The sequence below is a fragment of the Bombyx mori genome, chromosome 23 (genome assembly GCF_030269925.1).
Source record: "Bombyx mori chromosome 23, ASM3026992v2".
NCBI lineage: Eukaryota > Metazoa > Arthropoda > Insecta > Lepidoptera > Bombycidae > Bombyx > Bombyx mori.
Genome location: NC_085129.1, coordinates 8,548,510 through 8,609,085, shown reverse-complemented (window position 1 = coordinate 8,609,085; position 60,576 = coordinate 8,548,510). Strand labels below are relative to the sequence as shown.

The 60,576-nt window shown below is 36.2% G+C and overlaps 2 protein-coding genes and 1 long non-coding RNA gene across 14 annotated transcripts; 1 reads left to right on the top strand and 2 right to left on the bottom strand.

The window, feature by feature from the left end:
* Positions 1–14,265: 14,265 nt before the first annotated feature.
* Positions 14,266–19,082, bottom strand: LOC134201088 (uncharacterized). Its single transcript, XR_009976266.1, has 2 exons — positions 18,680–19,082; positions 14,266–14,512 (listed from the first exon to the last, which is right to left on the bottom strand). It is a non-coding gene; the product is annotated as an uncharacterized LOC134201088 (long non-coding RNA).
* Positions 19,083–21,102: 2,020 nt separating this feature from the next.
* On the top strand, positions 21,103–32,047 carry LOC101744148 (glutamate receptor ionotropic, kainate 2). Of its 10 annotated transcripts, none has more exons than XM_062675203.1 (18): positions 21,103–21,182; positions 21,270–21,412; positions 22,106–22,207; positions 22,842–26,355; positions 26,457–26,623; positions 26,695–26,891; positions 26,993–27,258; positions 27,892–27,996; positions 28,083–28,199; positions 28,280–28,486; positions 28,626–28,787; positions 28,879–29,078; positions 30,040–30,241; positions 30,313–30,404; positions 30,487–30,623; positions 30,695–30,810; positions 30,898–31,050; positions 31,633–32,047. In XM_062675203.1, the coding sequence occupies exons 4-18, from the start codon at positions 26,290–26,292 to the stop codon at positions 31,927–31,929; spliced, it is 2,484 nt and encodes an 827-aa protein (XP_062531187.1). In that variant the 5' UTR covers positions 21,103–21,182; positions 21,270–21,412; positions 22,106–22,207; positions 22,842–26,289; the 3' UTR covers positions 31,930–32,047. The 10 variants fall into 10 exon arrangements, with proteins under 10 accessions (XP_062531187.1, XP_062531188.1, XP_062531190.1 ...); XM_062675202.1 differs by lacking the exons at positions 21,103–21,182; positions 21,270–21,412 and having other exon boundaries at positions 21,432–22,207; positions 22,842–23,033; positions 23,113–23,240; positions 24,139–26,355; XM_062675204.1 differs by lacking the exon at positions 21,270–21,412 and having other exon boundaries at positions 21,115–21,182.
* A 1,069-nt stretch (positions 32,048–33,116) lies between these two features.
* On the bottom strand, positions 33,117–49,624 carry LOC101743804 (glutamate receptor ionotropic, kainate 3). Of its 3 annotated transcripts, XR_009976265.1 has the most exons (18): positions 49,273–49,617; positions 48,788–48,933; positions 48,098–48,265; positions 47,211–47,368; positions 45,669–45,865; positions 45,083–45,324; positions 44,272–44,376; positions 43,358–43,471; positions 42,543–42,743; positions 41,422–41,583; positions 41,076–41,275; positions 40,513–40,711; positions 39,108–39,196; positions 37,683–37,813; positions 37,494–37,609; positions 35,715–35,861; positions 33,672–34,860; positions 33,117–33,531 (listed from the first exon to the last, which is right to left on the bottom strand). XR_009976265.1 is itself a non-coding variant. In XM_038019493.2 (17 exons), exons 1-17 carry the CDS (start codon positions 49,349–49,351, stop codon positions 34,594–34,596), a joined length of 2,721 nt encoding a protein of 906 aa, XP_037875421.1. In that variant the 5' UTR covers positions 49,352–49,624; the 3' UTR covers positions 33,117–34,593. The 3 variants fall into 3 exon arrangements, 2 of the variants coding, with proteins under 2 accessions (XP_037875421.1, XP_062531182.1); XM_038019493.2 differs by having other exon boundaries at positions 33,117–34,860; positions 49,273–49,624; XM_062675198.1 differs by lacking the exons at positions 40,513–40,711; positions 41,076–41,275 and having other exon boundaries at positions 33,117–34,860.
* Positions 49,625–60,576: the final 10,952 nt, after the last annotated feature.

The window sequence follows — 60,576 nt, the reverse complement described above, 5'->3', positions numbered from 1 at the left end:
TATTTTTGTAGTAAATAAGACTAAAGAGTGTACGTAATTTATTTTAGTAGCCGCGAATAACCCGCTTATGGTAGTAAGAGATAAGAACTATATTACTTTTAAACGTCGATATTTATTGATAATTTTTAATACGATTACCAGCTAAATAATTAGAAAACTGAACATTAAGTTTTCGTGTGAGTAAAAAGTCCTAACGGATGGAAGCGCCGCCTAGTTCTCGCCTCGTACGCACTGTGTCCGTTGAACTCGCGTTGAGGATTCGTATCGTCAACGCAAATTGTCTTTTCATTATTCACACCCCGATTATTTCGCCTTTTGACACAAAGCAATAAGAAACGCAAGCAAATCCAAAGGCCGTTTGTGTAATATAAAATAAACATAATGTTAGCACGTACATACAATCATGTAAGTTCCAAAACACACTCCAGATTTATTTTCCGAACTCTCAAGATATTTTAATAAAAAAGCAAAGGAATATTTGTAAGGAATATAAATGTTAAATATAGCTGTCAGAAGCGTTAACCATTATGACACTGCGACAAATATAAATAAATCAAAATAGTAAAAAATATAGCAATATTTTTTATTCAACATATAATTGGACAAGGTAAACAAAATTTGGTTGAGAAATAGAGGAGAAAAGGTACTAAAATATTTTATAATTTTACAGTTGGATTGTTTATTTCCAAATTGCGGAACTGTATTGAAGACGCCATCGTTATTGTTCTTGACTTTATTGTATATAAAAGGGACCGGCTATACGCCTCCTCATTTTGTTTTCCTGGCAAAAGCACTATAATGGCTCGTGTCATTTATTTTAATTTATATACGTTTTAATATTGAAGACTTTGTATTTTTTTTAAAATGCGATAATGGCAACTTAATTGCTCTTAAAAACAGCTGCTTCTTTAAACAGGACCGCGTAACTGTCACGCGGCAGATATAAGCAGAATACCTGGTTTTGCGATCAGAAAATACTCTCCAACCTCAGTAATTACGCCAATTTAAAAATTTTACGGGTCTGATTTTTTAAACGATGTTATTCTTTGTCTTCATCGTGGAAGTTGTTCGTTTATTGTTTTCATGTGTATGTGTGTTGTTGTGTGAACCAAACATATTCAATACACATTTTAAACGTATTACAAACAACAAAACAACAAAAACCTTGATGAAATTAAAAAAAAGTAATTCGTTTCTTCAGATAGGTAAAGCGAAATTACTAGGTCGGATCACTGTTACGAGGGCAAAACGTGACGCATTAACACGAATTCTGCTATTAGATTTCCCGGTGGATTCTAAAATTAAAGGCCATCACTGCGCCCTTCAGCCTTTTTCGAAACATCATTAAATTATTCTTTTGACGACTTTTTTTAAAATATTAGCCGTTATGTCTCGAAAACAATTTTACAAGAATCATCGCTGCCCTGAAGTGTTTTAGTTCGGTGAGAGAAACATCAATCGAATTATGATAAAATCGAATTTGAACCCCAGTCACGCGTGATCTGCGGAAACGAGGAAAGTTCGCCGTAAGTGGTCCCTTTTCAAGGATATCGCATATACATAAAAGCCTCTTTGAGACCTCCCAAGTAGTTTATGAATGTACAATCCAGGCAGTATTGACCTGAAGGGAAATGTAGTCTATCGATATTGGCGAGTGTAGATATTCAGAGGCTTATGTAGATTCATGGTATTATAGTAGTATCGTTTTGATAAGGTGTTAGTAGAGGTGACCGCTCTTTGTAATGGTGTATTTGTTAAACGCTCTTATTATAGTGAACGTGCTATTTGAAAATATGTAAATACAGTAGACTATTTTTTTTAACATTCCGTGTTGTTGACAGACCCACTACAAATTCCTATAAAAATGTCCTATTTGTTTCACTGGAATTGAAACATTCAAACAAACTAAACGACATAAGGTTCCAATTTTGGCTAAACTCCAACTGATAACGTCATATGGTAGTACTTAAAGTTACATGTTTCAATTGACAAGATCCGACTTAAACTATTACTAACACAATTTTAGTTAGATAAATAGTAGAATGTTATCTTGAATATGATATTAGCATACCTGTAAGATAATTTTAGAAAATGCTGTATTATGATATGGTCTTGATTCATCGTAAGACTTTGGTCGTTTATCTTTCGCAAGTCAAGCATTGATGTTTAATATCATGGTAATGTTTGATTATCATGCTCTGAGAAAATGATGTTCTCTTTCCTTCTTTTTCATCATAGCACCATCGTATATCCATCATCGAAAACTGTTTCATATTAAATAACATTATGGTCATTCCTACTGCATCCCCAGTCATTTCTTTTTCCTACGTACTATCTGGTTCACGATTTTCTCACTAAGATATATCATGATCAAGCAAGGCTTGAAGGAAGTTTTTCTTGGTAAGCAACGACCTAACTGCCCGTGAATTTCGGTAATCACTTACCAAAAGGTGAGCTATAGTTTCTTTGTCTGCCACTTATAGTATAAAAATAAATATGTTTTAGAGGAACAACCTGGCTGTGTATAGAAGAATACCTTTTGTGTAACATGCTGGCATGCTTTCAATGTTGAGAATAACTCCCAATTAAGAGACTACGGATATATTAGAGACGAGTCTTGTGCAAGCCTGAAAACAAAAGACTGGAGCTTCTTTACAATCTAACTTTTAAAGATACTATGTTTTTTTTGAATTTTTTTACAGGAAATACATTTGAAATTTTATTCAAACTATGTATTGTATATAAGTATTATATATAAATAACTAAATAACTAGGAACAAACAACCTACGCTCGTCCGGCCTCAATTCTGGATTCCTTTTGTTATCGGCACCAGACACTGATAAAAAACATCCAGAGATAAAGCGAAAACAAACCTGTATATCACACAATGTTTGCCTGATATAGGAATCGAACTCGCGACCCTCGGCGCAAGAGTCAGAGCCGGTATCTTCTGCACCACCGAGTCAGCCATCATGTGTATTTACATATCATTAATTACGCAATGGAACGGTTTAATTGTGTTGTGAATTTTAAGCTCTACTTATTACAGATTGAAAAATAATGTTAAACAGTTAAAATATTTATTGGTTTCTTCTTTCTCCGTTACTTTTTCCATCCCTTTTTTGTGGATAATATTATCGAATAATATTAAACTAATTTTTTTTTTAATAACTGTGTCGACAAGAAAGGAAATGGTACTAATTCAAGGAGTTATTAACAGACAGTTAGTTGGAAAACAATCATAATTCTGATAGTAATTAGTTAATGTTTTGTTTAATATCAATGAAAATTTGTATAAAAAAATCTATATATTAATACGTGAAGCAAAAACTTTGTATCCCTTTTTACGAAAATTGCGCTGACGGAGGAGTATGGAATTTTCCATACTTATAGAGAATATAGAGAAGAAGTGCACGATGCTAATTTTTTTTTTAAATAATGCGTAAAAGATACATTATATCAATAAAGAAAACATTACACACACTACATACCATGTATTTGACGCACACACGCATGCATTCTATTTATTGTTTAACACTAGGAGCAGGCTTAGGGACCCCGGTAACCGTACTCGTCGAACTCGACAAAGAGTTCGCCGTGTAACCTAACCCATGAATCAGCTCGCTGAGTTTCTCGCCGGATCTTCTCAGCGGGTCGCGATTCCGATCCGGTAGTAGATTTATTCGCGAAGCAGCTGCTCTTGAGCTGTTAGGTCTCCTTCGGAGGCGCTCAGGTAGCTGTTAGCAAATCCCACCCCTCCTGGCTGAGCCTTCTTTGCTCGCCCACCTGTCCTGGTGAAACTGGAAAGGCCTTCGGGCCACCAGTAATCTCTCAATCATAAAAAAAAAAAAGGTCATTTGTGGAGTGGACTTTTGTAAAAGTAGTTCTAATTATGATTCCAAACAATCTTAATGGAACTGCAGCATAGGTATCTTTCCCTAACTCAAAAGTTCCCTGTAAATAAGAATTATAAATAAAAAATTAATATATTTTAATAACATTTTAACTACTTTAAAGGTCTATGGTTTGTAGTAATGTGAAATGACACATTTATATGTGAATTGCGAAAGAGAATCTGAAATACGTTTAGTAATTATGAATAGAATACCATTCGCGAGCTCCGTGTTGCGGCATTAATAGGCCGATGGAATTAAACTTTGTTGTACAATATCATTCTGTGCAGACTTGCAGCGGAATAATTCTTGAAATGAGAGAGTTTTGCAATCGATTTCCGGACTTAAATTGATCAATTCTAAATATACTGTAGACAAGAAGGTTTATTTAATTTTGGTAATCATTCATTTTTCGCCGACCCCAAAAGCAAGGAAATAGTAAAGTAGCCTTTGCTCGCCCACCTGTCCTGGTGAAACTGGAAAGGCCTCCGGGCCACCAGTAATCCTTCAATCATAAAAAAAAAAACTATTTATTGTCAAACTTGTGTTCTTGACGTCTGTTATTAAATTGAGAATAGAATATGGTTTGTCTTTGTTAATATTTTTTATAGTGTAGTCTTGGCGAAATTTGTGATTATAGAAGTATAAAATACAATAGTAATAGTGTACAAACTTACAATTCCAATTAATTATAGTCGAATTTCGACTACTGCGGGACCTCTAGTTTAAATAGAACCGTCAAAGCTTTTCCAATACGAAACAAACTGGAGATATTCCGGAACTAACTATTTTAATACTTTGCAATAAAACAAACTCCTAATATTCTAATCGCCCATTTAACTTGACCTTTACCAAAAAACAAGAGTGTCCCAAAAGAGTATCTCTCGGCGTAGTGCTAAGTCGTAAACAAGTGGCTGCGGTTCCCATGACCCGGTGGCTAAAGTTACGAATGTGCACGTTACTGTGCAAAATATATGTATGTAAATATATACAGCGTGTTCCTTTAGTTTCACTTTCATAACTTCTTATGGCAACTCGAAACAGTAAGTTTACAAAAGCTTCACGACTACGATTTTATAAAAGTTACACCGGTGTTCTTTTGCTTATAAATTGTGAGAATTTATTTTGAGAAAGTATTAAATATCGGTTGGAGGTAGCGGTGTTGCTATGCATCTATACTTTAATATTATAAAGCTGAAGAGTTGGTTTGTTTGAATGCGCTATTCTCAGAAACTACTGGTCCGATTTGAAAAATTGTTTCAGTGTTAGATAGCCCATTTATTGAGAAAGGCTATAGGCTATATATATAACATCACGCTAAGACTAATGCAGGCGGACCACCAATAAAGAATGTTTCAAAATAGGGGTTTAAATGGCTACTTAATATTCTATAATTCAAAAATATTTACACTTTCTACGTAAATGAAGTAAATAAAATTTAACGTTATGCCAAAGTAGCTATTCCACACGGACGGAGTCGCGAGCAAAAGCTAGTATCATAATATCTTGCTTGATAGTCGTTTCAGCTGTTGGTTTAAAGGCTAACTTAGCTCTCACGTATCCAGATTGGTTATAGTTAACGATAAAGATTTAAACAACAAAAATATATTTAAACTCAAGATTAAGGAACCTGAAGTACGTTCTCCCTAATTCTCATTATGAAAAATATACCTACTCGAAAAGTTTGGCTTAATCAATGTCCGAAGTTTCAGTTGTTACGTTACACATTGTTACGAAGGAAAATGAGAATTGTTATGAAGATCCAAAATTGAACCATTAGCAGCGAAGTCGGTCAGGAATTCAATTACGCAATCGCGTTGTGGGTGCCGCCATTTCTAAATTCTACAACACTCTGTAGGTACGAGTATGTACCGACAAACGAGTATTGCGATGTGACACGTTGGTATCGATGAAATACGGAAACTGAACAGGTGTTTCATTTCGTTTTAATTCAGATAGTAAACAAAACGATTTTTAGCTAGCTGGTTTTTATCGATAAATGAGGGTGAAAAAAAAGAGGGTTCAGTACATTTTTTATTTTTTTTATTACTTAGATGGGTGAACGAACTCACAGCCCACCTGGTGTTAACTGGTTACTGGAGCCCATAGACATCTACAACGTAAATGCGCCACCCATCTTGAGGTATAAGTTCTAAGGTCTGAAGTAAAGTTACAACGGTTGCCCCACCTTTCAAACCGAAACGCATTACTGCTTCACGGCAGAAACAGGCAGGGTGGTGGTACCTACCCGCGCGAACTCACAAGAGGTCCTACCACCAGTACTTACGCAAATTATAATTTTGCGGGTTTGATTTTTATTACACGATGTTATTCCTTCACCGTGGAAGTCAATCGTGAACATCTGTTGAGTACGTATTTCATTACAAAAATTAGTACCCGCCTGGGATTCAAACACCGGTGCATCGCTCAACACGAATGCACCGGACGTCTTATCCTTTAGGTCACGACGACTTCAATAAGTATTTAATTTCGTTTATGATTTTAATACTGTCTTCCAGGGATCACCCGATCACACGGTAGGCAGCGGCTTGGCTCTGTCCCTGCATTTCTGACGTCCATACGCAACGATAACCATTCACCATCAGGAGGGCTGTATGACTGTCTGTCTACAAGAGCTATAAAAAACCGTATTTACGCTTTGTACCATAAGCATCAATGAAATGAAGACCAAATTGATATATATAATAATAGTATACACCAGGGAAGAGGCACAGTGAGGCATTAAAAATGTGGCAATATGGCATCGTAAATAAAAACTTGCATCTCCGCTCCACTAATCATTATTATAAATAATTGAAATTTGTGTAAGGTGTTTCGTGTTACATTGAAAATATTATTTCAGAGAAAAAGCACATTTAGAATTTACCTGTGCGAAGGACGTTATCCTGCAATTTGTTCCTAACTGTGATTCGATTTAAAATGCTGTCTGCGACAGTTATTGATTGAGGATTCGTACAAACTTGTTACTGAACCAAGCGGCTTTATCATCCAGTGGGAATTGTTGATTCAAGAAGCTTGGTTTTCAGCGTTATTTCCTGACCATACAAAAATGTAACTAATAAATATTTGATTCTAGAATTTATTTTGATTCAATTGGAAGAAATTAATTTTAGATGAAATGCTTTATATCTTCATAAATTGCTGTTATGTAAATGGCTTATGATAGAATTCGTTTCAAAGAACCTTGAACGTGTCCTTGATATTTGCTTGTTTAATTATCTAAGTCTCCGATTATCCAAAACTAATTTAGTTTGAGTGCCAGCTTTTAGACGTCTTTAATAATTCGAAGAATCTTGCGCGCCATTAACTGATACCATGATTGCTTAATATTTAATCACGGAGCCATTCCTTGGCAACGTTTTGCAATTTTTTATTATAAACGCATTCTTTCACTGATCAATATCTGACTATAATTCATGAAATACGATTTTCCGGACCCAAATCAGGATTCCCTGTATCTTGGGAACTAGAGACTGACAGACATACGTAGGCACTTATAGAAATTTAAATATGTAAATATAAACGCACGAAAAAAGAGTAAACAAATCCGTTAATCACGCTACTATTTGTTCCATATGAGAAAGAAACCCACGACCCTGAAAAGAAAGCTTAAAGAAGAAAGCTTTGAAGGCTTAAAAAAACATGTTCAAATTTCATGTGAAACTGCATACGAGCTTACGATTCATGTGGTTCTGTGTGGTTACATAGATATCACTAAGCGAGTGTTTCCATACGCCTCAAAATATGAGTTTTTTTTCCCTACCTATGCTGATAGCCTTGAGAGGCTATTTCAGCTTCGCCCTAACGTTTGTAGGTGAGCTCACGGAACTCAAACCGGAGAGTTGCTAACACTGACCCTAGCAAGAGCAGTGCTTCGCAGAATCTACCGCCGAATCGGAAACGCGACCCACTGAGAAGATCCGGCGAGAAACTCAGTGGGCTGTGTCTATGGGCCAATTCGCTCGACGAGCCCTTCGTCGCAAGCGATGAGCTCGACGAGAATGGTGACCGGTGCTTGTGGTGCCTAAGAGCACCGTTAATGGATCAGGAGGATCCGTAATGACGTGCTTTGGGCGACGTCGACGGTTTACCATTCGGTCTACTGGGTCGGGTATGTAATTTCCAGCGGCCACGATGAGAGGGTTCTCATGTCGTGCCGCCTTCTCAAAATGGCGCAGAGGTGCCGACTGTAGATACTTACTAACTGAATCGAGCTCCAGGTCATCGTGGAGATCCACGTTCCTCAGGAACCATGGTGCTCCAACTGCTATCCTGCAGAATCGGGATTGACAAACCTGAAGGGATTTCAAGTGGGTGCGGGCTACGTGAGCGAACACTACGCTTGCATACGTCATTACGGGGCGTATGCAAGTTTTGTAGAGAGTTACCTTATTACGAAGGGAGTGGGAGGCCCACGGTATGGGCTGGCCAAAGAGAGTGATGGGGCTAACGGCGGAGGTGTTTGCGCGCCTATTAAGGAGTGGGATGCTCGAAGTAGTATTCGGAGGGCGACCCCTTTTGAAGAGCACCGCTGTGCTTTTCGTGGGGTTGATGTCGATTCTCCACTTTCAAATCACTGTCCCATGGTGGCTACTGCGATCTGGAGTCGCCGATGAAGCAACGACATCTTCCTACACGAGTAGTAGATAGCCGTGTCATCGGCGAAGAGCGCTAGATGGGTCTCCGGAGACCGGGGTATATCATTGATATACAAACTAAATAATAACGGGGAGAGCGCGGAGCTTTGCGCGACTCCGGCAGTCAGTTGACGGAGACGAGAGCGATTTCCCTCTACTCGATATCGAAACGAACGGTTCGACAAGAAGTCTTCGTATGATGAGCACTATAAGATCGAAGTCTCAATTGTATTGTATAATGGCTGTTACGCCCTTTAAACTAGCGTATGTTGCTACTTCGTCGTAGAAAACAATATATTGGAAATTTTCACTTCGAGATATTATGAAAATTCATTTGTCCTAGTCCTATACAACTACAAATAAAATGTTAAAGTAGATATATTACAATAATGAATTAGGTCAAGTCACAAAGGACTGTATATTGTACACGCTCCAAAAAACTAGGCTTGGTAAATTACGCCCACACGTGGATAAAAAAATATATTGGAAGTTAAAATACAAGGTAAATTATACATGTGCCTCGTGTGTTACCATTCACGGTTTTTTTTACTGGTGGTAAGACCTCTTGTGAGTCCTACCACAACCCTGTCTATTTCTGCTGTGAAGTAGTAATGTGTTTCGGTTTGAAGGGTGGGGCAGCCGTTGTAACTATACTTCAGACCTTAGAACTTATATCTCAAGATGGGTGGTGCATTTACGTTGTAGATGTCTATGGGTTCCAGTATCCACTTAACTCCAGGTGGGCTGTGAGCTCGTCCACCCATCTAAGCAATAAAAAAAAACTGACGAGTTCGACGAGTTAGGTTACCAGGGTCTCTATATCTCCTCCTTTTGCTCATTTTGCAGGCGTTTAGTAACTAAGAGAATCGAGTGGATCTGTAAAGCCGTGATCGTGGAAGTAGCTCACCAAACTGTATTAAGCCACAACGACTTCTTTTGAATAAGTCAAATGGAAAATGAAGTAAAAGCTTATTAAAAATTGTGAAAAAGTCAGGATATCTAATTGAATAGTAACACACGAGGCACATGTATAATTTACACTTGAAACCTAACCTATAACATTAGCCGGCTGAGTTTTTCGCCGGGTCTTGTGAACTGAAACTTTTCTTGTTTATAGAATTCATTTCAATAACATATTAACTTGTGATCCCAAATTAGGTACAGCGAAATTATTAAGCGAAACAACACGATTCATAATGTATGCTCTATATCGTAACCGCTGACCTCTTAAAGTTCCGGCGTGTTCCCCTGTGGTCTGTAAGACGAGGGTATTAGGCACTTCCCTCTAATTAATGGCGGCTTGACCCACGTCGTAACTTCCCTCCGGTATTTAGAGGTTTAAGATACTTGTAGTCTATGGCTGTCTGCATTAAGTACTCTTGTGGTCTAACTGATCTGTGACTTGCTGTTTTCTTGGAATAGCATTCATGAATGGTAGAAAGCCTACATAAGTTTGTAATTAAAAACTCTGATAAATAAAATACTGACTGGCAGTTAGATGGATCTACAGTTTCGAAGGTTGTTTGTATATATTTATATCATTGCTTTTAAATGCTACGTTGTCTAGCGCTGAAGAATATATTCGAACATCGTTTGAAGGACCTGTTCTAGCGCTCGGGGAACATCCTGAAAGGGAATTCATTCTAGATCCGGACGGCGTGTGGTAAAATCCGGTTTCGTGTGATAATACTTCGTATGAAGTCGTCGTGGCCTAAGGGATAAGATGTCCGGTGCATTCGTGTTGAGCGATGCACCTGTGTTCGAATCCCAGGCGGGTACCAATTTTTCTAATGAATTACGTACTCAACGAATGTTCACGATTGCCTTCCACGGTGAAGGAATAACATCGTGTAATAAAAGTGAAACCCGCAAAATTATAATTTGCGTAATTACTGGTGGTAGGACCTCTTGTGAGTCCGCGCTGCCTATTTCTGTCGTAAAGCAGTAATGCGTTTCGGTTTGAAGGGTGGGGCAGCCGTTGTAACTATACTGAGATCTTAGAACTTATATCTCAAGGTGGCTGGCGCATTTACGTTGTAGATGTCCATAGGCTCCAGTAACCACTTAACACCAGCTGGGCTGTGAGCTCGACCAACTATCTAAGCAATAAATAAATAAAAAATATACATGAATTTTGCTTTGGCAGCAAACAGGTGGTGCGTTTGTAAAGAAGAGATAATGGGATCATCTCAAATAAATGCAATTTGGCAATTTTATAGTTTATTTTATACGTTTAATTTCATATTTAGACTTTGGAATGATACTGCTAGTCAAACCGCATCAATATTAATTTATATAGATAAATATAGGTATATAAATTTCTAAAAATAAAACTGTATTGACGCTCAGATCATGTATTGCGAGCGTCATCAATATATATCATAAGTAATCTTCGGTTCTTCAGAAGGGATTTTATTTAGTTACTAGCGACCCGCCCTCGCTTCGCTTCGGAAACATTAAAAGAAACATGAAACAAAAAAAAAAAAATTTAAAAAAAAAAAAAATATGTAGCCTATGTTCATCAGGGACAATGTCGGCTTCTAATGGAAAAAGAATTTTTCAAATCGGCCCAGTAGTTTCGGAGCCTATTCGAAACAAACAAACAAACAAATCTTTCCTCTTTATAATATTAGTATAGACAAAAAAAAAAATTGAAAAAAAATAAAAAAAAGTAGCCTATGTTCATCAGGGACAATGTCGGCTTCTAATGGAAAAAGAATTTTTCAAATCGGCCCAGTAGTTTCGGAGCCTATTCGAAACAAACAAACAAACAAATCTTTCCTCTTTATAATATTAGTATAGATGACATATTAGGTGGACATATTATTTTGACATTATAATATATATATATTTTTTTTATTACGGTTATTGAAAAAACCTTATCGTCATTTATAGTTATGACTTTATTTTATACTTTTATATAGCACATAGTATAATGATTGTGAAAGTAAGTCTGCTGTAAGGCCTGTAAGTCTTTTACATACTGTACGAATATTAACAGTTATTCGGTATGAAAATTGTTTGAACCCTCGGATAAGATATAGGCTTTTATCAGAATTCCTAGCATATGTTTCCGCATGCCTCAAATCGTGAAAAAGCTATTTTAGCCATTTTATTAATAATATAATGTAAATTCTTATACTTATTTTACGAAGTTTAATACACTTTCGATTGTTAGCTAAGTAGAGATGTACATGAACATCAATTTTGAAGCTAGTTGCTATGTTCTGTATTTTTTTTTTCTTTTTTCATTGCTTAGATGTGTGAACGAGCTCACAGCCCACCTGGTGTTAAGTGGTTACTGGAGCCCATAGACATCTACAACGTAAATGCGCCACCCACCTTGAGATATAAGTTCTAAAGTCTCAGTATAGTCACAACGGCTGCCCCACTCTTCAAACCGAAACACATTTGACGCAATACAGTTCTATTTTAGCCCAAAGTAGTGAAAACATAGTTTTTTTTTTACATCAGTAACTTAACTTCCGCTAAAGTAGAAGCATGCATAATACATTAACAAGTGCCTACTAACTTTATCATGCTTTTGTCGAAATTGAATATGGAAACTTTCTACAGTGAATGTTGCAATTTCAGGGAAGGTTTCCAACAAAGTGTCTACTAACAACATGCCCTAGGTGATACGTGTGCAATTTCAACAAATGAGTTTTTCAAATATCTTTGACTAATTAAAGTGAAGCATGATAGAAATGTATGTAGTAACACAATAAGTAAAAAATCTGGCTTGTAACATAAGCTATGTGCGCACTACTAATCTAAATAAATGTGCTAAGTACACAATGTAATAATTGGAGTCGTCGTGGCCTAAAGGAAAAGACGTCCAGTGTATTCGTGTTGAGCGATGCACCGGTGTTCGAATCCCGCAGGCGGGTACCAATTTTCCTAATGAAATACGTACTCAACAAATGTTCACGATTGACTTCCACGATGAAGGAATAACATCGTGTAATAAAAATGAAGCCCGCAAAATTATAATTCGCGTAATTACTGGTGGTAGGACCTCTTGTGAGTCCGCGCGGCCTATTTCTGCCGTGAAGCAGTAATGCATTTCGGTTTGAAGGGTGGGGCAGCCGTTGTAACTATACTTGAGACCTTAGAACTTATATCTCAGAGTGGGTGGCGCATTTACGTTGCGGATGTCTATGGGCTCCAGTAACCACTTAACACAAGGTGGGCTGCGAGCTCCTCCACCCATCAAAGCAATAAAAAAAAACAATGTTCCTTACATCTATAGGATAAAATAATATGATAACGAAAACTAATCTAACTTATAATGTTATGAAAGTAATTCTACTCACAATAAGCTCTAGACAATTACACTACTTAATCTGCTATTAACATGGAGGATGTCCTTGAATATTTTTATAAGCATCACTAACTTACAAATAAAAATATCCAGCTCTGTTGACGACTTTGCTAGTTCGTTAAAGGTGCGAGACATTCAGATGATTGGATTATAATAAAATACATATATTGTTTTTATAATTCAATAATGCAACTTAATATTGTTTTGGTTGAAAATTGCCCACGGATTGCCAACCATAAATAATTGTGAAAATACTACAGGTCAAAGAAACAAAGCTGGAGGAAAACTGAAAACAGAGCGGTTCTTGCCTGTCCCGAACTTGCGACTTTCACTCCCGAGCCACAGACAATGTTTTTTTTTTGCTACGACAACAATATCTTATTATTAAATCATCTTATTAATTGCTAAACTCATTCGGTATAAAACTAAAACAATAGAACTCACGCGGTGGTAAAATGAATAAGACATTAATGCATTTCTAAAAATAATAATATTAAAACTTCAAATTGAAATGTTTCAATATGCGCAGTCGTTGCTGCAGTCGCTCGATTAGCGGATATCCTAATTTCTGAACCGGAAATTTATGTGACTGAATCCGAAATCGTATTGGGTTAGTCAAAGACTTACGTGGTAGATACTAGAAGAAGCTATTTTAAATTAAATAACAGTGACGTGTGGTCGCAAACGAGACCAATCGATTACCTATTGCAATGTTAAGGTGCCTATGTGGCTATTTAGTCTTGCCCCTCTCTTCATAGATCTCCTTTGAAAAGAGAAACGTCATAGTCCCAAACTTACTGTAGAGAAGATCTGTCTAGATAATGGCTAGATCTGGATAGAAAGATCTGGCTAGATCATTGCGTATAGGGCCATTTAATTCTCAGTATTGGGCTGTTCCGGGACACGTTCTTAAAAGGGGTTGACATGTTAACTAGCTGACTATTTAGTACCGAAAGTGAAGGAAGTAGTTGAATCGCAGAAGTAAGTATGCGTTACGGTTTTAAAACCAGGATCATCAAGATGTCTATTACATTAAAAAGTAATTGAGATATACATTTCATGGCTCAAGGTCCTTAATCTCGCAAAAACATATACGACACAACCACACTGAATATGCTCGATAATATTTTTTGAATAAATAGTCTTGTATTTTAAGTAAAGTAATGCAAATCAAAACAAATTCTCTAAAATGTTTGAAAATCCATCACTGGTCTAAGTCAGCGCGTTTTATGAATATGAAACGTGATAAGGCAATATATCAAGGCAAGCTCTACGAAATTTTCACGTACATAAATTCGCGGAGCCCCTGAAAGTCGTCATGTTAATAATATTTTGTATTCATGTAATCTTTATCTGTTATTATAATAAATAATAAAAGAGGTCTAAATGTTTCGATCTCTAAACACATTTAGTTAAAGTTAAACATTATTAAGTTAATCAGTTAATCAAAATGCATTTAATGAGGTTTTACTGGCGGTAGGGCGCTTTTTGAGCTCGCACGAGTAGGTACCACCACCTTGCCTATTTCTGCAGTAGGTAATTGCTTTCAGTTTGAAGGGCCGGGCCGTCGTTGTGCTGTAAAATGTTGATGTCCATGCACTCTGAACACTAGGTGGCCGTGAGCTCGTCTACCCATCTAAGTAACAAAATAAAAGATTGGAGTTAATTTTCTGAAATTGTGTTAATAATTCAGAAAATCATTTTAAATTCCAGTTTTTTCATAGCTCTTGTGGCGGGTAGCCATCATACAACGCAAGACAATTGACAGATGCCTGAATCTCGCTTACGACATTTTCAAGATAAAGCGCATATATACAAGTTCCGAACAACAACTGTCGGACCATCGGTCTACCGAGCAATATCACCCGCTCGGTGGAAGATATTCCCTTTGTCGTATATCACCCTACACTCTAATTGTTAAAAGAGGTAATTGCGCTAGTGTTAAGTAGTTGCTGGAGTTTATTGAAACCACAACCTGACTTCGACCGACCGTCAATACTTTGACTAATTCTCTTATAATACAGTATTGAACACGTTAACACTAAAACCAAGATGCAATAGATTTACCATAATGGAACAAAATTCGTACATATACTTAATACCTACCTTGTCTGTTCCATTCTGTAAAAGTTAATTTAACGTTAAAGTACACCCAAATTGAAACTCCACGATATTGTTAAAATACACAAACGAAACGAAATTGCTTTGTAACTTAAACTCGGAGCTGCCAAGGATACGGGGGACACGTTTCAATTAACGTGGACTTTCTCACGAAATAAAATACGCTGCTTGAGATTAGAAATGGTTAAACAACAGTAACTGAATGTCGTCTGCCAACAAAAAAAATACTATTCACCAAATTGTAAGACTCAAAATTTGACTATCGCAAAAGATAGACTTATTAATTTTCACAACTGCTTCTCTGTCTTCAGCATAACAACTGTTAGTCTGGCGTAGCATAAACGAGCAATAGCTTACAATCGTATTGCTTAATCGAAGATCGAGTATTTTAAAATTCTTTTTTTTTTCTACCTAAGCTTGTGACCTTGGGGGCTATGCCAGCGTAATCGGGTGAATAGGTAAGCTAACGGGGCTCTAACCTGAGGAAATTGTTAACACTAGCCCTAGCAAGAGCAGTGCTTAGCAGAATCTACCATCGGACAGGAAACACGACCCACTGAGAAGATTCGGCGGGAAACTCAGTAGGCTGTGCCTGTGAGTAAATTTACTCTCCGAACCCTTCGTCGCAAGCCGCGGGTATGACGAGAGCGATGATTGATGCTTGAGGTACCTAAAGGATCGGGAGAATCCGAAATGACATGCTTAAAACTCTGTGCATATATCTTAGTTTTAATTTTAACTTACAAAATGCTTGACTCAACATTTGAAATTAATGAGCTAATGTTAGTTTGAAAACTGTTTCTATTCCTGTGTTTAACTGTTACTATTCTATGTTTGTACGAGAAGTGAATAAAACACTAAATTTTTTTTTATTTTCTGGCAAAATTGGGTATAAAGCTTAACATTAATACCGAGTACTATCATTACAATCTTCTGACCTGGAATTCAACGTATTATACGCTTATGTCTCAAAGTTGACAACTGAAAAATAACACAGATGAGTTGTGAACTCGACTTTTCTATTAAAATACCACCCTTAATTTTCATAAAGTCTTTAACTTGAGAATATTGAGAAAATAAAAAATTCCACAATTCTTTAATTATTAAAAAGATAAAAAAGCAATTTCCTCGTTGAAAGATCTTATGTATGATGACGCTTTTCACTATAACCTCAATACTGATGAAATTTTTAACTTAATTATTGCACGTTGAACAATAAAGAGCATTAATTAGGGAACCGTTTCCTCGTATTCACGAAAATAAAGGTGAAGTTCGTGAGAGCACAGAGGAATTTATTAATTTTCAGTAACGACAGGAGAACGAATTTTAATTATACGTGAAGTCATATCACAGATTTTTTGTTCGAGATATTCAAAGACTTCAGAAATGTGAGAGTTTATTTTTCCGCACGAAATTTTAATATTTGTTGGATTTTTGTCGTTTGAAAGACAAAAATAAATGAATTTCTAGTTATTTATGTGATTGCAGATCAACATAATCTCGAAAGCCGCCGCTGTTTGTGACTTTTGAGATTACGTCATACAATTTCAGCTTCTGGTGTTCGAAAATCCGAAAAAGGAATTATGTTTTAAACTATAAGTATACAAAAAAATATGAATCCAGTACATACGCTTTTGACGAAAAACCGTACCTGTATATTCAGTCAAGCTTTAATTTATTGTGTTAGAAAATATATATTCGTCCTACAATCTGAAGCGAAATCCGCACGCGGTGCGTACCACAATAGGTCGTCGACTCTGAATATCAGCTATCTTTTGCGATTTGTACTGTATCCATATTAAATATTAACGTCTGAGAAGTCGTCAGCAATATCACCTGAGTTAATTACCGGGAATTAACTCTGGTGATACTGCTTAATACCTTTAATAATTCACAAGAAGATAAAACATGTTAAAAATTTCTCACTTACTTTGGATTCATGGAATTTCCTCACAATTTATCTATCAATCTTCCTAAAAACGCAAATAAGTATTTTATTTTTCCTGTATTGGGGTTTGATGTAAGAATATACCAGTAATAAATATAAGATTCCTTAAATATAGTTAAACTAGCGTTCACATAAACTCGTGTAAAATATCGTTTTTAAATCAAATTGTTTTTTTTTCTAAATTCCTCAATACTTTAATGCCATTTTCTAACTAATCAATGATTAATTACGTTGTCGTCGCCTACATTTTTAGAATTGCACCATGAAAACTATATTTCAAAAATTAAACGAATAAATCTATTACAAAGAATTCAGAGGTGCTTCATACATAAAATAATTCAAGATACTATCTGTCTTTTGAAATTCTCTGAGCTACCATTACGATGAATTATTGGACGGCGTGTCTCACATATATAATGCGTGTAAAAGTTTTTCGAAAATTTGAGGTTGCGTGATTTATAGATTTTAAGATATATCCTTATATTAATCGTATTGTAAATTGCGGAAAGCGTCGTCTGTGAAAACTGTATAGTACTTAAAACTCTATGGCAAGTTTTTTTTTATAAACACGTAATATGTGCTTAATACGATTCCAAGAATGACACCTCAAGATGGAGGAATAGCACCGCATCCTAAAAATTGTTGTGTTATGTCTGAGGGATTACTGCGGGCTCGGAGGCCTTTCCAGTTTCACCAGGACAGCTGGGCAAGCAAAGGCTCAGCCAGGAAGGGTGGAATTTGCTAACAGCTGCTCGAGCACCTGCAAAGTAGACCTAACAACTCAAGAGCAGCTACTTCGTGGATAAATCTACTACCGAATGGGAATTGCAACCTGCTGAAAAGACCCAGCGAGAATACTCAGCGGCTTGATGCATGGTTAAGTTGCACGTCGAACTCTTTGTCGAATTCGACTAGTACGGTTACCAGGTCAGTAGATTGTATTGTGAGCGCGAGATTACCGAACCTAATTGCACCAAAACCGCCTTTTCTATTTTAACAAAACGCATTAGAGGCTTACAATAGTTTTTATTATAATACTACTAGCCGTACTCGCTCGCTTCGCTGGGCAATTAAAATTAACATTATTATTTATTGTCATTATTATTAGGGAGTCCAACACTCATATAAAAATTAGCCTATCCATTAAATACATGTATTTACTACATGGATACCAAGTTTTAGACCATTCCCGATCCTGCGGACAGAATGGAAAGCAGTCGACGTCGCCCAAAACACGTCATCCCGGATCTTCCCGATCCACTAACGGTGCTTTTAGGTACTTCAAGCACCGGTCACCGTTCTCGTCGAACCCGTCGCTTGCGACGAAGGGCTCGACGAGTAAATTAACTCTCAGACACAGCCCACTGAGCTTCTCGTCGGATCTTCTCAGTGGGTCGCGTTTCCGATCCGGTGGTAGATTCTGCGAAGCACGGCTCTTGCTAGGGTTCGTGTTAGCATCGTCGTCAGGTTTGAGCCCCGTGAGCTCACCTACAAATGTTAGGGCGAAGCTGAAATAGCCTCTCAAGGCTATCAGCATAGGTAGGGAAAAAAAAACAAGTTTTAAGTCAATCTGATGCATGGTTCAGTAGTTATAACGGAACATCCATTAAAACCACTGTAGATTTATATATTAGTATAGATTGAGACTTTGAACCGATGTCAAAAGGTTAAGGGTCAAAGATCAAAAGGCCAAAATTATGCCGTCTATACGAGGTAATCACTCAACATTCTTACCTCTATTCATACCACAGAGCTTCGTCTCCTCCGTACCCAGCCAAAAGAAAGTGTAATCATGTTTTTAAATGTCCAATTTTAAATTTATCCGAGTATCCAGATAATTCTGCTTGCAACCTTTAGTTCCGGCTGGCAGCTACGATACATCTGCATCGAGTTAACAAAGATTTACAATGCTACGCCTTGATTGGAATTTAGACCGGCCATTGTTTCCAGTTCGATCGACAGTTAACGGGCGCGTTTTAATTTTACTGATGAGCGTTGCAAGATTATTTACATCTTAAAGTGACGATTTTGTGGTGTTTTAATAACGTGAGCTTAACATGATTGATATACTCAAAAATTGATATACTCTGTAAGTCCTTGAATTTTTTAGATCATATTACAAAACTTAATTATTTTCCGTAATATAATGTGGTATACAAATGATGACATAAATCATCATCGACGCTCCATTTCAAATGAGAATATAAAAAAAATGTAGACCGTTTTAAAAAGTTTGTATATAAAATTTAACTTTAACTCATGTATTTATTCTAAGTTCAAAGAATACTATACTAAAAAGTTCAAGTAACAAACAATCAAACAAAGTCTGACAAAGTAACTTATGTATCATTCGTAAAACTCTCAAGTTGAATGATGCGATTATTCCGTACAAATCCATCTGGCGGGTACTTTTTTATGTAAATAAGTACAAAGGCGTCTTCATGAACGACATAGGTAGTAGCTATGGAGATATGGCATCATGTAAAAAGACAAAACTACAAAATTGTGAGCGTATTATGAGTATCCACGGATATATACTACATTCCTGTCTATTTCTGGTGGAAAGCAATCATGCATTCCCGTTTTAATGGTGAAATAATCGTTACACAACAGAGTTGCAACTTCAAGGAAACTTCGAAGAGCAGAGTCACCGACATTGTGATGTCTACTGTCTTGGGACTATCTGAAACAGGGCGGCTTATTAGTTAGTCTGTCCTAGATGGACAAAGTATTTTCTTCGGCTTTTCGGGTAGTAGACATCATAAAAACTACTTTTACGGTTCGATCTCGTTTTTTGAAATTGTTATTATATTATTTCCGATGTTTCAAACTTTTTACAGTATTCTAGGCCACCGACGACTCGGAGCTTTTACTTTTGGAGATTAAACTGTAAAATATTTTTAATTAGATTAAATCACTTTAATAACCAAATGACTTAATTTTTATCATAAGTATTTTTGTAACATCATATACATAAATGTATAGTGTTTTGTAAGGTTTATTCTTTGGCTCTTCAATTTATCTTGCTTCTAATATATTTGGGTTCAAACGATCGACCCACAAACATTTATATGTAAACAGGGACGGCATATGTCCTTGCTTTTTTGCTGACCCTACCTTTACTGAAATTAAATTTCAGTTCTAAAACATTATTTGATATGAATTTATTTTCGCTGGCCTGATGTTTTCTTTATGTAGTACATTATTTTGTAGTCATTTTACGATGGATGCTATGATGATGAAATAATGAGAAATTGTATAATTCTTGGTTTATTAAGTTATTGGTTTATTAAATTGAGTATTCTGAAGAGAAACTGGCCGTACCCGTATTTATAATTTATGTACTGGCTATTGTTTAGGAGTGTATCTTAAATATTCACTTTTTTCTGTACCTTTTCGATGATAGCCTAAGAGGCTATTCGAGCTACGACCGGACGGGTAGGTGAGCTCACGGGCTCAGCCTGAGAGAATTTGCTAACACTATCCTAGCAAGAGTAGTGCTTCGCAGAATCTACCACCGGATCGGAATCGCGATCTACTGAGAAGATCCGGCAAGAAACTCAGCGGGTGAATATTCACTATTTAAGGTACATTCCAGTAGGCAGCGGCTTAGCTGTGCCCCTGACGTGATGACGTCCATGAGCGACGGTAACCCTCACCATCAGATGGGTATTATATTCGTTTAGCTATAAGTACAATAAAACAGGTATGTAGTTACTGTTTTACTCAATTTTGCTAGTGCGAATTCATCCTTGTAACTAAAGATGGAAGAAACATTTTCTTTACGATTTCTATGTGCTCTCGTAATACCTGAACATCACTTGTGCTGTCCGATCGTATATGTGTGATTATTAAAAATAAATACGTCGTCCTGTTTCAAATTTATTATTTTCAATTACAAAATATACTGGTCGCACGGGGTTTTGTGAGCCCGCACGAGTAGGTACCGCCGCCCTGCCTATATCTGTCGTCGGTTCCAGTTTGAAAGGTCGGCATCCGTTTTACTATAAAACTGAGATTTTAGTAATTATGACTCCGGTAACCACTGAAAACCAGCTGGGCCGTGAGACATGCATATAAAAATATGTAATATATAGGTATCAGCATATTGGAAAGGAAACTGTAAAACAAACTAATTCGAAAAAACAATATCGCTTGTGACAGCTGTCACAATACATCTCATCATTACTGCTGTGGTGCTTGCTGTTCACTCCATGTTGATAAAATAATAATTAAGGTTGCTAATTAATACTAAGTTAGGGACTTTTTGGCGGGAACGCGAGGAGTAAAGTTGTGTGATTTGTTTTCTTTGTCTATATTTTAGTGTTTCTTCGGGTTTAAATGTGTAATAGCGGTGGTTTATTAACTGTTTAATATCTGTGAAAGTGCATAAATGTGGGAAAATGAAACAAAGCCGCTGGACGTAACTTCTAGGGATCCTCCAAAAAGTCAACTGAAAAAATCTCAGTAAATGACCAACCACCATTTTACTAAGATTATGTTATTGTATTTCATCCCATATCATCTCATCTCATTTTATTTTATTTCATCCCAGTTGATTAATCATCATTATCCTGCCCTTCTCCCAGTCACCTGGGGTCGGCGCAACATGTTTTCTCCTTCCATACTCTTCTCTCATATACCATTTCTTCGCTCACTCCTCTCTTACCCATATCGACTTTCACACAATCCATCCATTTCTTCTTAGGTCTACCTCGTCCTCTATATCCTTCCACATTCATAGTTAACACTCTCATACCAACCTCATTTTCATTTCGTCTCATCACATGTCCATACCATCCCAAACGCGCACTTCTCAGCTCTCTGTCACAGGTGCCACTTTCAGACTTTCTCTAATATATTCATTCCGTATTCTATCCATTGTCGTTACTCCACACATCCATCGCAACATTCGCATCTCTGCTGCATGCAATCGCCTTTCCCAAATGTCCCAAATTAATCATTTTCATTTCATTTCATTTCACTCCATATTATCATTTTTCATACAATTAAGAAATACATTAAAAAAAGATGTGTGGTGGCGTGGGACACCGGATAGGAATGAAGTTCCTTATTATAAAAATATTAATTTTAAATTCTATTGGAGGTATAAAGAAAAGAATTATTCGGGTGTACATTTTTATTATGATTTTTTTATAGGTAAAAATAAAAATAATCGCAAGGGTCAACCACTCCGCAGTACAATGGAGCAGCCTCGCCCTGGGGGAACCGCCTACATGATCACGGTACCATCTACGCCATGTATGTGTGAATTGGCAAGAGAAATACGAGTCTATCAACTGTGTAACATCTCGTCACCGCAATTCAGGAATTGTTGAACTTACGTGCAGCGACATCTGTTGATAACAAACAAAATAGAAAAAACCTTACGTTACGGACGTTTTTTCCCGGTTAGGGTACCCCTCCGCATCGTCCCATAAGGAACTTCGTTCCAATAAGACATGACTTAAAGGTCTTACTTACAAGGTCATAAAATCCCTTTAAAAAAAACTAAGTTAGCTTACAGACACAAACATATGGATAGATAAATAAATACAAATCTGAAACGAAAGTTGAACGTTAGTAAAGCAGCGAAAGTTGAATACGTAATTGAATTTGAGTTAGAGTTACAGTTTAGGATCGGAGGGATTGCCCATACGTGATTAGGTTTTGATGAGTCGTAGAGGAAATAATTAGATTTCTCAATGCGTCCATGCGTTCTACGTATATAAAATGAATCTAGTTCTAGAAAAAATATTTATAGATAGCATTTTTTGTACGACTACATCATTTAAATTACAATTACATATATTATTCCAAAGAAATACTAAAACGAGATTTAAAATGTACTCCCTTAACGCAAGTTTCGCAAGCTCTTAGAATTGTTTGTCACCAGTGATCGCACCTCACCGTTATTCACAACAAGAAGTCACCGTGGCCAACTAAAGGCCTTAAAGCTACATAAGAGCTTACTACCTAGCTACTCGGAACCACGGCCGATGCAACTCTTCAGAAACATCTTCATCTCTCCATAAAGCGATAATAACGTATATGTAAACTTTCAAATACAAGAAAACCCGGGCAATGAGTAAATAATCAGTAATCCTGTGTTTTTTTTTTGGCCACAGAATAGTCATTGAAAAATATAGCAATAATTTTATTATTAGGTGTTAGAATCACTTAACATTTTAACTCTGGGAAGAAAAGATTAAATTTGATTTAATAATCAGACCGGACTTGTAGATTCGGCGAACAAGGCACCCTGTTTTTTTGTGAATACGTCACCCTAGCTAAGGTAAGGACATAGACATTTTAGGCGATGGTTACCGGGTTACCGGGATCAAGATGCCTCGAATTTCTTCTCATCCTTTGGTAAAATATTTTCTAAATTTAAATTGCAGTGCCCTCTATCAGAACAGTATCAGCGTTTATATTGACATAAGCAAAAATGTTGTACTATTTTAATTTTTTAGAAGCTTAAATTGTTTCACCACTTCAACTGCAACAAGTACAGCACTGTTTTGATAGATGGCGCTGTTATATATTTTTTTTAAAATGAAAAGGCAGTTTCTTGTACCAAATATTGTGTTATAGAAATTAAATAAGTTTACATTTATTTACCCTAAATAAACTATGAAGATGTCCAGTGAAGATTTGCTTTTTTGTGAAGTAGATTTTAATTAAATGTATATTTATATTTTCCTGTACTCATACCTATAATCAAATACCACATTTTGAACAAAACCAGCCCTAAACAATTAGATTTATCTGAGTATTGTTACCGTAACTATTATGTATCAAGACTATTATGTTATCCCTAGTTCGAACTAGAGAGCACTATCTAAATTTAGTCTAGCCGCTAGTTATTATTATTGGAGATTGTAGGGCAGATCTCGGACTATTACAAAGAGTGCACGTAACAATATGTAGAACGATTGAGTATCCGTTAGATTTTTTATTAGCTATAGATTATAAAAAAGCGCGTTCAAACAATCTATTAAGACAAATATGTGGAATATAGGTTGTAAGGAATCTGATTGTTCGTGGTCTATAATAATTCTAATAAGTCTTCATTTAGTTAATATTACGTGCGGCGACAAAACTATAGGTGAGTGACGAATTTGAGTTTCTATTGTACATATTAGAAGGGATTTAAGAGAGAAAAAACGTCATTAAAAACTATGAATTTGAAGGTGCGATTTGCGATGACGGAACTTTCTTATACGAAGCAGCAATTAAAGTTGCAGTCGCTTCAATAACAGAAGAAGAGGAGAGTCCATTGATAGCAAATGTAATACGAACATCTCCCGGCGATTTATTGGAAACGGAAGATGCCGTTTGCTCGTTACTTGAGGTATTTAACAACTTGATATTCGAAATTGAAATAATTTATTTCTACTGGACGTTTTAAATACTGATTGAATATCAAAATGTACTCTACTACTGAATCCAAAGAGCTTCTTCTTCTTTCCGAAGAAGAAGAAGAAGACACTAATTAGCTACGATATCATTTTCTTTAATTGTATTTACTTTTACAAAATCAACTTTTTTACAATTTTAGAATGCAAAAAAATGTATAGATCGGGTGTTAACGCCCCACGCCCACTTGTTTTGTCTGTTAGTAAGTATTATTTTAATACATGCCTTACGCACAGGATCTTTTTTTTTTTTTTTCAAAAGATGGTTTGATCATAACTGTAAGTTTTTTTCCTACCACCAGTGATTACGCAAATTATAATTTTGCGGGTTTGATTTTCATTACACGATGTTATTTCTTCGCTGTGTAAATCAGTTGTGTACATTAGTTAAGTACGTATTTCATTAGAAAAATTGGTAGCCGCCTACGGGATTCGAACACCGGTGCATCGCTACATACGAACGCACCGGACTTCTTATCGCTTAGGCCACGACGACTTCAAATATTTGGTCACTATTTGGTGGTAGCACCGGTATAATTCACAACAGCTTCCTACGAAATGGCACCAGTTGTATTGCGGCTATGTACTGTAAGAAACTGAATACAACGATGGAGAAGCTTGCGAATCTCCGGCTAGTCTTGTTTAATCTTACATCCCCGCTGCTTCTACGCTATAATACTCAACTTCATACGGCACAATGGGCTGTCTCTAATCTAGAAGAGCTAGAGTTAGAAAATTTGCGTCATCCACCTTACTCACCGTACCTTACGTCGACAGACTTCTACTTATTCCAAAGCCTAGACAATTTTTTGACTGGGAAAAAATTCAATACCCGAGAGGCAGTACAAAATGTTTGTTTGCAGTGGTTTGTGGGCATTGTTCATTGTTGGCAGTATACCTCGACACCAAGAATGCATATTTTGATCGACAGAATGATTTTTTTTTAAAAAAATGTTATAATTTTCTGTATGCTAAAAGATAATTAATAGGTAAAGGCTTAATATTAGAGACATCCCATGATCTGTAAGCGGAGTAAAATGTCCCTTCGGAACAAGGTGACACTTTACAAAGCTCGCATAAGGTCCGTCATGACTTACGCGAATGTGGTGTTCCCTCACGCGGCCCGCACACACATAGGCACCCTCCAATCCATATAATCCCGCTTTTGTAAGTTAGCCGTTGGGGTTCCGTGTGACGACCTGGGCCTCGAATCAATCCGGAAATACATGCAGTTAGCGTCGGAACGGTACTTCGATAAGGCTATGCGTCATGATAATCGCCTTATCGTTGCCGCCGCTGACTACTACCCGAATCCTGATCATGCAGGAGCCAGTCACCGCCGACGCCCTAGACACGTCCATACGGATCCATCAGATCCAATAACCTTTGCACTAGGCGCCTTCAGCTCTAACACTAGGAGCAGGCTTAGGGACCCCGGTAACCGTACTCGTCGAACTCGACAAAGAGTTCGCCGTGCAACCTCACCCATGAATCAGCTCGCTGAGTTTCTCGCCGGATCTTCTCAGCGGGTCGCGATTCCTATCCGGTAGTAGATTCATTCGCGAAGCAGCTACTCTTGAGCTGTTAGGTCTCCTTCGGAGGCGCTCGGGTAACTGTTAGCAAATCCCACCCCTCCTGGCTGAGCCTTTGCTCGCCCACCTGCCTGGTGAAGCTGGAAAGACCTTCGAGCTACCAGTAATCTTTAAATCATAAAAAAAAAATATTAGAGACATCAATCAATATGAGTTTGGCATGTAATGCATGTATCAGAATGTATAAAATAAATTACTAGTATTGTTTAAAATATCTTGATTGTAATTATAGAAGAATGTTTATGGAATATTTGGGCCGACGAAAAAAGACTCGATCCTCCATGTTCAATCGATCACAGATAATCTAGAAATACCTCAAGTTATAAACCAAGCAATGGAGACACAGAACCGTAATTGGTCAGCAGTAAATCTGTATCCACATCACATCAGCTATTCACAGGTATTAAAACTTTTCAGGTAGGTATTCGTTGTTTATCTTCAAGACGCTTATCTTCGAGACGATGGCCTGAACTTATACTTTTTCTTTAATCTCTCCCAAAGCTTTTCACAGATCTGATAGAGATGAAGGATTGGAAAGAATTTACTATAATTTATGAGGGCAGCGAACTTTTACCATTTTTGGAAAATATTTTCACTATGCAGGACTTAAACAAAAGACAGAAGATTTTGATGAACGTCGTTCAATTACCCGATGGAGACGATTTCAGGTTTGTTTTTGTCTAAAACTTCGAAAATAAAACAAACAAAAAATTGGACCTTGTCTCTTTCTGCATTACAGGTCTCAGCTGAAAGCAATAAAAAAATCTGGATCAGTTAATTTCGTTTTAGATTGCACTCTCGAAAATTTATCAACGTTTTTAGAACAAGCACAGCAAGTCGGCATAATGTCTGATCAACACAGCTATCTCATAATGAATCCCGATTTCCAAACAATCGATGTCGATCCATTTAAGCATGGAGGTTCGAATATAACAGGTTTGTCAGAAATTCATAGTGTAATCTACAGAAGCATTCTGAACCTAAATTATTTACTATAATTTTAAAAGAAATTATATTATAATAAAAAAATGTTTCAGGTATACGCTTCTTTGATCCTAATCTAGATTCCATTCAGAAGTTCATTTCAGATATAAACGAGAAAGTAGTCGAATTATCCGAAGGTCAGTTAGAAAAAGCTGTTACAGAAAATGGTTTGACTTTTGACTTGGCTTTAATGTATGATGCCGTTACTATTTATGGGTCAGCATTAAACGCACTAGGACTCGAAGAAGGTGCAAATATAACATGTGATCAAGACGACGGCTGGGAGTTTGGTTCTAGCATCATTAATTATATACGAACTGTAAGTTGCGGATTTTGTATCACGTTTGTATCTCCTAAATATGTAAATAAAAAGAATGTTCCCGTGTAGTCTATGCATTTCTAAAGTATTCAACGGATTATCTTCTTTTCTCCACCTTATCCTACTAAGTGGGGTTGGCATAGATAATTTTTCTCTTCTATTGTCTTCTATCAGCCGTCATCTCAACACTCACTCCTCTCTCTCTCTCTCTCATCGTCATTCACACACTCCATCCATGTCTTCTTCGGTCGACCTCTTCCCCCTCTACTTTGCACTACCATTTCCATACATCTCCTAGTTACATGCATCTTCTCTCTACGCATCGCACCTTCATACCACGCTAGCTGTCCTGGAATGAAATATTCACCGGATTATAATGAAAATTAATGCAGCTGTCCTTGACAGAACAGGGAGAGCTATTATCAAAGTATCATTAACGCACTGTCAGTGGTGCACGTGTAGGTTTAATAAATTGGAATATTTCATAGTTCAAGAATCATAATGAAATATCATAAAATTGTGATTGGTTAAATTAACTTAGACTAAAATAAAAATAAAAACATGTAGCCCGGCTAAGTTAATTTAACCAATCACAATTTTATGATATTTTGAGCTGATGTTGTTTTCCGGCAGATGGAAATTGATGGAATGACGGGAATAATAAAATTCGATGACGAAGGTTTTCGTTCATATTTTGAAGTTGATGTATTAGAAATTATGCCACACGGTTTAGAAAAGGTAAAAAAATTCAAAATACGTAGGTACATATTTTAAACTTGGATTGTAAGTAGAGAAGTTGTTGAAAATTATTTCTTACATTGAAGGTTGGATCGTGGAATATTGAAGATGGTTTGATACAGGACAGAAATTTTATAGCTCCAGCTGAACCAGAAAGTTCTGAGACGATGAAAGGAAAGCATTTCATTATTTTAACTGCTTTGGTTAGTAAGGTTGTTCAAACTGTTTTCTTACAATCAATTATAATTATTAGTAAAAAAATTAAAGCAAAATACATTTTCAGAGTGCACCCTATGGAATGCTCAAGGAATCATCAAAAAGACTCGAAGGGAACGAACGATACGAAGGATTTGGTATCGAATTAATAGAGGAACTAGCCAAAATGAACGAATTCAATTATACCTTCGAGCTACAAACTGACGGTGTTTATGGATCTTTCGATACAACCACGAAACAGTGGAATGGAATGATGAAGAAAATAATGGACGGTGTAATTACTTTCGTTTATATTACTATGGAAATACTCGTACTAGCCGATGCCGGTGGTATTTTTCGGTATAGTGACTAGTAAAATTAAATTCTGATCTAATTCAAACTATTTTTTTGTTTTTAATTCTTAATGCTTGCAGATTGTAGACTTCGGCATAACTGATTTAACGATAACTTCAACACGACAGAAAGCAGTCGACTTTACAAGTCCGTTTATGACGTTAGGAATAACAATATTATACAAAAAACCCACCAAAGAACCACCAGATTTGTTCTCATTTATTTCGCCGCTATCACCAGGAGTACGTATAAATAACGCTATAAGAAGATTTGGTATTTTAATGTCTTAAGTATTATTCAACAATTGTTGCTTTTGCGATATATTAATTGAAGGTTTGGAGCTGGCTAGCGGGAGCTTATATTGGAGTATCAGTTCTGTTATTCGCATTGGGACGAATGGCCCCCGAAGAGTGGCAGAATCCGTACCCGTGTATCGAAGAACCTGAGACCTTGGACAATCAATTCACATTAGCCAATTCCTTTTGGTTTACTCTAGGAAGTGTTCTCACACAAGGATCTGAGATAGCTCCAATGTAAGAATTTGAAATGATTGTATATAACTTATAATAAGAATAATAATCATAATTAGGAACAAATCACCCATGGTTATCTGCCCCCAAAATGGGATTCCCTGTGTTTTAAGCACCAGCGACTGATATATGTACATAGTTACTACGTTTATTTATATAGACTAGCGGACCCGACAGACTGTAGTCGTCGTGGCCTAACGGATAAGACATCCGGTGCATTCGTGTTGAAGCGATGCAACGGTGTTCGAATCCCGCAGGCGGGTACCAATTTTTCAGATGAAATACGTACTCAACAAATGTTCACGATTGACTTCCACGGTGAAGGAATAACATCGTGTAATAAAAATGAAACCCGCAAAATTATAATTTGCGTAATTACTGGTGGTAGGACCTCTTGTGAGTCCGCGCGGGTGGGTACCACCACCCTGCCTATTTCTGCCGTGAAGCAGTAATGCGTTTCGGTTTGAAGGGTGGGGCAGCCGTTGTGACTATACTGAGACCTTAGAACTTATTTCTCAAGGTGTGTGGCGCATTTACGTTGTAGATGTCTGTGGGCTCCAGTAACCACTTAAGACCAGGTGGGCTGTGAGCTCGTCCACCCATCTAAGCAATAAAAAAAAAAAAAAAGACGTCCTGCATACACAAAATGAATGAAATAAATGAATGAATGCATACACAAAAAATCGTTCCAGTCGATCCAGCCGCTTAGTTGCATAATAGATAAATAACCTAGATAACGACTGCAACGCCATCTTTCGGGCTGATTTGTGAATCTAATCCATCCAGGGCGCCATCCAAATGCATACCAAAAAATTCATTCAAATCGGTTCAGCAGTTTAGGAGGAGTTCAGTGACATACACACGTACAGTAGAATTATATACTTATATACTTATATATATAAAGATAATACCCTGACAAAGAGTGACATTGCGAAAATAATAAAATGTTTTTACATTTTTTTAGAGCCGTTTCAACTCGTATGGCCGGTAGTATGTGGTGGTTCTTCACTTTGATTATGGTGTCGTCCTATACAGCCAACCTCGCCGCTTTCCTAACTATAGAATCAAAGTTTTATGCTATAAAAAGCGTGCAAGATTTAGCCAACAATCCCTACGGTATAACATATGGAGCAAAAAAGAATGGAGCAACATTTAGCTTTTTCATGGTATATTGATTATTCTTAATCCGAATAGTTTCATTATTAAGCCTCTCAATATAACATATGCCTGTCTTTAGGAATCCGACAATTTATTGTATCAGAAAATGTACCATTACATGGACGAGCATCCTGAATATCAAACTGCAACGAATGACCAAGGACTTGAAAGGTAAATAAGGTATTTACAATGAAAAAGGATTTACAAATAATTTTACGATTTACGTTTGAAATAAACTACCGTACCATTTCAGAGTAAAATCCGAAAATGAAAATTACGCTTTCCTCATGGAGTCCACATCAATTGAGTATATGGTTGAAAGGAATTGCGACGTTGCTCAAGTCGGCGGCCTATTGGATAACAAAGGATACGGCATTGCCATGAAAAAAAGTAATACACAAAACTACCTTTGTTTATAAAATCTACTAAAAATACACTTTGTAAACTACTCTTATTTTCAGACTCACCTTACCGACAACCGATGAGTGAATCTATATTACAGCTACAGGAAGATGGTACTTTGACTAAATTAAAAGATAAGTGGTGGAAAGAAAAAAGAGGCGGTGGTGCTTGTGAGGTATTTTGTTAATTTTCTATAAGTCATGATTAAATACAAATTAAAAGAAAAATACATTGGTTGTTACAATAGAAACTTTAATTACAGGATGACGATACCGCTGGCGGTGAAGCCCAACCGTTGGTGTTAGCAAACGTCGGTGGTGTTTTCATAGTTCTAGTGGTCGGCTCAGCAATGGCGGCTGTATGTGCATTTTTCGAGATGTTATTCGATGTTTGGATGATTTGTCGGAGACATAAAGTAAGCCACCTTATACGTTTTATCTATTATTATGTATTTATCTTACTCTTCGAAATTGTTATTTATTATATTCTACTCTATAAAAAATGAATCATTATGTTCGAATGTACTTTTTTAAACGACCTAAAACTTACTTGTATCAGCACAACTCGAAAGCCATTTACCTTTTTTTCCAAACAAGTCTACCTTGAAAAGTAAAATAGATCTGTTGAAATAGTCTGGCAAAACAAGGACAGAAGAAAACACATAGATATAGCACAAAATCTAAACAAATTGGTACCTGGAGGCTACCTTTCTGGATTCGTTTAATAAAATATTATATTATGTAGTGCAATAGATGGATGAACCTCCTTGACACATAAGGTCGAATACTCAATTGTATTGTATAACGGATACTTCACCCTTCTAGAACTGGTATACGCGAGTGCTTCGCCACCGTAACAAGCTGGATGGCACAGCCTTATACCCTAAATACGTAAATTTTGCGGGTTTGATTTTTACATTTTTGATGTTATGAGTACATATCTCCATTGGATAAATACAATTAAATTTACAACATCCAAAATGCGAATTGTATTTCAGTTGCCGTTCCTAGATGAATTGAAAGCGGAGTTGAGATTTATTCTGAGTTTTAGTGGAGACACGAAGCCGGTACGTCACCGTGAATTGTCAGGTAGTGGATCACGAAGCACCAAAAACGACGAGGAAGATAAGAATTGTGAATTGGAATCTTTGGATGATGGAAATAAATTGGATCCGGCACCAACGCCGAGATCTGAAAGGTCCACGCATTCACACCACACAATACATAGTAGAAGAACAAGCAATGCAGTTCAAATGGCTAAAATGAGAAAATATAGTATTAGAAGTGGCATATAATATAATGTAGCATGTTCAATAAATAAATAAATATTTACGAACAATCACGCTACGTTAACTGGTCCCGTGATAAGTTCGTAAAGAACTTGTGTTACAGGTACCAGATAACGGATATAAATGTAAGATTTTTACTATACACATACATACATTTTAATATACATACATAACCCTGGAAAAGACATTTATATTTATCATACAAATATCTACCTTTGGCGGGATTCGAACCCGCGACCCCCTTGTGTAGTGACCATGTTACTTACCACTACACCAGACGGCCGTTGTGTGTGTCAATGATTGTGTATTAATTATCTTACGAGGAATTATTGCATTATAGCGGATGTTTTTTTTTTTTCAAATAATAGTGGTCTGTCGTATCTTGTACCTTGTCCTTGTATCTTGTGGTAAAGATTACATTAAATATATCGAGGAGTGAAAGGCATGGTTCAACCGACATTTTTGCAACTTTACAGGAGAGCCGTTTCTTCAGCCATTTCAATGAAATAAACTAAATTAAAGTTCAATTAAAAACATCGAACTGTTGATGCTAATACCAAATAAAACGGACCTTAATTACAAAAATCGAAGTCGGGTATTAAGCGAAATGTTACTTAAATCAAATAGTCTTTCACCAGCCGATATGTATTTTTTTTATATTTAAGATATTTTATTAAAATTTTTATAAAAATCTTTGACATTGCCTGGAAATATCCAACGTATAATTAATTGTACAGAAACCAGATTAAGGGAGTCAATAACGCGTGTCAAGCGATTAATTTGTACGTGGTCTGAGAAATATAGGGCTGTCGGTTTTCATATGTCTCACTTGACGAGGGTGCGGTAACGAAGGCCGCCTGATTGAAGAACCCAAGCAGAAGTCTTGTGGGTCATAGTTAAACTAAAGATTGACTGAGAACAAAACTATTTCTTGTATGGCATACATATCTTTCCAAAAAATAAGTATTGGTCCATAACCCACAGACACAGCCCACTGAGTTTCTCGCCGGTTCTTCGCAGTGGGTCGCGTTTCCGATCCGGTGGTAGATTCTGCGAAGCACTGCTCTTGCTAGGGTCAGTGTTAGCAACTCTCCGGTTTGAGCCCCGTGAGCTCACCTACACACGCTAGGGCAAGCTGAAATAGCCTCTCAAGGCTATTAGCATAGGTAGGGAAAAAAAAGAAAAAAAATTGGTCCTTATTAAGTATAATTTTTATTTTGCATACGTATCGCTTTACACCCGTGCTTTTATTGTTACTGTATACAAAGGCACATCCGTCAAGTGACGTAAATAGTAATAAAGGTATTTTGAGAATCTCTTTGTAGTGGCCACATTTGTAATTCTCACAAGGAACAAATTATTTAGAAACAATCGTTGCGAGTCAATCGTCTGATATTCCGATCATAGTCTATTTATTATATGGGGCAACACAAGATTCTGCAGTTTTGTGAATTAAAATTCACCATCACGCTGTCTCTAAAATTATTCAATATAAAAATTTTATCCAAAAATCAAATACATTACAAAACATGAATGTTGAAGAAGAATAATTCGTGACAAAACCGTATATTCTTTTTATTTTAGATTAATTAAATAATAAAATAATAACTATACTTGAGACCTTAGAATTATATCTCAAGGGGGGTGGCGCATTTACGTTGTAGATGCCTATGGGCTCCAGCAACCACTTAACACCAGGTGGGCTGTGAGCTCGTCCACCCATCTAAGCTATAAAAAAAAACAAAAACCCAACAAGAAAAAGGTTGATAACGATATCCCACCGTGTACCCGACAGTGTAAAAGTTATAAGTTTTTTTGCTCTGACAATTTGTTAAGCTAATGTAAGTCGGTGAACGATTGTGGTCTAAAGGTCGGTGTCCATTTCGCCTCGGACGCTACGACTAATGGTCTAATGTTTCAAGTCAACTTATAAATCTAGTTCCCAAGACATATTTCATGTTCGTATTACTAAAATTTACGATTTGAATTTATATCGGGTGAATTTCAAGTGGACGTGCAGTGGAGTTACGATTTTATGATTCTACTGTTATTTTTTTATTCGGGCCATCTTGTGGATTATAATGTTTTTTAATTGTGATTAGAAAGCGTTATATAAGTTTTTGGAAATTATAAAAGAAATTTAATAAAACTGCTCTTTAGGGATAATGACAGAATTAGGCAAATTGTATCCCAGCCTGTCATCAAACGAAACCGTTGAAGCAGACGAAGCAGTAATTTGCTGCGACTCTTTTATTTGCTTATTCTATGATATTATAATTTCCCCACCACAAAATCCGAAAAACTTCTGTATATTTTACAAAGTTTCAATTGCTGAACTAGGTGGTAGAATTTTCAAACTTTGAACGAAATGTGCCGACTTATTTTTTTTGTTGAGAATATTACCTGTTTTCATGTCGGTTTTATATCTCAAATGAAATGAGGAATATAATAAATAAATAAATAAATACAAAAACGTAAAACGGCGTTTTGCCGTATATATTATTTAACATCTACATAACATTAAAAAAGAAGGTATGTTTTATTTCTCATACGACAATGTTTAATACATTACTAGGTCATTATGTACTAGTGTTGGGTAGGAAAAAAAGGGAATAACTCGATTAAAATGTACTATAACTCTTATTAGTTAAACGATTATAATCGAAGAGTCTAACTGTATTCGCGTCGCTTAGCGAACGCTACACTCAGGCTTCTTGACGAATGTCGTGAACTATGCGAATGATGAGTTCGACGCGTGTCGGTAGATCTCCCGGATCGTATCGACCGTAACGATCGTATTTCATCTTTCCCTTCAGCCACTTCGGCTAGATTCTCCAAGCTGCCTTCCTGCTTCTGAACTCGATTCACCGGTTTCACGCTTCCACTGAACTTGATCACGAATTTCAGCTCTTCGATCAACTCGAATTTGAAAGTGGTCTGCAAGAAAATAATTAAAATCAAATAGTTTTCGTTAGCAAAACGTAATAGGTATGGTTTTAATTTTGCTTTCATACAGTGTGCAAATTGATCGTTCCCTTAAATCGAATACGCTGAGTTAAATGCAAAAAATACTGTTTGTTTATTACTATAGAAAATAGGCAAACACAATCAGCTCAATAAGTTCAATAATATTTCCTTCTTTGTTAGTCAACCATATTCTTTTGTTTAGTAGCAAAGGTCGAGCTTGGTTGCAATAAAAAAAATCCCCAACAAGGAAAAGTTGTCGTTAATGACACAACAGATGAAAAGGAATCCAACACTTGAAGCGTTAATGATTTTGGTTAAATTTCTATTACTGGATAAACATTAGTAATCATACCAAACCGAAGCCGAACTAAATTGTGTCAAATGCAAAACATTTTAGGCTCCCCGCGCACTGGGCAGCCTGGCTGCGGCAACCGAAATATTTGAGCAGCCAGTTATAGCAGCCAATCGACGCCCATTTATGATCCTTTCGTCGAGCGATTTGCACTTTATCTCGTAAAAAAACGTAAAGAAAAGACACTTGATTCATCCTCTTTTTCTAGAACGGTACTCAAAAGGCTTATTTTATAACTATTTTAAAGATGTTCATACATACCCAGGCCGGTTTTTTTAAATACAAGAGATAACTAACATATCGTCTGGCTGACGCAGCCTGACTGTGTAGTGCGCGGGTGTGTAGTGTGTAGTGCACCCATTGATTTAATTTTATTATTTTACGAGGAGAAGAACAACACTTTGCTGCTCTTCACTTCTCTTTCAGATAGCTAAGAACAGTTCCAGTACATCATGAATGAATTACAACTCACTCTATATTTAACAGATCGTTTGAAGACTCCCCACAACATATCCAGTATTGATATGAAGAGCCCGAATACACTTCCCACGCCTAACACGACGAATGCCCCGACCATGTTCTTCATTTCTAATTGTGGTTCTTCCTCGTCACTGTTTTGCTAAGAGAAACAAAAAAAACATGCAGAATTCTGACTGTCCTTAACTATGCAGATAGAATTCATCATTGGGGCGAATGGCGAGTTTTAGTCAACCAACCTAAATCCTCATATTCTTTAAAAATATAATATGTAGAAAATGAGATTTATACTCTCAACATTACACCTAAAATAATGAGATAATTCCAGAAACAAGATAAAATAATAAAAATCTTTGCATCCTTGCTGAGGAATGCAACTCTGGTCTTTTAAATTGAATACACAGCAGACATGGAGAACAGTGATTGCCTGAGCCTATCGACCCCGACCCTAATAAACAATTTGAATTTGACTATAAAGTAGTGTATTATTATAATAAAATGATTGCATGCCTTCTTATTTTCAGCAAAGTTTTGGATTTAGTGTTTACACGCTCCAATGGGACCTTCTTGAAGGCGTAGGAATTTAAAAAATGGATCACCTTAAAGATTAATTTTGAATTTAGAAACTACGCACGCCCCATTCACATTCCCGCTTCTCTACGCGTAACACGTAAAACATTAATATATAAATTGGACCCAGTTCTTACCAACTCTATTGCATTATATGAGAGCTTTCTTTAAATATATAAAACATTCATTCTTAGAACACTATAAAAAATTACATTCTTTAAATATATAGAATACAGTGAAGTTTTCCCCTTCCGTTCGCCGCTGAGAAACCATTGAGGAGCCCTACCATTGGAGAGGACAAGGTTTTGGAGTACACCAGATAAATCACGGATTTTGTATTTTTTAATTCAAATTGTGTCTTCCCATCTGTACTGTGAAGCTAAAATAAATAGCCCTACTGCCTACGCATCGAATCGCGTTATTCGAAGCATTTACCAATTGCGCCAATGGTGTAACTCTTTAGACATAACACCAATTATTAATTGAGGTGGCCAAGAAAATGAATAAATGCGTTTACCTCTTCAAATACTAAAAAAATATATATATATTATAATGACATAAGATCCAAGTTTTAGACTGGGTATCACGAAAATGTTATAACAATATTCGTATCATGACTATCGTAACTATCGCTCGCTCGCATCGTATCGCTCAGTGTCGCTCCGATTATAATAATAATTGTTAGAAGGACTGGGTCATTCATCAGTCTTACTTGTTACCTTAGCCTTTTACTCCTATTTCGCTTACCGACTCTAACAATTCCTAGAGATGATGATAATATTAGAAGTTAATCACTACATAGTATAAAACAAAGTCGCTTTCTCTGTCCCTATATCCTTATGTATGCTTAAATCTAGAAACTACGCAACGGATTTTGATGCGGTTTTTTTTAATAGATAGAGTGATTGAAGAGGAATTCTTATATATATAATAACATCCATTAAATAGTTAAATAGTGGAGAAATCAATAATAAATTATAGTTTCCAAAGCGAAGCGAGGGCGGGTCGCTAGTATATGTATAATATAATAGATTGTGGCGACTGTAAAAGCAAGAACAAATAAGAAGAAAATTTTACTGCATCTAGGCACTACTATCTACGGCTACACATATACGTACCTAGTACATACTCGGAATAGTATATAATGGTGTTTCGTAATAGTATATCACCGAATAGGTTAATATTTTTAAATTTAATTACTTACTCCACAATTACCGCCGCCTCTTTTCTCTTTCCACCAAATGTCTTTCAATTTTTGTATCTCACCTTTTTCTTTTAATATTAACAAAGCATCATCTATATATCTTTTGTACGGTGACTCTGTAATATGTTATAATTAATTCAGTTATTTTACATAAAGTTAATTTCATTCAATATAATTTTATAAGCTTACTCTTTTTCATTCCGATGCCATATGTTTTGGAGTCAAGCAAATCACCTACTTGCATTAGATCGCAATGTCTTTCCGTTGTATATTCTATGGATGTTGATTCCATAAAGAATGCGTAGGGTTCCGTTTCAGCCCTGTGAAATTAAACAATATTATGTTATTCGCTTTAGTCCTTGTTCTCTCTTTTACATTAAGATATTAGTTGAAATAAAACAAAGATCCGTCACACTGAAATAATGATTATTTCTCATCAGAAATAGCCAAAGCGATGGTTAGAACTCGAGTCACAAATTTCTAAGAACAATATTCAACAGAGAACGGTTTGATGATTTGAACAAATTCCCGTCAGAACAGAGTTCATTCCTACCGGATTAATTATAATTTCTCTCCTGTACTACCAAACTCGGGACGTAACTCCCTGCGTTTTACTAGTACTGGCATGTAATTCTTTAAAATCGGTAATGTTGAAGCAGCCTGATCAAGTTTCTGATGTATCTGATGTTCAAGAGTTTATTTTATAATTTTTTTATTAAAGCGTCAACCAATGAACGATCTCACGGGGCAGATGTTACGTGATTATGGTTGACCTATACATCACAACTTGAATGCTTGTAACAACCTTGAGACATGAGAAGTAAGTTTCAAATTCATAATAATACTATTCATATCCGACCCAGGCGACAGGTCAACACAAGGCGTCGTCCAAACACCGGTCAATATTCTCGTCGAACCCCCTGAGTTTTTCACGGGATCTTCTCAGTGGGTCGCGATTCCAATTCAGTGGTATATTTTGCGAAGCACTGCTCTTGCTAGGGCTAGTGTTAGTAAATTTTCTTAAGTTGAGCCCGTGAGCCCACACACCAATTTGTGCGTAGCTGAAATAGCCCCTTAGGCTACCAGTGAATAGGTAAGAAAAAAAAAATATAATTAAGGGATGTCCCTTCTTTCAAACTACAATGCATAAACAAACATAACAGTGGCAGATAAATCAACTAATGTTATTAGTACCCTAAAATTGTGCATTTTCCGATTCAAAGTGTAATATAGCCACTATTTTAACAAAGTTGAGGCTTTAATGTACATCTCAAGTGGAACGAAGGCAATCAATTACAGTATACGAGTATCAGTAACCTAATAAGTGGAGGCGTAAGATCGTGTACACACAGGAATCCTTACTTCTCGATCAATAACATTGACTAGAAATTGTTTTTTTTTTCCTATCTATCCGCTTGTAGCCTAAGGGGCTATTCCAAATTGGCTGGTAGGTGAGCTCACGGGATAAACCTAAGAGTTGTTAACACGGACTTTAGGTAGAGCGGTACTTCGCAGAATTTACCACCCGATTGGAATTGCGACCCACTGAGAAGATCCGGCGAGAAACTCAATGGGTTATGTCTGTGGGTTAGTTTGTTGGTGATAGATACTTACTTCGCAACGCCAATATCATTTTGTGGAACAAGCCATCCTTGCTCCTTCATTCTTGCATACATTTTTTTATGCAGTGTCTTCGGCGAATCCTTGAAAAGACTCAGAAATGTTTAATGATTAAGATTATTGAATGAATGAATTATTTTATTTCAGACAACAATAAGTCCACATTGTCATGTGTACATAGTATCATTGAAACATACTTAAAATTAACAAAACCAATCCAACCAAATAATTAACAGTTGAATACATTTCAAATATTCCATTCAACTGATATTTGAAGTCGTCGTGACCTAAAGGATAAGACGTCCGGTGCATTCGTATCGAGCGATGCACTGGTGTTCGAATCTCACTGGCGGGTACCAATTTTTCTAATGAAATACGTACTCAACAAATGTTCACGATTGACTTCCACGGTGAAGGAATAACATCGTGCAATAAAAATCAAACCCGCAAAATTATAATTTGCGTAATTACTGGTACTCAAGGTGTGTGGCGCATTTACGTTGTAGATGTCTATGGGCTCCAGTAACCACTTAACACCAGGTGGGCTGTGAGCTCGTCCACATATCTAAGCAATAAAAAAAAAAAACTTACTTCGAACCAACCATTATTATTATTATTATTATTATTTAATCCGCAAATGAACCATGGTACAATGGTTCAAGTACCAACAGTCATAACGGTCATGTTATAAGGAATACAAACAAAAACACAACACGGTCGGACTGCAGTTTTTATATAATACAAGATCCAATTCATATTTGAAGGTGGACAGCAGCTTTCAAGTTATGGGATTTTGGGTTCTGTAGTACTTAGTAAGCCAACTACTTTTAGGTAGATGGGTAGATGGTAAAAGATCTAAAACGGAGGGACTTCGGTTCCCTCTGTATTTTGTACTGCATGTTCCATGGGGAGTGCTCTGAGGAATTGTTCGAGATGATACCAACGTCTCGTTTTTTACCATCGCACCGCCCGCCACCGGAGTAGAGTTCATCCATACTACCTGGAGCCACTGCGGTCATCCACAGTGCGTTTCCAGAGATCTTTTTTGCCACGTACCATCCGGCTATGGAATGAGCTCCCCTTCATGGTGTTTCCCGAGCGCTATGACATGTCCTTCTTCAAACGAGGCTTGTGGAGAGTATTAAGCGGTAGGCAGCGGCTTGGCTCTGCCTTTGGCATTGATGAAGTCCATGGGCGACGGTAACCACTCACCATCAGGTGGGCCGTATGATCGTCTGCCTAGAAAGGCAATAAAAAAAAAAAAGATCCACCCATTTACCCAAAAAACAATTATGTTAATTCACTGCATGTCGGATTCAGATCGAATTTGCATATATTATACTAGCATAGATACGTAGAGCTTACAAAACTAAAGCTATCCATATAATTATACACGTACCATAAAAAAAGAATGAGTGGATCCATTTTCTTTAGCTCCATAAGAAATACTTTTGTGTTCATAAAGGCTCTCGAGTGATTGAAATGGCATCGAACCTTTCTGAACTGTGAGGAAAGCAACAAGAATACCCACGTATGAGGCCACCATCACCATTGTGAAGAACCACCACACACTAGTAATCATTCTAGGGGCTAATGCTCTGAAAAACGATGGCAACGAAAAAAAAAACAAACAAATTACAATGCAATAAAATTTTACCCAAAACTATCAATTCCGTCAGTAATGAGAAACCTATAACTTGTTTAGCGTAGTATTTTTACACTTCTTACAATTTCTGTCTGAATACTTAATACAAATACTTAATACATTTTAAGATTCTATTTCTTTTTTATTTTTAGGATTTTATATTCTATTTTTTAATGTTGACTTCATTTCTAAGTAGATATTAGGATAATTGGAAATTGTCATATAGCACTGATATAGCATTGTTGGACGTTAGTCCACCTGACGTCTTGGGTCAGTCACAGATAATTTTAACTATGGATAAAGATAATTTTACGTACATGGGCGCTATTTCGGATCCTTGTTGCATTACAGAACCGATAATGAGCCACAAAGCGTTGGCGAAACTAAATTGATTGCTCAATTCCTCTGGTTGTTCGATACAAGGTACTGGATTCTGCCACTCCTTATGAGATATACGGCCGACGAATATCATGATTACTCCTAAGCCCATTTGAATTAACATCATATAATACCAGACCTGTGAATAGTTATCATTTTAATGGTTGAGTTAATATAATAAAAAATCAAACGCCATTTGCCAACGCCAAGCTCAGCATTACTTAATAACAAATTCCCTACTCGCAATTTTTATTAAATTATTAATTCAAATCATAAATTGTTTACCTCCTTAGAAAAGACGGCCATGAACGAGAACATCTCAGGGGGCTCTTTACTCGGTCGCTTGTATAAAATACCGATGCCAAGAGTCATAAAAGGTTGTGAAAAATCGATAACAGACTGTCTTTCAGCTGTTATAGACAGATCACATATGGCCAGGTCAGCTTTCTGAAAAATACGAACATTGATACTCAAATTTATGACATTTTTATGCAACTCACCTGTTGGATGGGCCTATGCGATCTACATCAGCAGTAATAGTCGAAATAAACGTTTTTATAATTTGTAATAGTGTAGTGTATTTGTGTGCATAATTATGTGCACTAAAAACTGTGCGCCCAAAAAAGTTTATGGAAATTACGCTCTGACCCGTGCACCGTATTTTGATATTATTATTAATGTACAATTATTATTAATCGTGTCAATAGATGAACATGAAGATACTATTGAGGCTATATAATAATATACAGGATATAATATACTCATAAAATAATAACTGTTTTATAGTGAATCTAGTAGTTACAGACCGCAAAATAATTCGAGCACTCAAAATATTAATTCATTAAGTCATTGAGGCTTACAAATAAAATTCAAATTGTCACACGAATTAATAAGCCTAACAAATATAGTTAAGTTATGTCTGGTAAAATTAGTAATAAATGAAATAAAATTATATACACTTTATTGTATGTAAAGAATTTACAAAAATATGAACTTAAAGGACAATTTAATTATTAAGTAAAAGAAATAGGTGTTATTTTAGACATTCCTCCCAGCTAGTATAAATAATTTTAATAATTTTTAAAAAGCTGGTATAAATAATTTTAAAAGGCCCAAAAGTATGCTAAAACAACTTTAGTACTAGGACCTCTTGTGAGTCCGCACGGGTAGGTACGACCACCCCGCCTATTTCTGCCGTGAAGCAATAATGCGTTTCGGTTTGAAGGGTGGGGCAGCCGTTGTAACTATACTGAGACCTTAGAACTCATATCTCATGGTGTGTGGCGGCATTTACGTTGTAGATGTCTATGGGCTCTGGTAACCACTTAACACCAGGGGGGCCGTGAGCTCGTCCACCAATAAGAAATAAAAAAGAAGTGACATTCATATTTTAAAACATAACTTACTTCAGTTATTAATTGATATATCATACCACCCCATTTGTGTGTTACAGGGTCCTTTCTACCGTAATTTTCTTCTAAAATGAACTCATAATTAAAGCCGAGCGCATCTGATAGTTTTTGAATGAGATCCACGGCAAATCCCTCATACCGGTCATTACCTTCTAGTGCTGTATGCCAATTTTTTACATATCCATATGGTGCAGTCTGTAAAAAAATTTAGTATTATAATTTTAATAAACAAATATGCCAATTGCTAATTTAATAAAAATAATTTATTAGTGAAAGTTTCTCACGTTTTCGGTTAAACTTTGATTCAGTTCTTTCATTGTAAAATTTTTTTATAGAAACCTCATTGCCTCGTAAAAATGCGTCGCTTTTTTTTGGTCTTAGTCATGGCATTCGTTTCGAAGGACAAAACAGCCAGATTTACGAAGCGATTGATTAAGAGAGATCATTTTGTAGTTTGGTATGGGATCCGGTAGGCGATAAATAAGTAAATAAAGAAGCTTGCCTGTCAGTGTATAGTCTAAAATAATATCTAAGTATAATATTGTTAGACATATCGTAGATGGAAAATAAAAATTCGTATTGATTGAATTTTGCTCGACAATAAATCCGCGTCGGTTGGCGGTAAAAGACTCTCGTTGGAGTCGACAGACTAAATCCGTTGTCTCTCAACTACCTGTGTCTGAATCTTGGGTGTGATATAACTCTTTGAACTCAAATGAGGATCGCGGGACGCTACGCGTCGCATCGCGTTGATGGCGCTACAACCACCAAGAATCGGTACATTGATTTAATAAGTTAATAAATGTTACCGGTGCAATTAATACTCGTAGCGTTTTGTTTTTCAGAATAGATTCTTCACCGATCTGTGCATCTGGGATAAAAGGTCTCTCTATTTTTAATTTGTCATCGATCCAGTGTCCAATCTGTGAAATAGTAGTTGAATTAAAAAATCAGCTAGCCGAAAATTTATGTTTGGAAACAAGAGAATGCACCGTTTGGTAACCAAAGTAAGTAAGTGAGTACTAAGTAAGTAGTAATAGTAGTATTTGTTTTCTGTAATTACGTTAACCACCGTCCAGCTTTTGTTTATTGCGAAGCGGTCACGGATTTTAAGGATGCGATAGTCGTTATTCCATTTAAAGTAAATGTTTCAACCTTATCATTAGATAGGTGATAGCATTCACGTTGTGATGTGAATGAACTTCGGTAACAGCTCGATACCAGTTGAGCAAAGAATTAAATTGCCCAAAAACAAAAAATTGTTTGTTTTTTTTTTTCTTAAGAAAGAAAATGAGATTACGAGTCACCCAAATGATGATGTCTGGTCAGAATAACTCAAAAAAATCAGCAATGCCGGAGAAACAAGCCTATGGTACAGGATTCCTCACATACCACGTTATAAAAAGGACATGTCATAGCGCTCAGGAAACGCCGTTGAAGGCAGTTCATTCCAGAGTCGGTTGATTCATGGTAAAAAACCTTTGGAAACGCGTTGTGGATAAGTTCATTGGCTCCAGGTAGTATAATGAAGTCTACGTCGATGGCAGTTGCGTGATGAAAAAAGGAAGGCATCATATTTAATAATTCCTGTAAACACTGCCCATAAAAAACGGGAATCGAAGTCCAGCCGTACACCCAAAGGTTCCGGTCTGTTGAGTTTATCCATCTTCATAAATCTATTACATAATTGATTTAACTATTCACTAATCTGCTTTCAACTTACTGTTTGATTACCAGATGAAGTCAATTCGAGCAGATCGAAGATAACTTCATTTCTCTGTCCGAATCCGTCGAATATCAAGGACCGTGTCAAACCTTTCACTCTATTCTGAAAAGATAATTTAAATTGAATTTTACATTGGTATTGAACTACCACAACTTTTGAACATAGATCGTTATTATTGCTGCTTTTCAATGTATCCCAAGTCCCACAATATTTAAATAAAGCCATCTACATTATTATCAATATTACAAACACGACGGTTTATCTTATTCTTAAAGTCCCAAAACTATAACTCATAGATCAGTTATTTAAAAAAAATCCTATTTATAAATAATCGCACAAAAATACTTTAAAACCAATCATATCTTGATTGTTTAATTTGAAAACTACAAATCACGATAACCAACTTTTTACCTCTATTACCGACAATTGTAATGGTGTGAAAAGAATATTAAAAAACTTATTTGTACATACATACTTATATATACACGCGTAGGATGTTAAAGTTCTTTAACGTTATTAATTCACATTAACAGCATGCCCATGTTTTAGTTATACTATATTGATGCATATTTTTCTCATAGATATATACCACTTACATAAATTTTGCTAGAAAACGTGATACACAATTTTACTATTAAATAAATCATGCCCTACATATGCGCCCAAAGCTGTGTCGCATACTAAAAATACACTCCTTAGTATTTTTCCAAGCTCGCTAAAGGAGTTTAATTTAAAAAAATCACAATAGGAAAACGTTAGTACACGATTAATAATGATCTGAATAGTTATAATAATAAACTAAACGTACTGTCCTCATAAAGTTGATAAGCGTCGATCCATATTTCCAAGAGTCGTAGTTGTCACAGCTCAATTGTGTCGATGTAACGTTCACTTTCTTCAGGGATTCATTAAAAACCACAACCGCATCATGAATAAGCAGTACTTCGGTTTTAATTTGTACCGGTTCGAGATTTTGTACTGTTTCAGTATTGAATTGTATTGTGAATTTCCATAGATCCTCGTTAGCTGCAGGATCTATTATACGAAACCCTGGAAATAAATTAAGACGGGTATCGTTTACGGTAGCGCAGTTTCAATCGACTGCTTCGACAGGAAGGTAATGTTTTTCGACTTTCATTTTCATGCGTATTTTGTGTTTTCAATCTGGAAACCACTATAGAGATTTCATTGAAGTTATCAAAATTGTGCGATTAAAATGAGCGCCTTTTTGAATAAGTTACGGAAATAAGCAGCCAAAAGAGATTTAACCATTCAAACAGTAGACTCTTTATCACTGCGAAAACAATTTAATAGCCAATGAGGTTGTCCACCCATCTAAGCAACAAAAAAAAACAAAATACCCAAATGACAATATCACATAAACAGTAACCTACCTGTAATATTCACGCCGCTGTATCTGTATCGTTCCAAGTCTAATGTAAACAAATCTGGCGACACGAATAAATAGGAGTGCTCTTCAGCCATTAGACCAACTTGTTGCGCGTGTTGCAGAAGTTGTTCCAAATTACGTGCCGGACAATCCACCAGGAAGTTCACACAGCCATTTTTTTTGGCGTCAATTAATACATCTCTGGAAAATATAAATTAGAAAATAAAGTTAATAGAAGGTTTAATGAAACCAAGAATAAAAAATGACATATTCTTCATCATTATTAATGCCATTCGTTTTTTTTTTTTTCGTGAAATTCTATTCATTGTGTATTTTTTCAAAGAAAAGCTTGTGGTTTATTTTGGTATAATATTATAGAAAAGCCCAATAAGGAAAAATCGAGATTTATTTTCACATCATAAAACTGTCGCTTTGTATAGTAACTTGCGAAAATAAATATTTGTAATATTTGATAATAATACAAAGACACCTACATAACGTATTTTTGAACAACAAAGAACTTCTCTGTAATTCAACTGAAAAGCAAATAGTAAAGAAAACAATTGTTCAAAATATAGCTAAATCTTAACTCGTTTAAACAACTTGAGAAAAGGTCCCCGATCCTTTTATAAAATTTTATTAAAATAAACAATTTTGCCTACAAACTTTATTTTTAAATTAATAAATTATTTGCGCGATTTCATGATGCCTTTTTTATGTCTTTACATTGGTGATAAAATTGTTGCGTTGATACTAATACTAATTGATTATTCATTAATTATTTTTCTGTTAGGGACCTTTATTATGGCATCAATGTCCAAAGAGCTTAGAGAAACAAACCGAAGCCAAGTTTTATTTTTCATGTAAAAATCAATTTCAACTCTGTTCCTGAAAAGTAATATGAAAGTTCAATCGTATTGTTGCGAACGTTTGTTTGGGGGTGAAGATTTTTTTATCAATTTTCTTTCCTGCAGTTTTCGTGAGTTGAAAGAGCTGTTAAATTCTGTAGTTCAATCTAAATGTTGTCATACTTATTTCCCAATTTGTGCCGTTTTAATTTTTATTTATTTAGTTTTTATTGCTTAGGTGAGTGGACGAGCTCACAGCCCACCTGGTGTTAAGTGGTCACTGGAGCATATAGACATCTACAACGTAAATGCGCCACCCAACTTGAGATATAAGTTCTCATGTCTCAGAATAGTTACAACGGCTGCCCCACCCTTCAAACCGAAACGTATTACTGCTTCATGGCAGAAATAGGCGGGGTGGTGGTACTTATCCGTGCGGACTCACAAGAGGCCCTACCACCATATGGTTTCCATATAAACTTTCTATTAGTTTATTTAATTGTAAATGTAATTTGACAATTGCCTTAATTATCTCTAAGCAATGTCTTGACCATTACTGAGCTTTCCCTGTGAAACTTTCCGGTAGTACAAGTCGTCTTCAGCTTAATCTAATTACACTTAAGCATTATTTAATCTGTTCTCTACGACATTAGTAGTCTGTCTACACAGAGCATGAATGGTATTGGTGAAATAAATACCTGTAATCGTTTCCGTTGAGTTCTCTTATAGTAACGGAGCGTTTGTCAATGCTGTTGCCCATTCTCAGCAGCTCTGTTGCTCTCAATAAACTATGCCCTCTGATGTACAATATTGTGAAATTGTTCCAGTCCTTTGTCTCTACCAAACTCTTTAAAACCTGAAAATCAGAACATGGCGGAATGACTGCCAATCGTTTTTATCAATTTTTATCAATAAAACCAAAACTTTTGGAAGCGTTCACGGTTCAACAATAGCTCGCGAGAAAACATGGAAGGGCAAAAAATTGCGAGCAAATAACTATGCGATTTAAACGTATACATATTAGAAAATGCTCACAAAATGTCATGTCAATATTTTGCTATCTTCAATGTATCTAGTATATATAGTTCGAATCCCGCCAAGGGAAGATATTTGTGTATATAATAAATATAAATGTCTTTTCCAGGGCTATGGATGTATATTAAACATATGTATGTGTATAATAAAAATCTTACATTTATTTCCGTTATCTGGTACCTGTAACACAAGTTCTCTACGAACTTATCACGGGACCAGTTAAAGTGGCGTGATAAAAAAAAAAAGTGTACATAGTGTCTAGGAGGCACATTTACGTTTATGTAAACTCATTTTATTTTTATATGTTCACGTGAAATAATTTATAATTGATCTTAAACTAATTTCTTGAGCTAAGAATATGACAAAGATATAAAAATGTGAGAAAAGAAAAAGAGATTTCATGCTTTTTTGTTCCTTTTAAGAACCTTTTAAATAAATTATGAAATTTTGACTAGTTATCAATTTTACTCTTATTTGAAATTAGAATTATAATAGAAGAAATTAGAAGAATAATATTGGAAAACTTAAGTGTTTATTCTTCTATGCTCACTTTATTGTAGGCAATAGGACTGGGAAAGATATTTATTATAGACCAATTCTTTGCAAATAAATCAATGTGCTGTATAGAAACATGCGGCAGCTCCAGCATATCAGTTATAGCTTGGATATGTTCACTTGCATGTCCACCAATTCCATCAATGATCCCCAAAACTCCTTCCTAGAAAACAACATTTCTTAATATGTAAATACTTTGCTTCGTATTTCTGCCAGTTGGGGTAAAGTTAATTTTTGAATTGTACTCTAAGTTTTATTACACTCTTTTGAAAACTTAAGCGAAGACAATCAATGGAAGACCTTTAGAATTATTTCCAATAGAACTGTATTAAATAACTGGAAAAAAACACGCGCGCTGATCCGGCCCCAATTTAGGGTTTCCTGTGTAATGGGTACCAGGGACTGACAAACATACTTATATATGTTGAAATGTATACGTATGTATAGATAATAAATACCCAAACAACGACCAAGCAAACCTGTTCATCACACAATGTTTGCCTGATGTGGGAATCGAACCCACGACCCTCAAGGCAATGATCAGGAGCGCTAACTCCTGCATCGCCGAGTCAGTCAAGAATGGATAAATAGATAGATTTTAATACTCAAAAGAATTATTTTAAAGTCGAAGTAAATCGAACACTTTAGAATGTGGATACGTCAAAACATTTTCGGACTGTAATACCTCTGCTAATTCGCAAACATATCTCTCAATTTCCAGTATTTCTCCTCTTTGTGACACCTCTTTTATCGAAACAGAGAAATTATAAATTTCGGCACTAATTTTCAAAGCGACTTTCATATCTTCAGCATCTTGGTAAAATATACCTCCTGAAATATTTACACAAATAAATATTAAACTACTTTATTTTTCTTTATCGTTCCCTCACTGTTGAGGATCGCGACCACACGTGACATTCCTCCATAGTGTTCGATCATGGGTGGCATGGAACTACTTAACTAGATTTTAATATGGTTAAAATAACAGAACAGCGTTTAAGAAATCGACATATTTGTTATCATTTTAGATTTGAGCTATAAACAATATATTGGTTGACAATAGAATGAGTAACATTTTTGTGCTAGTCTCTATACAAGTTTTGATGTTGTAATAATCTGGACAACTCAAGTCAAACAAACAGAAAATTTTTTTTTTTCATGATTACTTACCTATTGTTCTAAGATTTTCTTCAGTGGAAACCAATCTTGTAGAAAATAATAACAAAAACAAAACACAAAGCACAGACATCTTATCGTATTAAAATACTTAAACAGCACTCATTTTTGTGACAGTTAATTGTGAAAGTAATACCGATCGGTTAAACTTTGAATCACGTTTCCACGAACGCGTGAAAAGTTAGAGGCGATAAACATTAATGAGTTTACATATCGACAGCCAAAGCAGTAATTACAAGTTTAGAGATAATCAATGATTTGGATTTAATTTTACGGTGAAATCGACTGCTTGGTATTGAGACGGGCGGAGTGTGCGACACGATGCGTCAGAAATAATCCACGACCTATATTTAGGACAAGTTTTCCACAAAACGACATACTTTATCTCAATACCGTCTGGCCCGGAGTTATAGAATAGACGATTTACAAACGAATACAGTTTGTTGATTTGTAATTCAGCTCGATTTTATTAGGTCTAGCAATGTGCTAGTAATTTTTTTTAACATCAAACTAATATGAAATTTATTATAATTAAGAACTAAATAAATATTATATAATAAATTAATTATTTTGTAATATTGATATTGAATTCAAACTTACTAGAGATTGAAGGTACCACCTGCCTCCTATCGCACGATAATCTAGCGTTCCTGATTGAAGTTTAGGTTAGAAAAATAATTGTTATTTCGACACAAAACCCTCTTGCCCTTTTTTTACCTATGCTGATAGCCTTGAGAGGCTATTTCAGCTTCTCATTGACGTGTGGGTAAGCTCGCGGGACTCATGCCCTAGCACGAGCAGTGTTTCGCAAATCTACCACCGGATCGAAAACGCGACCCACTGAGAAGATCCGGCGAGAAACTCAGTGGGCTGTGTTAATTCACTCGTCGAACCCGACGAAGGGTTCGACGAGGACGGTAACTGGTGCTTGTGGTGCCTAAAAGCACCGTTAATGGATCGGGAGGATCCGTAAAGACGTGTTTAGGGCGACGTCGAGCTCTTGCCTCAAGGTCGCCAATGGTATTTATTACCATTTATTTACCAAGTAGACCGACTTCTTTGGAGATTGTTCTAGGAAAGTTTTATTTTTAAGAGGCGTGATTCAGATTATAAATAATCTCAGGGGATTTCGTGATGCTTGGAGTCCGTTCAACTATAATGTGGTTATAATGTGGTATTTGTTTCGTTCAACCTGTGAAATTTCATCATCTAGTACTCTTATCCCCGATGCCTATAACCATGACCTGATAGGTGTTGATACCCTGCTTTTTGGCATCGTACCCCGCGGATGTAAATGATAGTACCATCTAAATATTCAGCTCATGCAACATGGAGATTTTGCTACTATGGTCCATGCTGCCATGCGGAGAGTATACTGAAAAGCCTTTCACATTGTTCGTGAAAAAAAGAAACAATTTTTTTTTGTTTTGTTATCAATAATATCAATACAAACAAAACGGGTAGTTTCGCTTAATGCAAAGCGATATAAACTCACTTGTACTACATTTTGCAAGTGTATTAGTATGCACCGCATTTACGTCGGCCGTTGACTCGTTGAACGTGCTCAATGCACTTAAAGATAAAGTTACACAACGTGTATAGGAACCGTTTTGAAAACAAATACGGGTTAGTGATTCCTAACAAGTAACAAGGAGTGAAAAAAAATCTCTGTTGCAGTACCTACGTTATTTTAATTCTAGTTTTTGACAATAATAAATTAATTGTAATATAGTTATTTACAAATGTACATTCTTCGAAAAATCGTCACGATAACCTTCTCATCATGGTCGATTCTAATAACATATCTGACCCAGGCGACGGGGAAAAGCAAAGTTGTCGTCGCCCAAAACATTAGTTATTGCTATTCCCAATCGGTGCTTTTGCGCTCTCCAAGCACCGGCCACTGTTCAAAAGTTTGACTTGCAACTTAATATCTCAGTGGGTCTGATCTCAGTGGGTTACTATTTCAGTTCGGTGATAGATTCAGCGAAGCATTGTCCTTGCAAGGGCTAGTATTAGTTAAGTAGGGCTAGTTCTCTACTGAATAGTTCTCTGCTAAGACCCGTGAGCTCGCCTACACATCTAGTGAAGTTAAAATAATCTCTCGACGCTAAAAAACAAATGCATAGACGTGGCGGGCTTGTCTGTCACCAAAAGCATCGATTGTATGCTTATTTCATGCATTAACAAACAATCATTAGTTGTTTTGGTGGTCAATTTCAGAAATTTCATTCTCAGAAATGTGTAATGCTGTTGATTTTGTGCACGCACAAGTGCAATATGATCATGCTATAAAGCTTTGATTTTGGTAACAAAGCATATCGATCGGTGCTGTAAAATTGAAGGGTGGGGCAGCCGCTGTAACTATACTTGAGACCTTAGAGCTTATATCTCAAGGTGGGTGGCGCATTGACGTTGTAGATGTCTATGGGCTCCAGTAACCACTTAATACCAGGTGGGCTGTGAGTTCGTCCACCCATCTAAGCAATAAAAAAAAAAGGTATTGCTTTTCGCAATTCAACGCCTACTAGTGTCCGTTCAATGCCCGTAAGCGACTTATCTAAAATCCTTAAAATTTAATGCGAAGAAACGTTTTCTTTGCCTGAAAATAGCTTAAGTTAATACTTCTAGTTCTTTCCTTCCAGCGACGGCCTAGAGACGACGCCGTTTATTTATTTTACCCTAATATAATATTAACGACCTATTTATCGTCGCGATGAATTTGACGAGAAAATAATAATATAAATACATTACCTTTACAAAATTAGATTGAGTGGTTCATGAAAACGTTTGTTGACGAAGCAAACGTTTTTTTTTGTCTGTTTAATTTATGATTTCTCATTACACATATACCTAGTCAGGTCATAAATTCTGTCACATGTTTAATGTAAAATAATTGAAACAAGTTTATTCATTATGTAACCATTCATATACCAAAATGAACTTATCAAAACATAGATTCTTATGACACTAAAGTTTATTCAAAATGACCTCCGTGATTTTGAATACAGGCCTTCAATCTGCGCGGCCAGTCGTCTATCGCGGCACGAACGAGGTCCATGTCAATATCGGCGGCTGCCTTAATCAAGGATGTCTTGAGTGACTCCAAATTGGGATGAGGCTTTGAGCACGCCTTTTCCTTCAAGTGTTGCTTGTAATCTAACGGATTCAAATCTGGACTGGAGGAGGGCCAGTCTTCGTGCCGGATGAAGACGATTTCACGCGCCGCCAGCCAGTCTTGTGTGCTCTTCGCTCTATGAGCTGGCACCGAATCTTGTTGGAATACCCAGTGTCTGTTATTGAACATGGTATGAGAAACAGGTTCCACAAGGTTCGTCAGGACTGTATTTTGATACACAACTGCATTCGTTTTTACACCTTTCTCACAAAAATGTACCTCTGTTAAGCCCCAATAAGAAACTCCCAACCATACCATGAGCGAGGATGGAAAATGACCTCGTTGGACACGCGGAATACGGTTGCTCGCTTCTTCACTACTGTGTGCGTACACCTTATCATTTTGTTTGTTGTAGCTCTCTTCTACGGTAAAAATTTTTTCATCCGAAAAAAGAATTTCCCGATATTTTTTTCCCGCGTACCGCTTCAACAAAGCGCGGCATCTCTTCAGTCTCAGGTCCATTAAACGAGCATTCAAACGATGTCCTGTTTTTCTTCGATATGCCCGAAGCCCTAAGTCTTCATTTAACACCTTTTTCACCATGGTTCTGCTTAACCCCATCTGAAGGGCCAACAGTTTCTGCTTACGTTTGGGATTTCTTTGAATTCGCGCCTTCTCAGCTTTTATCACTGCTGGAGTCCTAACAGACCGAGGGCGACCACTTCTTGACCTGTCATCTACACTAGAGTCTTCATTGTATCGTTTGATCGTACGATAAACGAATCTTTTGGTTATATTCAAATTTTTCAGTATGTTAAAACTTTGAATTGGCGCGTAATCGCAACGATCCAACGCAATAACTGCAACACGGTCTGCTTTAAGCGTCCACTCCATATTTAAAAATGAGTAAAATTCTAAAAGTATACATTTTTATTTTCATGAACAATTCGAAATTCGAATTCAATAAACTTTTTTGTGGCCGGCATTCTAAAAGAAAAGTTTTTACTGTGTGACAATACTTATGACCTGACTAGTTATATACTTTTTGAGAAAATCAGAATAAACTTTCCAAGCTTCATTTGGAATCGATATTTTATATCTATTATGACTATGTTCTATAAACTACATATTTACTCATTTACAACTATTTCTATATTTTGAATAATAGGGGTTAAAGTATAAAATTGCCGTTCTATTGTAATAGGTACTTCGATATTCACAATCGAATATTTTCACAAATTACACAGGGACATTAAAATATTTCGGAATTGAATCCACACACCACTACTGTGCCAAAAAATGTAAACGAATAAACCTCTATAATAATAGATAAAAGTTAATACATAAAAACAGTTAGGTATCACTTTTACTTCAGTTTTCCATGCGCGCGACTGTGTAGTACCGGTCTAGGTTAGCACCATCCTATCTCTACGTGACGTTAAAAGCAACTTAGGGTTTCACCAGAGAATGGACAGCAACGTTTTCCTCAGTAGTATACGACCTCACTACGATCACCAGCCGCCATTTTCTGGTTAGACGTATTGTAAAACGGCAAGGATAGGTACTACCGTTTTTCTTGTTTTGGGGTTCAAAGGGTGGGACAGCCCTTACTAGACAACGACATTATTCCTTCATCGTGGAAGTCAGTCGTGGGGATATTTTGAGTATCAATTTCGTTAGAATAATCAGTACCTGCCTGCGGGATTTCAGCAATGGCGTAATCTCATCACTCGATCAAAAACACCGAGAGTCTACGGCTACGAAAACTTTTGTTATTGAGCTGGTCTCTATGCGATAGTCTAAAATTGAGTTATATGGGTCAATACCTACTCATAAGCACTCGTGGAATGTATCATCTTAATCATTCTTATTCCATAGTTAGTCGCTTCGCAATTGGTTGTTTTAGCCACATATGACGTCACACGTGTCGTTGTATTCAGTCACAGTTTATACATACATACGTATGCTATTAACTAACACCATATTACGCTTAACAGATTCAGTAATTATTATCTCTGTTCGTTGTAAAACTTTTAATCCGAGCTATCGCGATCAAGCTATGTAGTTAACAATTGGCAAATGTTTTGTAATTAAACCATTTCAGCAACAGACAAACAGGTATACATACGGCCTTTTCGTTTAGTATTAGCAGGGCGCTTAATGAAAAGAACAGCATTTTCAGTTGTATCGAATGAGAGGCTTCACCAATTTAGGGCTGACCCGGCAGATTCTGCCGGCAGCTTAGTTATTACAGTCGTGAAGCGTTTGCGCGTGTTTGGTGTAAGCATTAAGACAGTCGTATTATATTCTTCTTCGTCGATTCCTCATTAATGAGAGTCGTGATCACCTTGGTCTAATTTTTGCACCAGCTTACTTCAATATTGTCTGCATTCGGCCTGCTTAATAGCGCCCGGGACGCTGGTGTTTGTGGCCTCCTTGACAATGTTCGGCCACCTGGTTGGCGATCTTCCTCGACTTCTCTTTCCTTCCACGTGACCTACAACTATTATTTTTCCAAGTTGTCAGACGTCGTGGCCTAACGGATAAGACGTCCGGCGCATTCGTGTTGAGCGATGCACCGGTGTTGGAATCTCAGGCGGGTACCAATTTTTCTAATGAAATACGTACTCAACAAATGTTCACGATTGATTTCCACGGTGAAGGAATACACATCGTGTAATAAAAATGAAGCCCGCAAAATTATAATTTGCGTAATTACTGGTGGTAGGACCTCTTGTGAGTCCACGCGGGTGGGTATCATCGCCCTGTCTATTTCTGCCGTGAAGCAGTATTGCGTTTCGGTTTGAAGGGCGGGGCAGCCGTTGTAACTATACTTGAGACCTTAGAACTTATATCTCAAGGTGGGTGACGCATTTACGTTGTAGATGTCTATGGGCTCCAGTAACCACTTAATACCAGGTGGGCTGTGAGTTCGTCCACCCACCTAAGCAATAAATAAAAAATTCAAAAAACAAAACGTTAGGCCACGTGTCCGAAGTACTTACGAGCTTACGATCTGCTTACGTACGAGCAGTCGTATTATAATACTATTGAGTTTTCATTTCATGGCTCAAATGGGCGGGAACATATTGGAGACAGTTGCGACAGAATTCACAATACACCAGTTTAATTAAACAAATTTGTTAGACATGCTTCATAGCTGTGTATCATATCACAGACGGCAATAATGACACCAAGTGGATTTAATATGGTCGCTAGGACTTGCGTGTTGTACCAGATCAGAGCTCTGTGACCTACTCAGCACAGGATTAAGTGAACTCTTTATTTAGTTCTGCTGACGTTGAAGCGAATTATTGCACGGAATGTTCTGTTTATTTAATTCATCTAATGTTTATATTCGACGTACTTAATATATTCTAATGAATTAAAAATTCATCTTTCATCATTAAAAAAAAAACTAATATAGTTAATTTGTTATTTAAAAACTCAGTAAGTTAATTAAGTTTTTTATTTTAAATTGACAACCAAAACAGCATTGAAATCCCTATTGTTTGGCCTGCTGTTTTTTTTTACTGTATAATATTTTATGTTTATTATAGATTGTAGTCTTTTTTTTATTTCTACCGTTAGCATTGAGTAGTTTCGTTCAGAAATTCCAGATTTAAAGCTCCAACAATACAGAGGTATTCAAACTCTGAAACAAACTTCATTCCGCAATGATATTCAGTACTATGGCACGCCCTTCTTCATCGGACTCAAGGGCTATAGTCTATTTTAGGCAGATACCTAGCTGTATGCCTGGCATTAAGTCAGGTCAGTCACTTATTCAACAGCAAATTAACAAAAAAAGTCTTGAAATTTAAAATATATTTTATTATCATTCGGGTCATCGTGCACCCTTACGGGACAAGGGATAGGTCTCGGAGTGAACCCTTCTAACGTGGTATTTTATGATTCTTAATACGCAATTTTCTGATCTCACACCACTGTGTCGGTATTATCTTATTAACGTAATGTGCTCTTAACCCACATCAAGATAAGCACAGAACACTTACCAAACCGTTTATTTAAGTTTTCCTCATTCAAGGAGCTTCTGATAATAAGGTTAGAAGCCACACATACTTGTTGAATTGGAAACAGGTGTAGTATTTCCGTTCCTTATAGGGGGAAACCATTTATTATAATCTCATATTTAAAATAATTTAATAATCTCTATTTTTATTTATTTATTTTATGTAAAATTTACATTGGCGGACTTCATGCCTAAGGCATTCTCTACCAGTCAACCAAAGGTAGTGCAGAGTGGATAGTGGTAGGTGCAATGAAATTTATATTAAGTTACAAAAAGTATATACATACATACATAAATTCATACAAACATACATACATACATACACACATACATACATACATATAATAGTTTATATAGTATCGAGAGAAATATATTAATAAATTTCCTTAACAAATAACTTCATCTTAATAAGTTCATGATGATTCCTATCTATGATTCTATCTACTTTGATTGCCTATTTCTAAATCATGTAATGGTTATTTTCAGCACGTTAAGCCCTAAGCTCCTTTGCACTCAACTAAAACGATAATAAATCACCAGAATCTATGATCAGGGGACTAAAATTCAATTTTCATGATTCCATTTCCAATAAATTTGAACGATCATTTTTTAACGTGGTAGACTAGACGATGTATTTCGGTATAGAAAACAGACTAACGAAAAAAAACACGCGTAGCTTTTAAAACTAGCAGAGTGACGAAACTGGAAGGGTACGCGATAGTAATTTTAACGTTGGAATGCAAGCGGCATTACAATAAACCTTATTGTAATTTACAGCATTTTATATAATTGAGTTTCGCCAACCTAAATATAACATTATTTTTAAAAATGGAATTGGCTAATATCGCAGACCTTGTTATATCGGATTATGGTCTACAGATTGTGATCTTTTTGTGGTATTCAGTGATTACGGGAGTCTATAGATACTGTCAACATCAAAGTTGCCGTCCATCGTTAGACTTTTTTTTCTACCTAGTCTGTTAGCCTTAGAGGGCTATGCCAGCGTAAACCAGCGAATAGGTGAGCTCACGGCGCTCTGACCTGTGGACGTTGCTAACACTAGCTCTAACAAGAGCAGTTCTTCGCAAAATATACCACTGGATCGGAAACGTGACCCACTGAGAAGATCCGGTGACAAACTCACTGGAGTCTGTAGGACTTTAGACATGACGTTGACTGCTTTAAATAAGTACTGTCAAATACTTTTTACTGGTACGCATGACTACTTCTAGGTTCAGAAATAGGCAGGGTGGTAGTACCTACCCGCGCGGACTCACAAGAGGTCCTACCGGTAATTACGCAAATTATAATTTTGCGGGTTTCATTTTTATTACACGATGTTATTCCTTCACCGTGGAAGTCAATCGTGAACATTTGTGAAGTACGTATTTCATTAGAAAAATTAATACCCGTTAATGCCACGATGACTTTTTATTTATTGTATTAATAAGTTTAACATTTATGTATTATAATATTCTATGTGGATTGAGAGAGGCCTATACGACTTTGGGCTGATAATGATGATAATATGATATGTATTTTTTAAAATTTACATTTCATAAATTTAAATGAATTTTTGAACAAAATATATTACTAGTAATAAAGTGATTATACAACATTCATTTTTCTATTTATTTCTTAAGCCACACACATATTACATTTATTTTGCTTCACATTTGGTTAACTAGTAGAGAAAAGGTCTTACGCATTCAGTCCGCCAACATATATTACTGCGCATGAAATATAATAACGAAATAAAATAAAATAAAAAAGGACTTCGTGAGTATATTTCCACGCTAGTCAAAATCGTTCAACATGACATGATATATTAATTATATTATTTAAATTCTGGATACATCGTCAACGATTTTACTATTTCGTGTTTTATCAAAGTAATGTTAACTTTGTTCCAGACCTAGACAGGTTTTACGAACGTTTTATTCTGTCTCTTGTAGACTTGTATTAGCATGATCGTATAGTAAAAGGGATTATCCTCATGATGCGCTATTGATATTTGCTCGTAAACTTTATGCCTTCATAGAAACTCAGTATATTCGTAATCTTCAGACATACGCAGTGTTCTAAGACCATTACAAGGTCAATGTAGCGTTTATAACACTTTTTATTGACGCTTGTAAGGACGGAAAATAAAAAAAAAAAAGTAGTAGATTTAAGAAAAAGTAAATTAACTTGTAATATTATACGAAAATAACTATGCGGCCACTGTTTTAATACCAAGGAGGCTTTGGTCTCGATTCTCAACCTAGGCAGTGACATTCAAATTTTGGTACCTGTGAACTAGAGTAACCACTTAATACCAAGTGTCCATATGTTGATATTTTATTACATATTATATAAAGTATAGCGAAATAATATAGAAAAGAAAATGAAAATTATTATGTTCAGAATATATATTAATATAAAATTTGAACATAAGTGCGTAATAATGAAGATTGAGGAGATTTAGAAAGAAAATCTTTTATAACTTTTATAATGTGTACTTGATTTGAATCTCACAGTTTTTTTTGTGATTTATTTGTTCATTAAATCATCATCGTATAAAAACTACTAAAATTGCGATTTGATTATCTTGTTTTGTTTGACGCATCAAACTCAAGATTTATTAAGCTTACTGCATATTTCATGTCATTAAAATAAATCGGAGCAGAAGATAATATGTACATTAAAAATAGAACAAAAAAATATGTACTTGTAATAATTACATTAAATTAGACACCTCTCCATGTAAAAGAATATAGCACTCTTGAATGCGTTCGTAATTAAATTTTCACTTACGTGATCTTAACTGGATTAATCAGATATCACAAATACATTTGATCTTTAGGTCTTTTTTGTTGTTTTTTCATATAAAGATAAAGACATCGTCCTTCCATTGACAGTTTGGGTTACTCGTGTCAGTGCTTTTTTTTCTCTCATGAATTGGTACAGAATTAAAGTATGATCCGAAGTGTGTATACACGCCTAAACGACTTAATTACTTTTTCCAACAGGGTTGATGAGCGAGCTCTTTATATACTGGAGTCTCTTTTTTTCTTTTTTTTCTTTTTTTTTTTCTCGGTCCGGGGGCCGAACCTCCTACGAGGTCCCCGCGCCTAGGGGGCGCGCGGGGTATGTGAGACTCAACGATCTGCAGGTGTTGAGAGCAGATCGCGGGCCCAAGGATTTTAGGGCCCACCCATTAAACGATTCCCCTGCACTCTTACACCCGACGTCCGATCTCCGTCCGGGGTCAGAACCCGTTCAGAGTAGGGGGGTTCCCGCGGTCAACACTACAACCAGACACGCGGCGCCACCCCGAGGACGCCCGACCGACGTGAATAGTCTATCACAACGTGAATACCTAGTGACGTATCTGTAGCTAAGTCATTTAAGTGAGGGTTTTATTTGCACTCACCGTTTTAAAATCAAGACAATACATTTTTAAATGACATCAATGAGTTTCCATATCTAGACGAACGACGGCTTCATTATTTTCTAAGCGACGATACACCTAATTTCCGATAAAGTTGTGTGGTATCCTTTTTGTGAATTTTACACTGAAGCTTGTTTATCACTACATAGTATAAAACGAAGTCACTTTCTCTGTCCCTATATCCCTATGTATGCTTAAATCTTTAAAACTACGCAACGGATTTTGATGCGGGTTTTTTTAATAGATAGAGTGATTGAAGAGGAAGGTTAATGTGTATAATAACATCCATTAAATAGTGGAGAAATCAATAATCAATTACAGTTTCCGAAGCGAAGCGAAGGCGGGTCGCTAGTATAATATATAAACAATGTTAATAGACAATAATTAGTTATAAACAATGTTACAATGTTAACAGAAGTAGGACTTTTGGTTATTAGAGAGCGCCACGAACGTACAGAAGGAATAGGTTGTGTAGTATGGATATTTTCTAATTAATTTAATAGGTGAGTGCATTCGATAAGTGGATTAGTTAGGTATATACCGTGCAACCTTGTTTCATACTAACATCCAATCAACGAGAAAAGCTTTTACCATCCAACCGGTATGTGTTAAATGCTCTCTGTACTTAAATATATCTTATTAAAGATTTCGTTTAAAGAGTATTTTCAATATATTATAGCCGTTTAAAATTATTTATTTTAAATTTGAATGCGA

Bases quoted from the DNA above. Each gene is read 5' to 3' on its own strand.
- LOC101744148 (XM_062675203.1), top strand. From the start codon at position 26,290: ATGGAGACACAGAACCGTAATTGGTCAGCAGTAAATCTGTATCCACAT. The intron at 28,200-28,279 runs GTTAGTAAGGTT...ATACATTTTCAG, and splicing joins TCATTATTTTAACTGCTTTG to AGTGCACCCTATGGAATGCT. The intron at 30,624-30,694 runs GTAATACACAAA...TCTTATTTTCAG, and splicing joins CGGCATTGCCATGAAAAAAA to ACTCACCTTACCGACAACCG.
- LOC101743804 (XM_038019493.2), bottom strand. From the start codon at position 49,351: ATGTCTGTGCTTTGTGTTTTGTTTTTGTTATTATTTTCTACAAGATTG. The intron at 48,934-49,272 runs GTAAGTAATCAT...TAAATATTTCAG, and splicing joins AGAAAATCTTAGAACAATAG to GAGGTATATTTTACCAAGAT. The intron at 44,377-45,082 runs GTACGTTTAGTT...TTATCTTTTCAG, and splicing joins TTATCAACTTTATGAGGACA to AATAGAGTGAAAGGTTTGAC.